The following is a 65,213-nucleotide window of genomic DNA, read 5'->3' on the forward strand; positions in this document are numbered from 1 at the left end:
AATCTCGAAGAGATCTCAGCAGATCTTGAAGAGATCAAGACAAATCTGGATGAGATCCGGCTGAATCTCGATGAGATTTCGCCAAGTCTTGACAGATCGAATAAAAAATACCGACGAATCACTATTATCGATGGAGGATGGTGACTTTCCGATGTGTAGACAGTTGGGTCAATTGAAAATCGGCTTCTCATGCTTAGACCCGCCAACCAACCTGCTGCCATCGTCATTGGCGTCGAGTCGACCAATTCTTGATTTGGATAGGACATGATGGGTTGGTGGATTAGGTCACGAGTTTGGTTGGACACCCCTATATATGAGACTAAAATTGTGATTAAATTAATTATAAATCATAAATACATGAAAACAAATGAAAATTAAATGGCATGATTAAAAAAAAAAAGAATCAAGGGTAGAGAAATATTATTACATTTTACACAAAACCTATTTATGTTAAATTTATAACCTATCATATATATATATATATATATATAATTGTCACTGGACATATATATATATATATATATATATATTGGGAGGATTATGATATACTTTGTTATTTGAGTATTAATTTTTTATAAGTATGCTTACACTAACAAGAATATAAACAATTTAAAAAATTAGGAGTAAAAAAAACTATAATTATAGTACAAAGAAAAATAAAAGAATGTTCAAAATTTTTGGGGACTTGGCCTTCGTTAGTCTACAAGTGGCTCAGCAATTGCTTCTTAATTTATATATATATATATATATATATATATAACCTTTTATAGGCTATTGATAAAATATAAAAAATTTCCTTTAAATTTCAAATGAAGTTTAACACGTAAAAGAAATACTAATAGAGAACGAACTTTGATATGGTTTGGAATTTTTGGCCAGACCAGGTGCGCAATTCCTCCTCCCTTGCATCTATGCATGCATGTTAAGTGTAGTAAAAAAATTTTATTGTTTGGATTTTGGTTCCCAAAACCAATAGCTATTCCTGAACACACCAAATCCATTAAATAAATTGATTCTCTCTATATTGCTCAGCCATCAAACACACTTTATTCTCACCAATATTCCAAGTTGTGTGTGACAAATTCTAACTTTCACCGCAATTAATTACTTATGGGATAGAATATAGATATATGGTTAGAACTAATCTTGACCCAACAAGTAATCTGCCCCATAGTGCAAAGGCATTAAAGGTGTAAAATATTGGTTGGATGTGATAGTCAGAAAGGTTTCAGAAACCTTAATTGTAAATTGCCAAGCTACAAATCTCGATTGTCGTATGGAATAATAATAATAATAATTAATAAAGGTGATAGCTACTTTTTTTTTTTTTTTTTTGAGAGTGAAGGTGATAGTTAGTTGGTCAGTCGTCATTGTAAATGAAAATGACGAGTGCAGAGTTTTCACGTAAATGACAAAATTGCAGCTGTATTTTGCGCTAGGGTTACACTACTAATTAATTGGTCCTTAATCACATGTGATGTTTTTGGAACCAATAAAGCAGTCACTATGACGAAATGAGATAAGACAACACAATGATTAGGTGGCTTTAAATTCGATTTCATTCTCATTGGCACGGCGCAGTGAGAGGCAAGCTTAAAGATTTGTTAGTTGTTTCGTAAAGACTTCTCTGCATACATTGTGTGGTAAAGAGTGGTTGTACTTACTATATACAGATAAATTTCACCTTCATTCACCCTCGTAGTTTACACAAGTAAATTTCACAAAGAAAACGTATATATACTCGATTAGCTGTAATCCGAGTCTCTTTTGCTTCACACGATAGAAAACGTAAAAACTTAAATCTAAATGACATACAGGTTCTTCTAAAAAAAAAAAAGAAAAAAAAAATGAAGAAGAAAGACATATAGGTAAATTTATTAAAACATGTATTTTATCTTGAATATGCATAGTTTAAAATTGTTTTCCCTTTCATATAATTTTATTTTATTTTCTTGGAAACGTTACAAAGTGTTTTGTATGAGTGGAGGTATTAGGCTCTGTGGCTCTGATACTACTTTGTTCGGCCAAACTACTGTCTGTGTGTGTGAATTAATTAAGTTAAATAATCCTAAGTACATAACATATAAAATAAAAGGCATGCAAGACAGAAAAAACCAACCACGCATAAACAAACCAAATAGATGGGAAAAATTCTTCGATATAAGGCAGGGACGGACCTAGGACCTAAGATTTTAAACTAGCGGGGGACGGAGTAAAAAAAAAAGAAAAAAAACTCCAAATAGGCATTCATATATTATTAAAAAATTATAAATACACAAAATCTTTATTTCTAAATACATTAAGATGTAATCATCTACTAACAAAGCAAACAAAAACAAAAACAAAAACAAAATAATGTTTTTTTATAATACTAGGCTGGTTAGGATTTTTTTGTTTGTTTGTTGAAGCTAGAGCATTCACAATGGTGGTGCTAAAAATTTTAGCTTTTAACATCTCAAAAAACTACTTTATCTATTTTACCACCTCACTTTACAATACACCCAATATCAAATTTTTTTTTATCATTTCATTTAAAATAATATAAACAACTCATTAAAATAATAAAGGAAGAGAGAGAATTTGAGTTTTTTAATTGAAGAAAGAGATCTAATCTTCATAAAATATTGTATTTTATTTTTAACAACTTGCTACAATTAACTAGTATTTATATCAGTTTACTGTAGTTGCAAAAAATTTAGTTTTAGCTTTTCTTATAACACATGATTTTTTGGTGGTAAAATAGTTTTTTTGCTCAAATGCAATCACCATTGTGAATGTTTTTATTATTTTTATTAAGTTTTTGAGTTGGATAGTTACTATTTAGGTTAGACTAGTTAGGCTGATTGGGGAAAAGGGGGGTCTAAAATTTTGGAAGGGGGTACCAACTACAAAAATAAAATATATAATAACTATATATATAATTGGACCCTGGGGGGGCCTTGGGCCCCCACCTGGGTCCATCCTTGATATAAAGGGAAAATACTCATCATAAATCTGATCAATATCCTATAATAAAATAGAGATTATAATCTCTAGTTTATGCTTAAAACTTAAGTTCACAATAAATTGAGAAAAATTAATAAAAAAATATTAAATTTATAAGGTATAATACAATCTCATTGTAAAAAAAAAATCAAAAATTAAAAAAAAAATCAAAATTTGATGAAACCAACAATGAATTAAGATAAAAGATATCCAATCATATTAATACTTCATCTTTTTGTGATTGTAGCACCCAAATTTTCTTCCTAGAGAAAATACCCAAGTTTATCTTCCTAGTGAGACACGAATTTTTGTTTTTCCCCTCTTGCCATGCGTGGTATGTTGGTTACATGAAACTATTTACTCTCACTGTAATGGACATGAACGGTCTTAATTAGACAACTTTCTGATAAGAGCAGAGCATTTATATTAGGCTCAATTAAGTAGGGGTGGCAATTCGTGTTCGTGGGTCGGGTTCGTGTTGTGTTGAGCCATATGTACTCTGCTATATGAGTTGACCCGAACCTGACTATTTTAGTAAACGTGTCAAGAATTCTCAACCCTAACCCAACTTGTTTATTAAATAGGTTGACGTGACACGACACGTTTAACCCGTTTAATTAATAAGTCATGTAAAATTCAATACAAATAACCCGTTTAATAACCTGTCATACATGACCTAAATAATCTATTATTAATTTCCATATATTTAAAATTAAAATACAATTACAACCATAAATATAGTAATAAACATATGATTACAAACAAAAATTAAGCAATAATAACAAAATTTAATACCTTTATTATCTAAACGGGTCAAACAGGTTCACATGTTAAACACAACCACGACCCGTTTATTAAATGGGTTAGCGGTGTCGACCCGAATATGACCCAAACACGTTTAGCCTCAACTTATGACCTGTTTATAAATGAGTTAGTCGTGTCAAGTGCTAAAACCCTTAACTTTTCTATTTTTGCTAAGCTATTATTCCCATGCAGATGCATCAAACTTTTCTTTCAAAGAAATTGTCACGTGGCTTAAGAAAGCAAACTCATATTATTTTAATCCAATGGTCTCCATGAAAATGCCCCAAAAAACCCGTTGTTTAAATACAAGTACTTCAAGTCAGACACTCTTCCAAAGGGGTGATTGAGGGATGTTTAGCAATAAATGTGAGAAATTTATTATGTAAAAGTAGTTGACTTGGCTAATAATAACTCTAAATTAATGATATAGGAAGTAGTAATTTACCTCAACTAGATTTAATGAGAATTTACCATCTAAAAAGAGTGTAATTCTTATTAAGCTATAGTATGTATAATTTGAATCTATTTATTGTCTAAATATTACTGTAGGGGTGATAGGCCCAGGAGTACATATCTATATATATTGGGCCAGGGGCCCAATCCGAGGACATGAATTGTCTGAGGATGGGTAAACACCTTCCTAAGAATCCATATTGGTAAGTAAAGATGTAAGGTCTGATCATAACCATCCGAGAAGGCTGTCCGAGGAGGAATACTTCTTCGGCTGAGTAAAGCCGAGGTCAGAAGGTGTGGTCTGACACCAGGAGCAACGTTCTAGGCGATTCCACTGATGAAAATAAGTATTCAGAAAGAACAGGACAAAGGGAGGCTATGAAATATCTCAAGGGAAAGCTGCTATCACTGCATTAAATGCTCTGCAGCTAACTTTCTAACTACATTAATGTGGAGAAGACCCCTAAACGATGCTGTATTGGCTGCCCTAATGCACAAAGGGCTTGAGAGGGTGTCTGATGGGACAAGCACTCAAGTAGTAGCTTGGATGATCAACAAGTGGAGGGTCAAGATCGTCTAAAGAGAACTATATAATTTAAGAGACCCTCTATGGAGGAAGGGGGGAGAGAAAAACACTGTAGCAATCAAGAACTGAACTTGTAATCAAATTTGAGAATCAATATATAAGAACTGATCTCCTCGGACTGAGCCGAGGACGATTTTCTTTAGTTTAAATTCGTCTATCTTCATTTTCTTGTTATCCAAACCTACTTTGCGTGTTGTCTGATTCATTAGAGCCCAGTTTTCTGACCCACTTTCTATAAATTCATTGTTTTGGGCCTTTTGGGCCTAAGTCCATCCACATTTTGGGTTAGGAACTTAAATCTGGTCCTTACAATTGGCATCGTCTGTGGGAAATTCTAGTGTTGTAGTAAGTCTAATATCCAACCATGGTAGGTTCAGGGCCAAACCAAGCAAAATTTACAGGGTCCCAACGTGAAGACCATTTTGTCAATCTTGATCAAAGAAGGGATTGGGAGGTTAGTGTACATACCACCCACACTAGCATGAGCCAATCCCGAAATGGGAGCCACCTTTCTCATGAGGAGGATACTAGGGCCTTGCAACTGGAAATTGATCATCTGAAGAGAAAGTTACGCCACAAACGGCGAAAGCAAACTCCTTCCAACTCTGACTCTTTTGACAATGAAGAGGATCGTAGTTATAGACGCAGATCAAGGACTCCTCCTAGTGAGTCTTTCTCGTATGATGAGGACTTCCATCATGAGTGCAGAAACAGAAATTCAACTTCCAAAGGCTTAGGAAATGATACGATGAGTAGAGCACTCAACCAAATTTCTAGATCACCTTTCACGCGCAGAATCGAAGGAGGGAGACTTCCTCGATGGTTCACTCAGCCAACATTCACCATGTACAATGGTGGAACAGACCATGTGGAGCATGTGAGCCACTTCAACTAGAGAATGGTTGTGCATTCCAAGAATGAGGCCTTCATGTGCAAGGTATTCCCCTCCAGTTTAGGGCTCGTGGTCATGAGATGGTTTGATGGCTTAGGAGCAAGTTCTATTGATTTCTTTAAGGAACTCACTTAGGCATTTGGATTTCACTTTATTACGTGCAGCAGGGTTCCTCGACTCTTAGATTCCTTGTTGTTTCTATCCATGAGGGAAGGGAAGACCCTAAAAAACGTATTCAGACAGATACTGGGAGATGTTCAATGAGATAGATGATGACTTTGATGACGTAGCCATCAGGACTTTCAAGGTCAGCCTACCTGCTGAGCATGGCTTGAGGAAGTCTCTGACTAAGAAACCTGCTACCAGTGTACGCTAGCTCATGGATCAGATAGATAAGTGTAAACAGGTCGAGGAGGACTAACAGCAAGGCAAGGGGAAGGGTAAGGTTATCCCTCAGGAGAGAAGGGATTTCAGTTCGGACCACTACAATAATAACAGACCCTAAAAGGATTTTGCCGGGCAATCTGGACCTATGGCTCCTCAGATGGTTAATACGGTGTTCCGAGAACCAGTACATTAAGTCTTGGAGAAGATCAAGAGTGAGCCATACTTCAAATGGCCAAGCAAGATGGGAGGAAACCCCATGAGGCGCAACCAAAGTCTTCATTGCCAGTACCACCAGGAACGAGGACACACCACCGAGGACTGTAAAACTCTGTGGAACCATTTGAAGCAATTGGTTAGAGATGGAAGGCTGCAATAGTTTTTGTATCAACCCAATGGGCAAGGAGACCAAGCAAGGTCGAGGGCTTAAGGGAACGCTTCTTCAAGGCCCCCTTTAAGCATAATTAATGTCATCTTTGCGGCCCTAGGAAGAACCGAGTCTCACCCCTTCAAGGTGATGTCTGTAGCCCGACTACCTGCCGAGTACTCAAAACCTGAGCCGAAAAGGGCTAGAATGGAGAACCGGCCAGCGATGAGTTTTTCTAAGGAAGATAAGGCAGAACCATACAGCCGCACGATGATGCCCTAGTAGTCACTCTTAGGATAGAGGGGTATGATGTTAAGAGGATGATGGTGGATCAAGGCAGTGAAGCAGAGATTATGTACCCCGATTTATACAACGGGCTGGGCTTGAAGCTTGAGGACTTGACGACTTATGATTCGCCTCTAGTAAGCTTCGACGGGAAAGTTGTTATTTCTAAGGGCTAGATTCGACTGCCCGTACAAGCAGGATCAGAGGTGGTGGAGGTGAACTTCATTGTAATGGATGCCTATTCCCCCTACACGGCCATTGTGGCGACACCCTGGCTTCATGCCTTGGGGGCCGTTTCCTCTACTCTACATTTGAAAGTAAAATATCTGTCTAGGGATAGGATTGAGGAGCTGGTTGAGAGCTAGTCCTTGGCAAGGCAGTGCTTGATCACTGCAATCACACATCAGCTAGAAGTGGAGTCCTCGGCCTTTGCTAAGAGGAGCTTATAGCAGTCAAAGACTCCGGTGTTACCCATGGAAGGGACATCCAAGCAGTGAAGCAGAGATTATGTACCCCGATTTATACAACGGGCTGGGCTTGAAACCTGAGGACTTGACGACTTATGATTTGCCTCTAGTAAGCTTCAACGGGAAAGTTGTTATTCCTAAGGGCCAAATTCGACTACCCGTACAAGCAGGATTAGAGGTGGTGGAGGTGAACTTCATTGTAGTGGATGCCTATTCCCCCTACACAGCCATTGTGACTAGACTCTAGCTTCATACCTTGGGGGCTGTTTCCTCTACTCTACATTTGAAAGTAAAATATCTGTCTAGGGACCGGATTGAGGAGCTGGTTGGGAGCTAGTCCTTGGCAAGGCAGTGCTTGATCGCTGCAATCACACATCAGCCAGGAGTAGAGTCCTCGGCCTCTGCCAAGAGGAGCTTATAGCAGTCAAAGACTCCGATGTTACCCATGAAAGGGATATCCGAGGGGGTGAAATGTGAGGACTTGGAGACAATTGTTGTAGGTGATGATCCAGAGAAATTTTTTCAAGTCGGAGCTCAGCTACCTCCTCAAGAAAAGGAAGAACTGATAGAGTTTCTCAGAAAGAACCTTAACGTGTTTGCATGGAGTGCTTACGAAGCTCCTGGGGTGGATCCGAGCTTCATCTGTCATCATTTGAATGTCAATCCATCTGTCACCCCTAAAAAAAACCACTTCGGCGCTCATTTAAGGACCACTTTGATGCTGTCAAAGACGAGGTGATGAAGCTTAAGTAGGCTGGGGCTATAGAGGAGGTGTTTTACCCTGAGTGGTTGACCAATACAGTAGTGGTAAAAAAAAAGAATAGGAAGTGGCGAGTGTGTGTAAACTTCACCGATTTAAATAAAATCTATCCAAAAGACCCTTTTCCTATGCCTCGGATAGACCAGCTGGTAGATACAACTATCAGCCATCCTTGGATGAGCTATTTGGATGCCTTCCAAGGATACCATTAGATACCACTGGCCTTAGGTGATCAAGAGAAGACAGCTTTTGTCACCCCTACTGGAAATTACCACTATAAGGTGATGCCTTTTGATTTGAAGAATGCAGGGTCTACCTATGAGAGGATGATGACTAAGATGTTCGAGTCACGATTGGGCAAGAATATTGAAGTCTATATAGATGATATGGTGGTAAAGAGTAAGGTGGTGTCCGAGCATGTGGGAGACCTCAGGGATATTTTTAAAATACTGAGGAAACACAAATTGTGCCTTAATGCTTCCAAGTGCTCTTTTGGCATAGGATCAGGCAAGTTTTTAAACTATATGGTTACTCACCGTGGAATTGAGGTTAATCTTGATCAGGTTAAGGCAATTAACAATCTACAACTACCTTGAAATCCCAAAGAAGTCTAGAAGCTAACAGGGATGACGGCAGCCCTGAACCATTTATCTCTTGATCAGCGGACAGATACAGACCCTTCTTCCAGTTGTTAAATAAGTGGAAGAGATTTGAGTGGACCGAGGAGTGTATCTCAACCTTTCAGCAGCTTAAAGAGTACCTTTCCTGGCCACCTGTCATGTCCAGGCCTGAGGTGGACGAGGTCTTGTTTGCCTACATTGTTATGGCATCTTATGCCGTAAGCTTGGTGCTGATCCGAGTTAATGATGGTGTGCAGAGGCCAGTTTACTATGTGAGCAAGTCATTACATGAGACAAAAGTTCGTTATCTACCATTAGAGAAGGCTATTTTGGCAGTGTACATGCCACACGCAAACTCCCCCACTACTTCTAATCCCACACAGTTGTTGTTTTAACCTAATTTCCACTTCGATCCCTACTTTGGAGTGTTGACTGCACAGGGAGGATTGTCAAATCGGGTACAATCCTAAAGGCTTTTGACATCAAGTACATGTCTCACACCTCTGTCAAGGGTCAGGTCCTTGTAGATTTTGTGGCTGAGTTCGCTGAATCTCTAGCAGAATAAGAGGTGAAAAAGCAAGGCATGGATGGAAAATTAGTTGGCATGGTCTCCTCGCGAGAGCCTTTATCCTGGAGGGTATATGTTGATGGCGCAGCAAATCAAAGGAGTTCCGGACTAGGGCTAGTTCTGGTATCTCCTGAGAAGGTCACTATTGAAAAATCTTTAAGACTGGGCTTCTCAACCACAAACAACGAGGCCGAGTATGAGGCTCTATTGGTAGGGATGGCCATTGTTCAAAAAATGGGTGAAAAGGCAATAGAGATATTCTCGGATTCAAGATTGGTCGTAGGTCAGGTGAAGGGGGAGTTAGAGGCTAAGGACGTGAGAATGCAAGATTATTTGAATCAAGTTAGGCACTTGCAATCAGGGTTTGAGTCTTTCAGTTTGCTGCATATCCCTAGGAATGGAAACACACATGTTGACTCTCTAGCCATTCTTGCAACGTCCTCAGCATAGGGTTTACCTCGAGTTATCATTGTTGAAGTCTTATGCAAGCCTACCGAGGGGGAAAGGGAAATGGTCCATATCCATCAAAATAGGGTAGAGCCTAGCTGGATGGACCCTATAATGCTATTCCTTAAGAAAGATATTTTGCCCGAGGATAAGTCAGAAGTTGACAAGTTGCGAAGAAAGGCTCCTCGATTTTGGCTGTCTGAGGATCAAAAATTGTACAAACGCTCTTTCTCCAGGCTGTACTTGTTGTGCATACACCTTGAGGTATCAAAGCTACTTTTGAAGGAGTTACATGAAGGGATTTATGGAAGCCACACAGGAGGCAGATCCTTGTCTCATAGAGTCCTTACGCAGTAATATTGGTGGTCGAACATGCAGAAGGAAACACAATAATATGTGAAGAAGTGTGACCAGTGCCAAAGATTTGCCCCAAATATTCATTAACCAGGAGGAGTCCTTAATCCTCTGTCCAGCCCTTGGCCCTTTGCTCAATGGGGCTTGGATATTGTTGGACCTTTTCCTAAGGTAGCAGGGAATAAGAGATATTTACTAGTCGGCACAGATTACTTCACCAAGTGGGTTGAAGTTGAACCATTGGCAAATATCAGGGACGTGGATGCCAAGAGATTTGTTTAGAAAACATGGTCACTTGGTTTGGGATTCCTCATACATTCATCTCGAACAACGAACTTCAATTTGATAGTAAGGCCTTCAGGAGGTATTGTTGTGACCTAGGAATTACGAATAATTATTCCATCCCAGCTTACCCTCAAGGGAATGGATAGGCCGAGGCTGTTAATAAGGTCATAGTGGGTGGACTCAAGAAGAGCTTGGATGATGCAAAGGAAAAATGGGTGGAAGAGCTGCCACACGTCCTTTGAACATATCGAACTACGCCTCGCAAATCAATAGGAGAGACACCCTTCTCAATGACATTTGGAGCCGAGGCTGTTATTTCTCTAGAAACTGGATTTCCAACTCTGAGAACGAGTTCTTTCACCTCGAGCAACAACGATGGGTTATTGGAGAAGAGTTTAGACTTAATTGAAGAACGAAAAGAAAATACTACGATCCAATTGACCTATTATCAACACAAGCTCAAGTAAGGGTATAATGCCAACATGAAGCGAAGGCCATTAGCACTAGGAGACTTGGTGTTAAGAAAGGTTTTAGGTACTACAAAGAACCTAGCATGGGAAAAGTTAGAGCGCAACTGGGATGGGCTATATCGCATCACATCAGTGGTTGGAATAGGTGCATTTTATCTTGAAGATCTAGAGGAAAGGGTTGTACCAAGCTCTTGGAATGTAAACAACCTGAGAATGTATTATTATTAATGAAATTTTTCTTTACCACATTTGGGTTCATTATATTGCCTGTCATGCGTTCTACTATTTACTTGAATATCAAACAGAACCTTGATCATACCTAGCTCCTCGGACCACATACCTTAAGTAAATTGATATTTTTAAAAAATCTATCTAAGTATTAAACAGAACCTTAGCTATGTCTGGCTCCTCGGATCACATGCTTTGGGTAAATTAATACTTCCTGACATCTATCTAAGTATCAAACAAAACCTTGGTCATGCCTGGCTCCTCAGACCACATACGTTAGGTAAATTAATATTTTTAAAACATCTAAGTATTAAACAAAACCTTAACTATGCCTGACTCCTCGACCACATGTTTTGGGTAAATTAATACTTCCTGATATCTATCTAAGTGTCAAACAGAACCTTGATCATGCTTGGTTCCCCGAACCACATACCTTGGGTAAATTAATGCTCTAAGCTATCTTCCTAAGTATTAAACAGAACCTTAGCTATGCTTGACTCCTCAGATCACATGCTTTGTGTAAATTAATACTTTCTGACATTTATCTAAGTGTCAAACAGAACCTTGGTCATGCCTGGTTCCCTGAACCACATCCCTTGGGTAAATTGATGCTCTAAGCTATCTTCCTAAGTATTAAACAGAACCTTAATTATGTCTGACTCCTCGGACCACATGCTTTGGGTAAATTAATACTTCTTGGTATTTTTCTAAGTGTCAAATAGAACCTCGGTCATGCCTGGTTCCCTGAACCACATACCTAGGGTAAATTGATGCTTTAAGCTATTTTCCTAAGTGTTAAACAGAATTTTAGCTATGTCTGGCTCCTCGGACCACATGCTTTGAGTAAATTAATATTTCATGGTATTTTTCTAAGTGTCAAAAAGAACTTCGGTCATGCCTGGTTCCCCAAACCATATACATTGGGTAAATTGATGCTCTAAGCTACTTTCTTAAATGTTAAACAAAACCTTAGCTATGCCTGACTCCTCGGACCATATGCTTTGAGTAAATTAATACTTCTTGATATTTTCCTAAGTATCAACAGAAACTTAGTCATGCCTGGATCCTCGAGCCACATACCTTGTGTAAATTGATATCTCTTAATCATTTTTCTAAGTGTTAAATGAAACCTTAGTTATGTCTGGTTCATCGGATCATTTACTTTGGAAAAATTAATACTTCATGGTATTTTTCTAAGTATCAAAACAAAGCCATAGCCATATCTGGCTCCTCGAACTACATGCCTGAGGTAAGTTAGCACTACTTATTAAGTATCTGAATGTCTGATGGGGTCAGCCACTCTACATGGCAAAGGCCTTCATTGTGGTAACAAGTTTAAAAGAAAAAGATATGCCCATGAGCATCACTTAAAGCATTGCTAAAATACCTATATCTGTTTGAGAGTTAATTGCTCCTTTAGTCCTTTAAGCTTACTAATGAGTGGAAGATTGAGTAAAGTTAAACCTATACGTATACTACATCAATGTGTATGTTTTTAAAGTTAAAACTATACTTTGCTCCTTTATTCCAATTGGGTAGTTAAAAAGGCATCTTCATAGTTAGATGTGGTATACGATGAACATAGAGAAACTATAGTGACATCGAAATCCTCCTTTCTTCTTGAGGAGCCATAAAGAAGAATCTCGAGAGGCTATTGTAGGGGTGATAGGCCCAAGAGTACATATCTATGTATATATTGGGACAAGGGCCCAATTTGAGGACATGAATAGTTCGAGGATGGGTAAACACCTTCCTAAGAATCCATATTGGTAAGTAAAGAGGTAAGGTCTGATTATAACCATCTGAGAAGGCTGTCCGAAAAGGAATACTTCCTTGGCTGAGCGAAGTCGAGGTCAGAATGTGTGGTCTAACACTAGGAGCAACGTTCCGGGTGATTCCACTTATGAGCATAAGTATCTAAAAGGAACAGGACAGAGGAAGGTTATGAAATATCTCAAGGGAAAGCTGTTATCACCGCATCAAATGCTCTGTAGCTAACTTTCTGGCTGCATTAATGTGGAGAAGATCCATGAACAGTGCTGCATTGGCTGCCCCAACGCACAGAGGTCCTGAGAGGGTGTTCGATGAAACAAACACTCAAGTAGTGGCTTGGATAATCAACAAGTGGAGGGCCAAGATCATCTAAAGAGAACTATATAATGTAAGAGACCCTCCATGGAGGAAAGGGGGGGGGGGGAGAAAAACACTGTAGCAATCAAGAACTGAACTTGTAATCAAATTTAAGAATCAATATATAAGAACTGATCTCCTCGAATTGAGCCGAGGACGATTTTCTTTAGTTTAAATTTGTCAGTCTTCATTTTCTTGTCATCCAAACCTACTTTGCCTGTTGTCTGATTCATTAGAGCTCAGTTTTCTGACCTACTCTCTACAAATTCATTGTTTTGGGTTTTTTGGGCCTAAATCCATCTACCTTTTGGGCTAGGAACTCAAATCTGGTACTTACAATTACTATTATTTTAAGTACAAAGTTTGGCTACAAACTTAATTGTAGCCTAAAACTACAACTCCCACTAAAAAAATAAACAATGCTACATATTTTGAAAATAATTGTTGGATTATTTTTTTTTTTATATTCTTAACACACATGTCAAATTTTGTACCAATAATGTTATTTACTTTTGATCCATAATCTTATTTTTTATGCATAATTTTATACCACAAAAATTTTGAAATTTAAACATTTGATGAGTTATTGCTAGAACTAAGTTTATTACCAAACTTTCTCATAATATTTTTAATTATCACCTGTTCTGTAATTGTAATCTCGACATTCTCTTGCCCCATCGCTCAACCGACCCAATGGTCATCAAAGACATTGCTGATGGCGAAGAAAGTCCATCCCATAAACCAAATAACAGACAGCGAAGAAAACCCAACATCATGTTTATGGGGTTTTGCCGTTTTGGTTGGCAACGTCGTAGGATTTTCAAGGCGTATGGTGTAAGAAAGCTGATAGTCGTCAAAGATTGGTGGGCTTTTAATCCACGATGTTCCTATGGCGGTGGTTTTTAGGTGGTGGTTGTTGTATTGTGTTTTTTTTTTTAATTGAAACTTTTGGGTTGATTTGGTTTATATGTTATAATTGTGAAGAGGATTAGCCAGTAGCCAAGGATCAATAAAGATTGGTAAATATGGAATAATTTTTTTAAATGAATGCAATTCATATAGTTTTCACAATTTTTGGCTAGCTACATGGGTGTTTTTGGATTGGGATAATTATATGGTTAAGAAGACAAGTCAAGTTTTCTTATTTCGGCCAAGAACCTTGTGGCATGACTACTATCCTTTATTAGAAAAATCATTGCTTAAATCCCTATTTACCCACTTATAAGTTGTGCGTCTAACAACTGATTATAAGTTACTTATTGCTTAAATTATTTACCGTTTATGGGTCTTATACTGTTTTTTTCTCTGTTTTATTTTAAATAATATAAGTGTTTTTTTCCCCCCAAAAATAAGTGTTTTTTTAAAAAATATATTAGTTTTTAATTTTTTATCTTATATTATATAAAAAAAAAATTATCAAAAATAAACAAGCGTATACGTGGGCTTTGCGTGAACGCGCAACTGTTCAAATATTAATTACTTGATTTTGTTTTTCCTCGGTTAGTTGAAATGCTATAACTCGACCAATGTGGCAATTGGCGATTTATCCGTAGTACAACAATTGACTTGAGCGATCAGAATTCAGAAGTAGTCTATAATACTAGGTAAAATGAAAAAAGAAAGAAGGGGCAAAAAAAAAAAAACCCCTACATTAGGTAGGAGTAGGTTTTACTTGAAATCTTGAAGATATGAAACAAGTCCAATTTTCCCTAGATAGTTGAGGCCTTGACTTATTCAATTACTATAGAAAAAAAGGGTCTATTCAAGATTACCTTCTTCAGTCAAAAAAAAAGTCTATTCAAGATGACTGACAAAGCCGGAAGAACTTTTGTTATAAGTTTCAATGTTTTGCATTAAATCTTTTAAATGTTTAGCATTAAACCTTAACATTGTATTATACTTGAAACAAAATTTAGGTATGTATAACTTCTCAGGAAAAATGCTAGTGCCATTAAAAAAAAAAATCACAATTTTTGTCATAATTTGCTAAGTGGCGAGTTGTAAGTGGTGAAGAAAAAATAATGGGTCCACATCTTCACCCCTCACAACTTACCACGTAATGTGGCAAAATTTGTGATTTTTTTGTAGCATTAGCATTTTTCAATTTCTTAGGCATTGATCTTTAGTTCCACAATTAAAATTCCTTTAAAAAAAAACCTCAATTAAACTCAATCACGTAGATTTAACTAATGAACCACCAAGTTGCATTTAATTGTCCATAAGAGAAGAAAACACATATTATGCTCATTAGTCAATACAATCATATAATTAAATATAATAAAGAAAAAATCACTGCTTGGTGCGATGGTCACTCTACAAGTATAAGTGCTTGTGAGGTGTGGGGGGAAAGGGTCGGGGTTCAAGTCTCCAGGAGGGAGCTTCACACACATATACACTTAGATTAGGTTAGAGTAGAATTCTATCTTGTATCAAAAAAAGATAGAAGATCTAAGACACTGTACTCAAATATTTTCCTTATACTTTTTATCATTCTTTCATGCGTATTATTTTTCTTTTATATATTTTAATAATTACTCGTCAAGATTAAAATTATTTTTTCAATATACAGTAAACAAATCTTTTATCCCTACAGTTCCTAAACCCATGGTAATTATAAAAGTCATTAGCAAATTAAAATTTTTGATTGAGTAAATTATATTTTAAACCCTATAATATATTGATGGTTTAAATTTAAATTCCACACTTTTAGAAAATTTCAGTGTATGTTTGAAAATTCGAATGGGACCGTTTTCAAAAATATATGGCGTAATTTGAAAATTTTGAAGAATGATTTACTTTCAAACCATCCATATTATGTAATTAATTTTTTTTCTTCAGTAAATTGATATTTCTTGGATTCATTGTTTTTTTAATATTAAAAATTAGAACTTTGGATTCTTATTAAGACTTAAGGAAGTTAATATCTCAAAAATAATCAAACACTTGTACTTGTAGAGTGACTATCATACCAAAGACGTTCGGTAGTACCTCAAATCCTTGTGCCTCTCCTGCTAGCTCTCTTGAGGTGTTAGGGTGAGGTCTGTGGCGTCTCGGTCATAGTAGTTATGGCTCAATCCAACATTCCCTAGTGGAGGGTGCCCCTATTAGGTCACGCCTGGGGGTTAGTCACAAATGGTCGCCCCCGCCCCCATTTTCGTTCATCAAAAAAAAAAAAAAAAATTTTGTCCAAAAAAAAAAAAAAATCTCCAAAATTGATTACTACGTGAAAACAATTGTTACACCACCCCCCTCTCCCTCTTTGATGTTAAAGTTAGAAAGTTAACTTTTACTTTCGAGAAATAATATGTTCATAACATTTGAACTAATAATAATTAATCACTTATAATTTATTGTAAAAATATTGTAAAAAATTAATTTTAATATTGGGTTCGAATTTGAACTAATAATAACTAACCACCACCTATCAAAAAAAAAACAACTAACCACCTTTATTATAAAAATATTATATAAATATTATGAATGTAGTACCTCTTATTTCAAAAAATAATATGTACATGACATTTTTACAGCGTATCTATTTTGAAATGACATCAACAGAGAATAAAAAGTAAAAACTACTTGAAGTACAATTTTGCAATTACCTAATCAAGTAAAACAGTTAAAAAAAAAAATTTGAAGCCGTTCCAATTCAAATATCGCCGTAAAGTCCACCCACACTCGCCCACTCCCGTCGAATTAAGTCTCAACTAACTAATAATCTAAACGACCAGAAATACCCTTTTTCAACACGTGATACACCCGCTAAAGCGAGTGACTAAAATAACTCAAACGAGCGCGAGTACGCATTCGCAACGCACCCGTCATACTTGTCTTTCCCGCGGCCATTAAATGGTCCCTTCTGGCTTCTGCATCCAAACCGTATCACACTTTGAACAGACCTCTCACACCACGACATTCAAAGAGAGAGAAAGAAAGAGATAGATAGCTCAACAGTGAAACCAAACGCATAGACTTAAATTCGGCGAAAGAGGCATTAATGCTATTGCTCAACTACCATTGTGATCCATTACTACTAGAAAGTAGTAGTACTGATATTTCTCCTATTTTGTACTCACCACGCTCAACTGCCAAACTTTTCGCACATTTTTAAACCCTACTTACTGCATTAGCATTGTTAAAAAAAGCTCTCTAGTGTTCATTTTTAGAAAAAGTTTGTGTGTGCGTGTGTGTGTGTGTGTGTGAGAGAGAGAGAGAGAGGTTGATTTGGATCTGGATGTGGAACTCGGCGGAGAATGCGTTTGCGAGGACGGCGTCGTTTAGGGAGGATGGAGAGGACGAGGAGGAGCTCCGGTGGGCCGCGCTGGAGAGGCTACCTACCTACACTCGCGTACGGAGAGGGATCTTCAGGAACATGGTTGGAGATCACATGGAGATTGAGGTCACTGAGCTCCAAGCTCAGGAGCAGAAGCTCGTGCTTGATCGACTCGTTACCTCCGTCGATGACGACCCTGAGCGATTCTTCCAACGCATGAGAAGCCGATTTGACGCGTAATAAATTTTTTTTCTTCTTCTCTTTTATCTCTTAAGAAATTTCGTGTAATGGCTGTGTTTGGTTGTTGAGGAAGTGTAGGAAAGGAAATGAAGAGTTTGGAGTTGTGTGTGGCTCTGTTCAGTTAACTGAGTGTAGTTGAACAATTTGTGAGGATTATGATCGGTTGAGTTTCTGATCTTTTGGAAGCTGAATTTGACGTTTTTTAGTTTCTCTGTTTTACTTGCTGTCTGTGTGTGTGAAATTATATATTACTATTTGGCTCTGTTTGGTTGCTGAGAAAATGTAGGGAAGGAAATAGAAAGTTTGAAGTTGCATGGCTCTGTTTAGTTAACTGAGCGTAATTGGACAGAATTTGTGGATTATGCTCGGTTAAGTTTCTGATCTTTTGGAAACTGAAATTCTCTGTTTCTCAGCAACGAACAGAGGATTGGTTTTGATGGCTTAATTATTCTTTTATTTTATTTTTTTATTTGAATTTTTTTTTCTTGCGTATGATCTGAATTATTTGGCCTTTTACCATTTCTCAATTCTTATTTCACTTCCATCCTGCATTATTTCGAAATTTGGATCAGTAATTTTTTTTTTCTCTCTGTTTCACTATGATTTCTTTGTCGATGTGCCATTGCTTTTCTTAGTGCATTTCCTGTGAGTATGTATTATCTTCAAGCTGAATTTTCTTCTAAATTGCACATTTTATTGTGGTTGATACTTAATAGTTTTTGGTTTTTATTCCTCTCTCCCAAATTTGGTGTTACAGAGTAGATTTGGAGTTTCCAAAGATTGAGGTTCGATTTCAGAATTTTACAGTTGAATCATTCGTCCACGTTGGAAGCAGAGCACTGCCAACAATTCCCAATTATGTTACTAACATGGCTGAGGTAGAATTTTACTTGATGAATAATCATTTTATGAGGACCCAAGTTTTTCCCAACTTCTGATTGTGTTTCAATTTCATTTTGTGAAAAAATGTCAATTTAGGCATTTTTAAGGCAGTTGCGTCTATACCGGGGACAGAGAAGCAAGTTGACAATTTTAGACGGTATTAGTGGGTTAATTAGACCATCAAGGTGAATTTTGGAGATTCGATCAGAACCCAGTTGTTCAATGTTTGTTCAGTTTGTCTGTGTTTAATAAAGGGCTGTGTTATCTTGTAGATTGACATTGCTATTGGGTCCTCCAAGCTCCGGAAAGACAACTCTAATGTTGGCTCTTGCAGGTCGCCTTGGAACTGATTTGCAGGTACCAAAATCATGACCCTAAATATGATGTGTATGTGCCTTACTTCTTGGTAATCACGCCTTTTGGTTCTAGCGTAAAAAGATTTGCAGTGTCATGTTAACACTGACCCTCTGCAGGAAAGAGCTATTAGGTTTCTCAATTTTGAGGACTAATTTAATCGCCATAAGCTGTTGTGTTTTATGCATTTCCTATCTGTACTTGTTTATCTGTTCTACCATAGTGAATAGTAATAATAGTAGAATGATGGTGAATGAAATAGATAAAAAAAGATATTCATAAAAGAATATATAGTAAGATACATTGATTTGTCCAATGTTGTGGGTTTGGATCACATCACTCATCTTTGTTCATTAGGATTTGACAATCACAGTATTATGAGAAATTTAAAAGATGTATTTATTCTAATTTAAGTGATCGCTTTGCTGATTAAATGGAAATTTTTTGCTACTAATCTCCCTATTGGATTCTTCATTTCCTCTTTGCTACTGATACTTTGATCCCCTCTGAAGACGTCAGGTAGGATCACATATAATGGACATGGCCTGAATGAATTTGTTCCTCAGAGGACAGCTGCTTATGTTAGCCAACAGGATTGGCATGTGGCCGAAATGACTGTAAGGGAAACTCTTGAGTTTGCAGGACGCTGTCAAGGTGTTGGGTTCAAATATGGTAAGCTTTGGTTAACATTTGTGTGTATGAATTGTGCTTATTTAGATGCTGACTTCTGCATACTTCTGCTCAGATATGCTAACTGAACTTGCAAGAAGAGAAAAGAATGCTGGCATAAAACCTGATGAAGATCTTGATATATTCATGAAGGTACTTTGCACTTGTTAGATGTTTTGTCTGTTGTGGCATCCTTTTTTTTTGGCAGATAGTTTATAATTGCTAAGAATCTTTGTTCACATAATTTCTTTCTCTAGTCGTTAGCTCTTGGGGGACAGGAGACAAGCCTTGTAGTGGAGTACATTATAAAGGTATTCTCTTGATGCTGGTTACCATTGGATGCATATAACTGATGTCATTACGACATCAGAAATTAAGAAACTCATTTGATATTTTCACTTCATGAAGGACCAATTAAAAATTAAATGGATTAAGTGTTGCTTAAGTCTAGAGTTAACAATTAAATGGATACAACCATAGAAAGGAAAAAAAAAACACAAGTATATCACCTCAATCCAAAACAATAAAAGAACACAAGAATTTGGTGATGAGTGGAAAGTCTTTGAAGAACTCTTCAAAAGAAAAACTACTCTAGGGTAATCTACCAACAAGAAGATTTTCTTTTTTGTGAACTACCAACAAGAAATTCCACTATAGAAAAAGTGAAAAACTGTTGCAATAGCCTAAACTTATAAAACCTTGGTAAATACTCTCTATGCAACTTCCACAAATGACCTGTTCGCCTCCCACTACAGTTACCCCAGAACTTTGGAAATCCCGTATGAAACTTCTTCCAAACAAGCCCATCTGCAACCATTGGAACTCGAGTACTCCAAAGGACTCTTAAAATGGATACACTAATGAACTCATTGATAAAGGGTATGCAACTATGTTATTTGAATGAGAAACTCTCCAAGAGAACCTCTAGAAGGAACTCACAAGAACACTCAAGGGAAAGGGTTTTCTGAAGGTTTGGCTCAGCAGAGTTAGGTTCTCATATGGCGGTCTTTCTCCTCAGGAATTTGTATAAGGTTTTATATAGACAAAAAGTGAGTCATAATGTGGTTTCAACCAAGTAGTTTTATTGATTATTGCAATCTCAAGTTTTAGATGAGAAATGAAGTTGTTCGAGCATGTCTTTTGAAACTTGATTTCTCCAAATTGCTTCTTCACTTGACTTAATACAACCGAATTAGTTGAATACAACTAAGAACTTGTTTTGACACAATAAGTAGCTAGCATATCTCTCCCTTTGTCAATTCTGTGACAAAACCATACTTCAGCTGAATGAATTTATACCACCCTCAAAGAAACCCTTACCCAATACAATCCCAATATACCCTAAGGCCTCTAAACATCAGTGTTACTTTCTCATTCAGAATATGAGATAATATCTCCAACAAGCTTAAATCCTCCATCCCCCTTATGAATACACAAATTCTGATTTCAAAAACACTATCTCCCCCAACTGAAAGCCTGGTCTAATTTCAAAACATCTGTAGAACAATATTTTTAGGGAAAATAAATAAAAAAATTCCTTGAAAGGCATGAGAGTTTACATGGAATAATAATATTCTCTCTTTTATTTCACATGTTAACGTGTCTTGTGAAATCAAATCAATCTTAAAAGTAGAAAAAGTTATGAAATCAAACATCATTAAAAATTATAAGGTTTTCAAATCAACCATTTTTATTTTAATTAAGTTCCACTTTTTTTTTTCATTTTCCTTCTCTCTCTCTCTCTCTCTCTCTCTCTCTCTCTCTCTCTCTCTCTCTATATATATATATATATATATCCTTTTCTTTTTCTGTTTCATAAGATTTTTCTTGGCCACCCTATTTCTTCACATTCACTTATTTTACTTTGAATACCGGCTTTCACACTATTGAAATAGGCATCTCTCTATGATCCATATATAGTGGCTTTGCACTGAATCAGAGGTAGTTATTTCCACTATCTTTTTATTAAAAAAAAGCTTATCTGAACAAAAACAATAATTTCATCACTCATTTCATGCTTGACTAAAAAACTCAGGGTTTTCAAAGAATGTTCAACTCATCACTTAACCCACTAGTGAGTTTAACTAAGAGTAAACAAGTGTACAGGTGATAAAATAGAAATCTAGGGCATACATGACTTTTACACATTAATAATATAAATTTTCATTATTATTAAATATTCATGCACTACGTATGCACACATAATTTCCAAGTTTCATCACAATTTCAAGTTTGTTTTATGTCAAAAGATATATTTATATTCATGCAACATAAGACTTTCAAAACAGAAGACAAAGAAAAACATTTCAGAAATTTATTTTTTCTTTTTGAAAAATTTCAATGTTATTGGATTTTTTTTTAGTAATCACGAATTGAAAATAAAACACACCAAAAACCAAAAGAAAAGAATCGGGCATTAAACTCAAAAGATTTTTTCCCTTAAAAGATTGAAGTATTAGTGCAAGGATGGATTGAGATAGCTCTAAATGGCTGAGATTAAGTGTTGAAAAATTAACTTTGAACCTAAGCTGAATCAGAAAAGTTTTAACTACTTAACTTTTCTAATACAAGGGCTGCGATTGGAATTAAATTTTTAACTCTCGATCTTAGCAATTGATATGCTATTGCATGGGATCCAATCCATGCAAGGAAAATGTGAATGAATGCTTATTTCAAAGAATCTATACTCACCCAGACAACATAAATTTTTGGCTTTGTAGGTGAAGAGATAAGAACATTGGAGTGTTTATGAAAGGAATTGAAATTATTTGAGATTATGACAAGTTCAATACTTGTTTTCCAAAATTCATCAAGTTAATGCTTATTACTTGAAATTGTTTGAGGATATCCAAATAAATGGGACTTTTACCATGAGGTGGTGTTTTCTCCTTCCTAAGCTATGGATAAGTTTTTTTATTGTGGCATTTTGTTTTGCAAACATTGCACACACTCCGTTAAGATTTTTAGCATTCATAGGTTTTGGTTCATTTTTCTTGGTCATCTAAATTTTGTGGCTTTTTGATAAACTTGGTTCCTGAAGAGGAAGTCTGAGAAGTGTTAAAGCCAATACCACTCTTGTTACTTTCAAGCCTCTAAGATTTATGCATTTCATCAAGTTTTTCACTAGTGAACTTTTTTGGTAGAGTTTTTTATTTATCAAGTTCATCATCTAGGGATTTATTATGCATGTTAAATTACCGATTATCCCAAAAGCTTACGAGACAATCAGTAATTTAATATGGTATGAGAGCAGTTCGATCCTGAGTTTGATCCCTGTCTTCACTCTACCTCTCATTTAAAATGTTAAATTCTCACTTGTTGGGTCCCCACTTATTAAGGGGAAGTTTAGTCCCACAAGTAAGGGGGAGTGTTAGAATTATGGTTAAGTGATTAAACTCACCACTTCCTAACAGCTTAAACTTTTAGGACAGTCAATAATTTAACAATGCACAACCTTATTAAGTTTTCAAGGGATTTCTTAACAAATTTCTTCAATTTAGTGTATTCCTTAAAAAGCTTATTATAGACCATTTGAAGATCATCTTCTTCACCCGAATCATTGTGAGATGATTCCCCATGTTCAAGTGTGTCATACTCATTGGGCTCATTTATACTTCCTATAAAGCCAGCAAAGGCCAGGAAGTTTACATTCTTGTTGATACAATCATCAAACTCTTCATTGTCTGATTCATCACTTGGGGTTACCTTTCTGGCTTTTCCTTTTGACTTCTTGTAGTTTGGACATTCTGCATGAACATGTCCAAAACCTGAGAACTCATGGTCATGAAATTGGATAGCTTGAGGCCTTTTTGCTTTCTTACAATTAGAGTCTTTTCTATTTTAGGAATTCTCACTGGATTCACTATTGGGATTTTTTAGCAAATTTGGGAGTATTTTCACCCTTTGTTTGAGAAATTTTCTAAACCTTTTTGGCAAGTAATGTCATGTCATCTTCCAAAAATTCCTCGCCAGAAGAATCATTAGCCTCTTTTTTTTCACTATTTTCAAAGCTATGGACTTCTTCTTAGGTCTAGGCAAGGTTAGTTCATAGGTTTCTAGATCTAGGTTTCAAGAATTTGTGACTCTTGACTAGAGCCTGGTATTGCATGCTGTCAAATGAACTCTTGAATTGTTCACATATTCTTTCTTTTACCTTTTTCATTTAATTTATATTTTTTTTGGAAAGTCTTGTCTCTATGTTTCTTTTCAAGTTTGAAGTGATACCAAAAACTATGTCTAAACCTTTGGCAACTGGTTTGTTCATTTCAAATGATTTTGAGATGTTTCTGCTACATACAAGGCTATGTGTTTCACAATATAGGCGTTTTGAAGACCTGTTATTTAGCAAACTTGTTTTTGAGCATTAAAAAGGTGTTAGTTTTGACTAAGAAGATTGAAAAGAACTGGTTTTAACAGGTTCCAATATAATATTGAGGGCAGGACCCTTTGAAAAAGGGCCATGAAATGACATTTATTCAGATTTGCTTGAGTTTCAATTCTTGTAGGTTTGTTGATGTGCTACAAGCCACTGGGGTAGAAATTATGCTTGAATACTAATATATTCTGACAAAGATTTTAGGGTTGGACATCTGTGCTGACACATTGGTGGGAGATGAAATGCTCAAGGGAATCTCTGGGGGCCAAAAGAAGCGGCTTACAACAGGTGATTACTCTGTATTATTTTGTTTATGGTGTACTAGTAAACTGAATGTATTTATTTATGCTGATTGGGCATATATGTGATTTCCAGGTGAATTACTAGTTGGTCCTGCGAGAGTGCTATTCATGGATGAAATATCAAATGGGCTTGATAGTTCCACAACTTATCAAATAATCAAATATCTTAAGCATTCAACTCATGCACTTGATTCCACCACTGTAATTTCTCTGCTCCAACCAGCTCCTGAGACGTACGAATTGTTTGATGACGTTATACTTTTGTGTGAGGGCCAGATTGTATACCAGGGATCTCGTGATGCTGCTCTTGATTTTTTCACATTTATGGGATTTAGTTGCCCTGAGCGAAAGAATGTGGCAGACTTCTTGCAAGAAGTAAGTAGTAAGGAGCTTGAGATGTGAATTTCTGCTCTATTATTTTGTTTTTGACAGTCATTAATGATTTTTCTGCTTTATTATGTGGTATCTTTGTTAAATTTTTGTACACAGGTGACATCAAAGAAGGACCAAGAGCAGTACTGGTCTGTTCTGGACAGCCCTTACCGGTACATACCTCCTGGAAAGTTTGCTGAAGCTTTTCGTTCATATCCTGCCGGGAAGAATTTGTCTGAGGAACTGGCTGTTCCTTTTGATAAACGCTATAATCATCGAGCAGCCTTGGCAACATATCGCTATGGAGTGAAAAGGCGTGAACTTCTCAGGACCAACTTTCAGTGGCAGAGGCTACTCATGAAACGAAATTCATTTATTTATGTCTTCAAGTTCATTCAGGTGGTACAACTTATTAACTGTTGGCAAAATCTAATTTATATCCTAGGATTCAGCAGTGTTTTTGGTGATATGTCAACTTGAGTTTTGTTATTTTTTTTGTAGCCAATGCAGGTTATAAACCACTTAACTTCCAACTTTTATTTTAAAATATTTAGTTTGGCTTTGTGTCATTTATCTAAAATTAGGCTTCTTCTTGGCCAATCACTACAAATAAATTCCAAATTTATATCTATCAAATCATTCTGACCATATGTCAGCATGATTTATATTGACTTTTTCATCACCAAAGCAGCTTAAATGGATTACTTACTGATTTTTATCAGTTGCAATGCCATTTTGTTTTGAACGTGTAATTTACGTGAAAGAAGGAATTGTTTCTAGTGCTGATTTGCAAGTGTTATTTACTGTTCTCCAGCTTCTTTTTGTTGCTTTGATCACAATGAGTGTGTTTTTCCGGACAACAATGCACCGTGATACGATTGATGATGGAGGGATATATCTTGGGTCACTATACTTTTCTATGGTTATTATTCTTTTTAATGGCTTTACCGAGGTGTCAATGTTGGTGGCCAAGCTTCCAGTGATTTACAAGCATAGGGACTTGCACTTCTACCCAAGCTGGGCTTATACTCTTCCTGCTTGGGTTTTAAGTATTCCAATTTCACTCATAGAGGCTGGTTTCTGGGTGGCAGTCACATACTATGTGATTGGATATGATCCTGCAATCACTAGGTAAATCTTATGTTCTTATGAAGTTCTAAATGTATCCTGACAGTAGTCTTGGGATGGATTTTTATATTAATTCTTGAATATGCAGGTTTTTTCGGCAGTTCTTTTTGTACTTCTTTCTACACCAAATGTCAATAGGACTCTTCCGTCTTATGGGATCCTTGGGCAGGAACATGATAGTTGCCAACACCTTTGGATCATTTGCTATGCTGGTTGTCATGGCTCTTGGAGGGTACATCATTTCAAGAGGTCAAACAGAAATTCTTTCATTGTTTGCATGTTTTATTTTTCATTTCATATGTTTATTCATTTTCTTGTTACATTGTAACAGATGATATACCAAGTTGGTGGATCTGGGGATTCTGGTTTTCTCCTTTGATGTATGCTCAAATTGCAGCATCTGACAATGAATTCCTTGGACATTCCTGGGATAAGGTAATACCAATATATCATCTTACATTCCATCCCAATTGGTAGCTTTGGGTTTTACTAGTATGTGTGTGTATTATGTGACACTTTGGGATTTTTTCTATTCTGGTGAGGATATGATGACATAATATAGAGACAGTTAAAACAAACAGCACTATCACTAAAGGATGTTCAGGCCAAGTTAAGATGCATCTGAAGTGTTATCCTTTCAACTGAGTTTTGTTAATTAATTATCAACAACATAATTAACATCCTTTAGTGTTACCGGGTGAAGGTTATATTAAGATGTTGTAAGAAATTTTGCCTATATCAAATACCAAGTTGTCTGTAAAATCTTCTGTAGCGTAATAGAAGCAATTTACAAGTAATACGTTTAAGTTGAGTTACTGATCTAGCAGATTGCTTCTATCTTGAAACTTATAATTGTTTGTTACGTTATTTATGTAGAGAGTTGAGAACAACTCGAACTCTGGGTTGGGTGAGGCATTACTAAGAGCACGCAGTTTATTTCCAGAGAGCTACTGGTATTGGATTGGTGTTGGTGCTATGATTGGATACACAGTTTTACTCAACATGCTGTTCACATTATTTCTAGCTTACCTTAACCGTAAGTCATTTCTTTCTGCTAAAAAAGTTTACTGATAATTTCCTTCTGGTACTGTATATTGCCAAACAAGAGTAAACATGAAATAAAGGCTAATCAAGTTCATTCTTTTATATGCCTTCAGCTTTGGGTAAGCAACAAGCTGTGGTCTCTAAGGAAGAGCTGCAGGAGAGAGAGAGGAGAAGGAAAGGTGAACCTACTATTGTTGAACTGAGGTACTACTTGCAGCAGTCAGGGAGTGGTATGTAGAATACATATTGTATTGACTTTCTTTCCGTAATTATTTTTCAGTTATTATATCAAAGTCCAACCAAATGTTTAATTTAGCATTAACTTCTTGGCAGCAAAACATTTTAAGCAGAAAGGCATGGTTCTCCCATTCCAACCACTCTCTATGACTTTCAGCAATATGAATTACTATGTGGATGTCCCTGTGGTGGGTATATAACTCCATTCCTTCATGTCATTTTGGGAAACGACTACTCAATTTTCTGATCAAAGTGTCACTTCAGGAATTGAAGCAACAAGGAATAGTGGAAGATAGATTGCAGCTGTTGGTTGATGTTACTGGAGCATTTAGGCCTGGTGTCCTTACAGCATTGGTTGGAGTCAGTGGTGCTGGGAAAACCACCCTCATGGATGTATTAGCTGGTAGAAAAACTGGTGGGGTCATTGAAGGGAACATACGTATTTCTGGTTATCCCAAAAGGCAGGAAACTTTCGCAAGAATTTCTGGTTACTGTGAGCAGACTGACATTCATTCCCCTTGCTTGACTGTTCTGGAATCACTTCTGTTCTCTGCTTGGCTTCGGTTACCATCAGATGTTACCTTGGAGATTCAACGGGTAGATATAAATTGTATTTTGTAATTTTTGTGTGACTTGGGCACAATGTGATTACCGTAGGGTATTTTGCAGGCCTTTGTTGAGGAGGTGATGGAACTTGTAGAGCTCACTCCACTGAGTGGGGCATTGGTTGGTCTACCTGGAGTTGATGGTTTGTCAACAGAACAGCGGAAAAGATTAACGATTGCTGTGGAACTTGTTGCCAACCCTTCTATAGTGTTCATGGATGAGCCCACATCAGGTTTGGATGCAAGGGCTGCAGCCATTGTGATGAGGACTGTAAGGAATATTGTAAATACTGGACGAACAATAGTGTGCACCATCCATCAGCCCAGCATAGACATTTTTGAATCCTTTGATGAGGTATTTATTTTTGATTTTTCATAAATATTTGCTACACAGTTTCTTTTGCAAGTTAGTTTTTTTGAATTATTAAATGCCAGCAATCAGAATTTCTTCTCACCAATAGCATCACAGTCTACAAAAGTATACACATATCTTCTAAGTTTGTATATATTTTTATTAAAACTCCTTAGCAGTTCCAGCTGGTGCGCTCTCCCTGTCTCACAAAGATATGCCCATGACAGAATAATTACAGTATTGAATAATAATTTGTTTCTATATTGTTATGATCTCTTCATTCATCCTCCCCTAATCTCATCTGTCAATGCAGCTTTTGTTTCTGAAGCGCGGAGGAGAGCTCATATATGCTGGTCCACTTGGCCCCAAGTCTAGCGAGCTCATCAAATATTTTGAGGTCCGGTCATGCATGTTTATATCTCTTATAATATGTCATCTTACTTGAAGTGGTTTTGATTCTGTCCTCAGTTATCTTTATGCTATAAAAATTGGCTTCTGCAGGCAGTTGAAGGAGTGCCAAAAATCAGGCCTGGATATAATCCTGCTACATGGATGCTTGAGGTTACTTCTGCTGCTGAAGAGAATCGTCTCGGAGTGGACTTTGCAGAAATTTACCGAAAATCAAATCTATTTCTGTATGTGCAGCATCCATAAATTCTGCCTATTAATTTTGCTTTTGAGAGAACTATCCCTTTTCTTATATAGCTTGGCTGTCTTCTTCCATTTCAGACTTAATAGAGAGTTGGTTGAAAGCCTAAGCAAGCCGAATAGTAATTCAAAGGAATTGAACTTCCCCACCAAGTATTCAAAGTCATTCTTTTACCAGTTGTTGGCTTGTCTTTGGAAGCAAAATCTTTCTTATTGGCGAAACCCACAATACACTGCAGTTCGCTTCTTCTATACTGTCATCATCTCATTGATGCTTGGAACAATATGCTGGAGATTTGGTGCTAAAAGGTTTTCTTTTAAATTTTTCTTAATTTTTAAATTTTTTTAACTCTACAATTGCATAAACTCAAGTAATTGCTGTTTTTTCCATCACCCAATCTACAGAAATCTTCTTTTGATACTTTGTTCCTCGACAATTGAGTGCATTAGTACCACAATTCACTTTATCACATGCTCCCAATTAATAGGTTGTGTCACATTTTTGTGACTTGGAAGTTGTCCAATGAGGATGCTATCTGGTCCTTTTAGTGGCAGATTGCTCGTACCAATGCCATGAACATGTACAGTGTGTTTCTCATCTGTGGATCCAATGGTGGTTGACCATTAATAAACCATAAGGCTCTTTTAGGTAGTAGCAACTGAGAACAAGATTGATTAAAAGTTAAGATGGTTTATTTGCAGCAATAAGATCAATGGCTGCATCAAGATTTGATATGGTTTGAATAAAGGTACAGCAAGAACCAAGAGGAAGGAAAAACAGAACACGGTCAAAGCTACGCAAAGAAGCATTTTGATGGAAGCTTGTGATCTGAGAGTAGAAATGGCTAACTCTAAGATGAGATTAGATTGGATTGGTTGATCTTAAATTGGATAGTGCTTTTCACACTCTAATTCTGTCATAAACACTCTGTGAACTGATAATTGAGTATCAAAAGACTCAAAACACTAATCAAAAGTGGAGCACAAAGCACTTTTTCCTTTTAATCATAGTACACCAAATCCTATGGATCATTATTTTTTTTATTTCCCATTTTTTCCTGAAGAATATTGGGTCTAAATGTCAGTCTGTACCATCAGAATCTCTGACACTTTCGTTTTTGCACAGGGAGACCCAGCAGGATTTATTTAATGCCATGGGTTCAATGTATGCAGCCGTCCTGTTCATTGGAATCACAAATGCTACTGCTGTTCAACCTGTTGTTTCTATTGAGAGATTTGTTTCATATCGAGAGAGGGCTGCAGGGATGTATTCAGCTTTACCATTTGCATATGCTCAGGTTTTCCTTAATTCTGCTTTTTTTTCCCCTATTACACTTCTTGCTGCAAAACACTGGCTTTGCTTAAAGTTAACCATCTTTAATCCCCCTGTGCAGGTTGTTATTGAGTTCCCCTATGTATTTGCACAGGCAATCATCTACTGCACAGTTTTCTACTCCATGGCTTCATTTGAGTGGACTGTGTTGAAATTTATGTGGTACATATTCTTTATGTATTTTACTATGCTGTACTTCACCTTTTATGGGATGATGACAACTGCTGTCACACCAAATCATAATGTGGCTGCCATCATTGCTGCTCCATTTTATATGCTATGGAACCTTTTCAGTGGCTTTATGATTCCTCACAAGGTAATGAATTAAAAAATTTCTTGCTTCTTTAGTATCTGAGTTGGCTAAATCAGACCTGCATGCCATGATATGTCTCCTATTAATATAGTGATCTGTGGGAAATATTAATTATCACCTATTTACTCGCTAAAATTATTGCACGGTTCTTTGTTTAGTTCTTAGAGATATAAAGATGGTGTATTGAGCACCAGTGTCTGATATTAAAAAATACATAAGAATTTTAGGCATCCAAATTTGTGGGATTTACCGTGAGTTATGTCATTACACCATAAAACCAATTGATGATGAGGAAGACAACACTCCAGTCTTTTATGGCATTCAACATCATACCTTGCGAACCTATTTTTAGAGCGGTTATAAGGAGTCGAATTGTGGTCCCTCCAACATAGAATATCGAACCTATTTTTAGAGTGGTTATAAGGAGTCGAATTGTGGTCCCTCCAACATAGAATATCGAACCTATTTTTAGAGTGGTTATAAGGAGTCGAATTGTGGTCCCTCCAACATAGAATATATTTGAACTACTGATTTTTTGAGCTCATCCCTAATACTTATGATCATCTTCTTCTAATTTGAATAAGGTGGCTGTAGAGTGACATTGTAAATAAATTATAAATAAATAATAACAAAAAACCCTTATCTCCACACAACTAAACACTCATTTCTTCCCTTTAATTCATTCTTTGTGATTTTTTTGGTCTTTCTAGCTACATTTCATGACATGTTCCACTTCTTTTCAGAGAATCCCAATATGGTGGAGATGGTATTATTGGGCAAACCCTATGGCCTGGTCTCTATATGGCCTCCTTACTTCACAATATGGTGATGACAATAAACTCTTGAAGCTATCAGATGGAACTCACTTGGTACCTGTAAGGCAGTTACTCAATAGTGTTTTTGGGTATAGGCATGATTTCTTGGGTATATCTGCGATTATGGTGGTGGGTTTCAGCGTGTTTTTTGCAGTCATTTTTGCTTTTGCAATAAAATCCTTCAACTTCCAAAGGAGATGATAGCCAAGTTATGTTCCATTAAGAGCGGTATATCCTCAATGCATGCTTGACGAGTACAGTACTTCCTGGTAAATGAAACCAGTGAGAAATCTATTTATAGCTACATGATTTTCTAGGATGAATTATTTGTTTTACTTGAGTAAAAATTACAGCTAAGCTGGAATTTGTGTGTAAAACTATTAATAGTTACATGTTTCAATATTGTCTATTATACAGAATTAAATTAAAAATATTGTAAAGTCAGATATCAGTGGCATGAGAGTATGTTTTCTACATAATGATTTGAGAACTTAAAACGAGGATGATGTTCTATTTTTATATTGCAATGTGTTCTGTATTATATTAACAATGGCAAAGGTATGCATAGAATTATTTCCACTTCCTACTTTATAATTTCTTCTGTCAGTTTTTAGACCCCTTAAAACGCAATTGATTTAACCTAGGTAATTAGCCAAGTTGTTACTTAGTCCAAATTCCAAGTCTAGGTTATCACAATCAAACAATCATATCATGCATAGCAGCGGAAAATAAATAAGACAATGATATGATCATCCAGGAAAACCAAACTGGTAAAAAACCTAGGGAGGATTTAACCTAGCTCTCCTCAAGGTAAAAAGCAAATCCACTAGAAAGAATCGAAATTCATACAATAAGACTTACAAGCCCCCACGCTCGACTTCTTATTTCTACCAACCAGTAGAACTTACTGACACGACCACGTGCAAGTTCCGAATCCACGGACTCTTTCTTTCTTTGGCCTTTGCAAAACACAAACACCCCCGTTTGTGACTTTGAGATCCCACTCAAAGGTTTAGCAACACAAACTCTCCTGTTTGTGACTTCAAGACCACCCTTAAAGGCTTAGATCATCAACACCTTTGATAACAAAAGAAGGCAGCAACTTCTACAATACCGGATCTTGAGATTCTTCAAGAAATAGCACGGGTAGAAGACATAAGAGAGCTTTTTAGGAACAAAACCCTAAATACAAAAGAGGCACACTCTTTTCTCTCTGAAAAGCCTTATAAAAACGTGCTTAGGGTTTCTTTTATATACTGGAAGAAGTAGATTAGAAACCCTAATCCTAAATGGGCTTAAACTGCTGTTTGGGCTTAATTAAAATTCTACAAATACGACTTTTGATCAATCGAGCCTGTTCTTCGATCAGTCGAACCAGACAGAATATGAAATTTTCTTCCTGCAGCTTGTATGTTCTTGAATCTTGACTTGAATCATCTTGAGTATTGTCTAATAATACCTATAGACTCTAAAATCTATATCTAGACAAGTTTGTGTTCACGATTTGCCAATTGTTCTAAACATTTAGAACCTAACATCTTCCATCCATGTCAAGCATTGCACCTGTATGCATGGTTGTCACTTGACATTTTTTCTTTTAACATCAGAGCTTGTTGAGGAATAAAAGAAAAATGAAAAAAGAAAAAAAAAATCAGAGCATTGATATACTTTTATACATATATTAAGCACAATCTCTCTGGGCACGGAGTGGACTGACCCAGGCGGGGGCCCAAGGGGGCCCGGGCACCCTGGGTCCAAATTTTTTTTTTTTTAATTATATATATAGTTATAATATATTTCATTGATGTAATTGGCCTCCTTTTAAAACTTAGGTGTTCTTTCACTCGATAAGTCTAACTAGCCTCACCCAACTAGCAACTATTCAACTCAAAAACTTAACAAAAACAATAAAAACATTCACAATAATGATTGTATTTTAGCAAAATAAACTATTTTACTACCAAAGAATGAAAAAATTATATGTTATTGGAAAAGTTAAAACTAATTTTTTTGCAACTAAAGTAAACTAATATAAATACTAGTTGACTTGACTGTAGCAAGTTGTTAAAAATAAAATACAATATTTTATTTTGATTATATATCTTTTTTCAATTAAAAAACTCAAATTCTCTTGTTTCCTTTATTATTTTAATGAGTCGTTTATATTATTTTAAATGATGTGATAAAAAAAAATAAAACATTTGATTTTGGGTGTATTGTAAAGTGATGTGATAAAAGCTAAAAATTTTAGTACCATCATTGTGAATGTTTTAATTTTTTTATATATATATAAAAAAAAAAAAATCCTAACCAGTTTAGTATTAAAAAAATATATTATTTTGTTTTTATCTCTGGGTGTCATGCTGAAATAAGTATCGGTAGCTTTTCAAGGACACTGTTTCTTGCATATACTATGTGCTAATATAGGCGACTTTTTAAAGTTGTTTTGAGCTATTTGCAAAATGTATGGTATGTGCAATAGATTTTTCCCTAATCAAATATCTTATTGAGTGGAAAAAAAAATCTAGGTGCACATCTTTTTTGTATCACAATTTTATCACAACTCTAATGTATTTCGAGAATAGTAGAGAAAAAGTGATAGATTCAAATGAAAGTACTCGGTTTATATGGGCATAGTACAAGAAAGAGGAGCCTGTCATTTGTGTGGTAGTGGCCTTTTAGTGCATTATGAACGTGATTTTTTGCTAATTAACGATGGCTTCTTTCTAGTGATTGTGCTGGTAAACTGCCATAACACGAGGGTGTGTTTTTTTACACCACTCCGAACACAGTTGAATTTTGAATTTTTAATCTATTAACAGGAGCAGGACATACTAGAGGCCCGCCGCCAAGGCATGACAATTTTCTAAGGAATAGGGAACTAACCGTTGCATAATATACTACTCATTGACAGTAACTTAGTTCTTAGCATGATTCATCAACAGCTTTATAGTTTAACTTAGTGTTTTCAATAGAGATGTTGACAGCTCAACTTCTGTTTTCAATGGAGACGTAGAGGTTCAAATTCTTCCACCCATTATAACTATCAAATTTATAAATATAAATATTAAAAAAAAATAAAAAAGTTCCTATATAATGGTCCTGATAGGTTTTCGTGCAAGGGTAACGGTTTGGCTTGTGCTTATTTTACGCAAGGCAGAGAAAGCCAAAAGAACGGTCAAAATTGGCAAAGGCGTTTATGAAGGACGAAAGTTTTGGTCAAAATGGTAGGTGCAAATGTAAGAACTTCACATCACAGGCCGCAACTTGTCAAAAGCTGAACCTCTAATAAAACCTAAACCCTCATTTATAATGCTGACAATTCTAGATATAGAATTTGATCAAATCCTAAAAATTCTTAAAAAAAAGAAAAGAAAAGAAGAGGAGAGGTTAACCAGTGCGGTATTTATTAAGATTTTTTTATATCGATCTCATTTAATAAAAATAACAAAAAAATATTAATAGAGTAGTAAAAATGATTAAAAAAATGCTAAAATTTTGTTAAAAAGGACCTAAAAAACTACAAAAAAAGTAAACAAAAAGCTGCAAAAAAAAAATTGTATAAAAAAATTCTAGAAAAGCTAGAAGCCTAGAACTAACCCTTAAAAGTTAAAACCCCAAAAATGAGCAGGTTGAATACTTTATTTTCTTAGAAGTACTACTTTTTAAAAGGTTTTACTAGTGCCTTAAGAAACTGCATTCTATATTTAGCAACTTGAAACATAATTCTCTGCAAATCTTATTACACAATGGTCTTGTTAGAGCCATTATGGGTTGTACTCTTGTGTTGTGGTTATCTTCAAGAAGGGTCTAGAAGATTCTAGTGATGATTTGTCATTATCAAGATCTCCATCAAGAATAGTCTATGTCCTATTGTAGAGAATGTATCCTGTGTATGAGGTGTATGCATCAAACCTCCCACACCGCCAATGGTTCTAGTGGGAAAAAGGCTTATTTAATCATCTCTTATCTAATAAGCCATCATCCTTTACATTTATGAGTGATGCGCGCAATTAGCTCATATGACCTTTACCACCTCCGTTACCTCAATAAGCCTTTGGGACCAAGTGAATAATTGATCATGTCTCTCATGCATGCTATTTGATACCGAGTCCAATATCAGAGGTCACTTGATGCATCTTCAATCGGTGAAAACCATTTGATTTGGGAGGTTCAAATATTAAATGAGCAAAGTTCAAACTAATGTGTTTGTGAACAAACTCATAAGTATAAAGTTAGTTTTAATCAATGGCGGAGCTAGGATTTTAGTTTAGGAGGGGCAAGATCAAAAGACAATAATAAAAAAATAACTGAAAATTATTAATTGATATTAATAATAAAATTATAAATAAACAATAATTGTCATACAAAGCCTATTAAAAGTAAACAATTGTAAAACATCTAATTCATAGTTATTAATTGACAATCAATCATCAAAGTAAGAGATTAATCTATGTACATAAAGTTTAGAGATTTAATTTGATTCCTCAAAATAAATTGAGAAAATAAATTTCAACTTTTCTCAATTCTTTTAATTATTTAAAATTTTGGATTTATTGTAGAGACTCAAATTTTGAAACTATGAAAATGGAAGAGATGAAGGATAAAAAAATAATTGACATTTTAATGCTTTAGTACCCTACAAGACATTATTATTATTATTATTATTATGAGTAATTAAAGCTCCACAGGCTGAACTTCAAAGGAAAAGAATGAAATTTAGATAAGTGAAAAAAGAAAAAGACAAAAAGAGTTAATATGGTCAAAAGTGCAAACAGTTTTAACAAATTTAGTTAGGTGGCATTTATTTTGTGACAGATTGTTTAAAGTGGGAGGAATGGTTTAGTAATACTATAAAATTTTTACAATATTTTTACAATAAATTAAGGTGTTAGTATATCATTGGTCAGAATAAAATAAAATAAAATATTTTGAGATTCATTTCAACTAAAAACAAGAATATTGTGAAAATATTGTGAGATTTTGTTGTATCTCTAGACTTTCTCAATTGAAAATTTTGTTATTTTATTATTTATTTAATCGCATGTACAGTTTCTTTAAAGAAACTGTATCTCTGTTTTTCTATTCTATGTCAAGAGCTAATCAACTTTACATAAGTATGTATAATAGACTTTTTAGGAGTCATCCCCCGCCCGGGGGGAGGCCCCCCCCGCGGCGACTCTGCCCTTAGTTTTTAATTATATATAATATTTTATATATATATATGAGATTAAATTTTATAAAAATGGGGTGTAAAACTCATGTTTTACACAATTCAATACATCCTATCACACCTAATAACATATTAATAAATTCTCAATTTAGTTGGATTTATATATGAGTATTAGAATTGATTGAGTGTGATTGTGTTTATTCTTAAATATATGATAAAATGATGTGACATGTTGGAATTGGAGGGGTAAAACATGGGTTTTACACCACGTCCTTATAGAATTTAATCTCATATACATATATATATATATATATATCATGTAAAATTGTAAATAATTTTACAAGATATCTATTTATTATTTATGATTTATTGATATTATAAATTCTCCATTTCATAGGCAATATAAGGTTGGTGAATCTTATTTTTATAACTTCATAAATGATAATTATTTTATCTAATTAACTCAATTAAAAATTTAATTATTAATTATTAGTATAAATTTGTAAATGCGTAAAAAAAAATTATAGTCATGTTGTTTACAATATATGTACATCGCATTACTATTTATTTCATTTATTTTATATTTGATAAATAAGGACTTGAATCGGGCGCTTTGTGCAATTACCATTTTGATAAAATAGAGAATAATTAACAAGGTAAGAAGTTAAAAGATAAAAAAATGATTCAAGAGTTAAGATTAAAAGTGACTTTTAATCTCAATCATTTAAAGTACTATTGGATGGTGATCTCTATCCAATAAATCAGTCAGGTATTTTTTGTCCCTATTATTGTAGTCATTGAAGTTTTACCAAATCCTAATCCCATAAATCATTGAAGTTTTTTTGTCCTTAGTGTTGTTGTTTCGGTATAGGAGTCACATAAGTCACTCTCAACAAGGTAACAACTAAAAAAAATGTGCCTCTACCGACTTTAAAGGGCTATATTGCATAGGATGCTTAGAAATAAGCATAGGAAGCTAGCTATTAGCCATCGTTTATTTCTTTGTAACCATAGATTTATATACAACTCTATAAAGTTCCTGACTGAACCCACTTTGAATAGAGACAAACGTGTGTAGACCCAAGAAGAAAGGTTCTGATGAAACCTAGTTCAACAAGAGACAATAGCCAGGAGCTTTCTCTCTCCCAATTCAGAAAAAGACAACAGTCAAAAAGCTCTTTCATAAGAAACAAAAGGCTCTCTTAATTTATTATCGGAAAACAAAAACAAAAACAAAATGCTCTCTCTCTCTCTCTCTCTCTCTCACAAATACAAATTTACAAAAGCCCTTCATTTTGACAACAAAAATTAGTTTGAGCTTTGTGGTAGTACTGCATGTACATGCTCAAAGTAAACTAGAATGATGAATTCAATCTCAGAATCCTTCAAAAGCAACCCTATCCACCTCAACCAAATCATTCCACTAGATTTCAAGTCTGTGCTCACATTACCCGACTCTCACACTTGGACCCTATCCACGGATCCCCACCAACCCATACCCACGGATCCATTTGAGTCCGTGCCCATCATAGACCTTACCGACCCAAATGCAGTTTTGCTGATACGACATGCATGTGAGCAATGGGGTTTGTTTCAAGTCACCAACCATGGCATTCCCATTGACCTCCTTAAACAACTAGAACTTCAAACCAAGCGTTTATTCTCTCTCCCATTGGACCAAAAGCTACGTGCCGTTCGATCCCCAGAGGGCATCACCGGCTACGGCCTTGCTCGCATTTCTGCGTTTTTTCCAAAGTTCATGTGGTCGGAGGGTTTCTCAATTATGGGGTCTCCCTTGGAACATGCTTGCCAACTTTGGCCACATCACCACAAAAAATTCTGGTACGTGTATAACGCATGCCTTGCTGTGGCAATGGGCTTCGATTGTCTTCCACGTTTTGTGCACACATCATGGGTTAAATAATTAAATGTGAATATTTTTTTTTTTTAAATATAGATATTTGGAGTAAAAATGTTGACATTCTGCCATGAACTTAATTTGTTATTTGTGTTTCATGTAGCCTATGTATTAAAGAACAATGTTTATTATATAAACTGTTTTACACACAAATCATGACTTGATTTCAAGTTATAATTTTAGTTACTTTTTGGAGTGTGTGTAATTGAAAAGTAGTATTTATTACACACAACTGTCTTATATAGTCACAATTTTTAACATTTAAATCACAATTTCAGTTGTTTTTAGAAGTGTGTAAAATAATTTATATGTAACAAGTTTAACCTATATTTAACCTTAATCCACCTGCAATGTGTAGGTTTGACTGTTTAAGATGGGGTTGGGCCAGTTAATTAGCATGGGACCGGATCATTTAAAAAAAAAAAAAAGGGGGTCTTGGTTGGATCTAAATAACCCTATATTTAACCTTAATCCACCTGCAATGCGTAGGTTTGACTGTTTAAGATGGGGTTGGGCCAGTTAATTAGCATGGGACCGGATCATTTAAAAAAAAAAAAAGGGGTCTTGGTTGGATCTAAATCATCCTAATTTGAATGTTTGATTGCTTACATAGAATGTACCCTTATACTTTATTCTATTTTTTAGAGGAATATTTTGTTTTTAACAATAATGCTGTGTTGTGTTGTGACCAACGAGAGAGCAATTAAAAAAAAATAAAAATTTTTTTTTTCTAAAACTCTCCCCATGAAGGGGTGTACGTTCATCGATAAATAAATAGATGAGCATACACCCCTTCATGTATCGGTGTGTTTTTGTCATAGCCTAGGACTAAGAGGACAATCGGGACTAATTATTTTGCTCGAATCAGTTTCACCAATTTAAGATTTCTTCCGTGCAACCGCAACTTTCTAGTTTCTACATGCGCAATCTTCTGTTTATTGAAATGGTAGTGTGGAACTATTTGTTGTCTTTTTGCCAAAATTACATAGGTTCTTAGTGATCCGCATTTCTATATTTAGTTAGCGATTAATTTGAACCGATTCACTAGTTTGTCATAGCCTCACATATGATATGTGCCCATTTATTTGCTGAATTGATCTGATTTTGGGTGTGACGGTGTTGGGTTGAGGTTGGGATAAGTACTCTTTGCATTTAAATTTATTTAAAGATAACATTGTTATAGCACATCTCATGAAGCGGATGTCACTAATTCGAATCTTTCCTCACCTCTTTTAAGGGATGAGAAAGTAAGCCCAACACACTTACTCGATTTCAAGTCATGTATAAACATTTTTTCAAAGAATACAAGAATAAGTTAACTATAATTTTCCTTATTATCATGTATAATTTGTAACATTTCTCATTTCTGTCATGCAGTAATGTAATGGAAGTGTGCCAAAAGGACATGAAGGACCTAACAGAAAGGATTCTAGGGCTGATGCTTGTGTCATTGGGCTTAACCCGTGAAGATGTTAAATGGTTAAAGCCCAAAGATGGGAAGAAACAACCCCAGGCCCTTCTCCATTTAAACTCATACCCAATCTGTCCGGACCCAAGCCGGGCCATGGGCATGGCCCCTCATACAGACTCATCATTGCTCACTTTGCTACACCAAAGCAGCACCACTGGGCTCCAAGTCCTTAGAGACAGTGTTGGGTGGGTGCCTGTGCATCCTATCAGGGGTGCACTTGTTGTCAATATTGGTGACCTAATGCACGTACTCTCCAATGGCCGTTTCAAGAGTGCATTGCATCAAGTGGTTGTTAACCAGACACATCATCGCATCTCGGCCGCTTACTTCTATGGCCCACCAGGGAATGTGAAAATATCACCGTCGATGAAGTTGATTGACCACAAACATCCACCACTCTATCGCTCGGTGACATGGAAGGAATATCTTGATGCCAAGGCAAAGCATTTCAACAAGGCACTTGACTTGATTAGGAATGATGTATGTATTGGCAATTGATAAAAACTAGTATGGATGTTGAATTTTGACTTCAAATTTCATTTGGGTCTATAATATATGATCAATTACGACAATTAATTAATATTTATTTTTTAGTATATATATTTTATATTTGAAATAAGTTACGTTTATTTTAAATTTAAAAAGTATGTAACAACAATGAAATGTTTGAAAATATATCTAAAATTAATTTAAAGACAACAAAATATTGTTTAAAGTACGAATAAAAAAGTTTAAATAAACAACATTCAATATCAAAATAGAACAAATGAATTAAAAAATGATTTTTTCTTCCTGAGTGCATACTTGACACGTTTGTGTCTATGTCGGATACGTGTCCGACACCAATATGTTGGCAATTTTGTTGTGTCCGTGCTCCCAAGGCTCTTTGCTCTTATAATGGTGTGATGCCTCTTCCATTTTTATAGACAGAAACCGAGCCATAGGGATAGGGATATAATTTTTTTACACAATGGTAATTATCATTTCTCGCAGAGCAATGTTAAGTTTGACAACAGAGGGTAAAGAAAATTTACTAAGCAAGTTTTATCAGTGCAAAAGGTTCTTGAGCACATGGACCAGAACCAAAAGTGCGCCACAACATTCACGGTGAATTATATTAGACGAACAAAATTGTTTGAAAGGATTCTACAAATCTAATAGAACTGTAAATATTGCTAAGAATGAACAACCAGTTAGCATGTTTGAACGATTCTTAAAAAAAAAAGAAAAAAAAAAATCTTGCATGTTTGAACCACAATCGTGAAAACATAGATATAAAATCTGAAGCCCCATCATATTTAATGCCTTTCAAAAGGGTGATTCATATAACATAACAGGATGTCATGCTGCTGATGTTCATCAACAAAAAGGAGAATTCTGTATTAAAAAAAAAAAAAAAAAATTTACAACTTTTGTAAGTCTGAACCAAAACTCTATAGGAACATTGTCAACCGGATTTTGTGTGTAACAAAGTTAGCTTTGATGCAAAAGTTGACTTCTCTGGGTCATGATCTAAATACTTCTTTCCTTGCCAAGGCAGACTGTAAGGAAATATAAACAGCTACAAAAGTATCTGTGTGGAAAACCTGCTGAGTATTTCTGGATACACACAATGGAGAAGGCATACCAACTTTGTCAGGGGGGAAAAGCAGTTAAGTCACTTCCAGAGCTTGACACACTTGTCATGACTAGCTGTAGCTATCAAACCTGCAGCACTCGATACTGCTAAGGCAGACACTAGTTTGTCGTGTGCATGTAGAGTCATTGTCTTGTTCTCGCTTGTGTTCCAAAGTTCCAAAGTCTGGAATGACCACCAATCCACATGAAGAACATAAGTCCAGGTCAGCAGCTTAAACAATTACATGCCATCTAGTTCAAATCTCAATGGAAACAAAAGTTGGAATGCACTCAACATATACCCTACAATCCAGTACATCACACTATGGAGCACTGGTATTTCAAAGTTGTAAAAACCTTATCTAATTGTGCACTACTAATCTGAGACTTGCACCATATTGCAGTCCTCACAAATCACAATGTTGTGTATAGCTAAATTAGATGAAAAGGCAGAACAGTCATCTTGCACCCTATTCAATCAAACTGACAAACCATATATGTTATGCAGCAAATTTCATGAAATTGCATTAAAAGGTAGAGCTATGACTTACCTGATAACAGCCAATGACCAACAGCGTAGGATAAGTAGGATGGAAAACACAGTTATTAAATTTGTTGTCAGTACAGCTCAATTCATGAATACATTCCCCTTTGTTTCCAGAGCCAATTGTCCACACTCTAACCAAGTCATCACTCACAGATGCCAGATATTCACCAGTAGGATCCCAGCAGACAGAATGGACCATGTTTTTATGGCCCTAAACAGAAAAAGAGAACGTCAATCATAATGTGAGGTCATTACTCCAAATAGAATGAAGTGAGAAAAAAGAAGTAACAAAGCAATAACAGATATTCATGTGACTTCCACATCATATCCTGAAAACAATTCAAGAAAACATACTGTATTATTCGCATATTTTCTCTTCAAGATCTCGTAATGAAACTAATTCAATTTGTAGATACAAAAGATCTCTTGATGAAACTAATTCAATTTATAAATATCACTGAATTTTATTGGTTCAGGGCCAATAATGAACAAGTAGCTTACGTAACGTGAGAGAATATTCCAAATTACAGAGCCAAAGGCTAGGGTGCCATAAAGGACTTTTATATGCCAAGCAAGCAAAATTATATATCCATTTTGGCTTTTTCATCAAGGGGCACTTAAAAGCCATTAATCATCTTGTAGGCAGCCCTTTAGGGAGGGGGTTAAAGGAACCTTGAATTATTAAGATTTCCATTTCTAAAATAGATGTTTCCATTTTCCATCAAAACTGTAATGACTAGGGAAATTCTAACCACGATAATCTTAGTCAATTGAAAAAAAAAACCACCAGCTTTGAAGAATGGAAAACTGGTATGCAACAGAGACAGATGAGAGACATCTGGCAATGAAATCTGGTTTATGAATTTTAAAATTTTAAAGGACCTACAAAGATGGGTTAAGAAATGCCTCTAGGAAAAGAATGTATTCATCTCATAGAAAATCTAATGGCTCGGTTAAAAAAAAAAACTAAATTATATCAATCAAGCCAGTTGCCAAAACACTCACTAAATTGAACCTCTGGACACAGATATTGATGTCTCCAACATATGCACAAGAGAACTATCTGACAGAAAAAACTGGTCTTGGAACTTTGGAGTTTGGACCTACAAAGCCAGCTAAAAGAAAGGCCTACATACATGCCCTCCAATTACACCATACAAATCACACACTAACAATCCATCCCTCCAAAGGGAGGTTTAGTAAATAATCAAATATGACACTTGGGCTAAGGGTCAAGTTGGTAATTATCTTTACATCCACCCCTCCTGGAGACGAGAAGGTATTATGTATCCTGGGGATACACTGAATTTTCTCCCTGGAGCGCAGGAGTCATATGCCCCCCCAAAATAAAGAGCTTTGAATGCTAGAAGAAAAGCATCTATACCTAACAAAATTAAGTGAATACCCAAAATTGTAATCAATTTATTTCCATCTTTCCACACATAACCGAAGAACAGAAAAGAGTCCACAAAAGGACGACAGCCAACCTGTAATTTAAGCCTACAAACTTGGGTCTCTACATCAAGTATGGATACAAGATTCTCTGCTGCAGCAGCAAGAAGCCTTCCAGCACGAGGTTGAAATCTCATCTGGGTCGCACCACCCTGAAAAAATGGAATATAATCTACTAAATACAAACAGATGCTTAAAATAATATTGAACCTTGTTGTACAATTTTCTTGAAGATGAATAAACACCATATTCTTATACCTTGAAAACTCCAGTACAACTGCCATTCTTGATACTCCAGTATCTTATCTCATTAATATCACAAGAGCAGATAAGGTCCTCTTTACTAGGATGGAAGTCCAATGACATAACAGTATCAGAATGCCCCGTAAAAGTACGAAGAGAATAACTGGGCTGCAAAGTATCATTGTATCCATTAAATTAAATATAAATAAATAAAGATAAGAGAGGTAAAGGCATCATAATAACCCCAAAGACACAGTAAGATAAATTGATTCTATCACTGACTTCAAAGGCAAAGGTGTAAGAGAATGAAATCAATAGAGGAAGTTTACATTACAAACTTATCTTAGTATTTCTAGCAAGTCAACTTTATGACTCAATCCAAAATAACCTTATTCTACTTATGAGAAGTTGTCTTAAGGTATTAAAAAGGGGTTTTGGGGGTGGGGGGGAAGGGAAGGGAAGAGGTGTAGTTTTATTAACAATTTGTGATGCAATTATGCTGGTATATAGAATTCCAAATTTGGTGGATTTCTATCAATACAATCAAAGTTCAATTTTGAACTTATACATAAGCAATTCAAAATAAAAGGGAATATGCCAACTTACATTATCAGCATCCCAAACCCTGACAGTTTTGTCAGCTGAAGATGTAGCAAGTCGAGACATACTTGGACTGAAACGGACATCAGTTATCCAGTGAGAATGCTCTTCAAGTGTAGACTTCATTGTAAAGGATTCTGTGCACCACAATACAACCTGCACCATAAATCATCAGGCAAAAAGGTTTCTGTTGACTTTTCTATAATCAGAATCAATTCAGTCAAAGCAGCACTGAAGTTTCCATGTGCAACTGTTTGCAGCATTTGAACAATGATAAATAAAATAATCTAATCAAACCAACCGCTTACTTTTCTATCAAAACCACCAGTAGCAAGCAGTTTCCCATCTGATGAGAAGTGACAACATTCAACTTTACTCGTACTACTTGCAGGAATACGCCGGATTTCCGTAAATGTGAAGCCTAATATTAATATAAACATGTTAAACCCTTGGGTCCCGTTGACATAGATATATGGAGCAAAGCATTAAACAATCAAACAAGAAGCATTCACCAATCTAAAAAGCAGAATGTGCTGTACCTTTGCTGACACCAGAACATTGATTAACTCGACTATCCCTAGGGTCTGCTTCATCTTGAGACAAGAATGACTCAACATTATCTTCCAAGGACCCATCATCCACAAACTGGTCCATATCAGACTGCAAAAGACTATGTCAACTATCTGACTGCAAAATTGAATGCAAATAGCAACCCCCCCTTCCCCCTAAAACAAAAGGAGAGAAAGAAAAAGAAAAACGCCTTGCCCTTAGCAGCAGAGTCATGACCCTGGCACTGCTAATAACAATTCCTCACAAGTAAACAATCTGTAACTTTGTTACAAAGGGCACATTGTATAATTTTTAAACATTACTTTAACAACACACTACTTCTAAAACATGTAACTTGTGAATAATTATCCAAAATGAAATTAACATGAAATAAGTTAAAATACAGGTAAAGCCGAGCTCAGTAGCATGAGCCTGGAACCTCAGCAGGGGCACTATTGGGAAAAAAAAAAAAAAGTTGCTCACCAACTGATTTGGTGCTGATGTAAGTGGGCCCACCGCATCAGAACCAAACATAAGTAGAGACTTAGAGGAACCACCATTATGTGGTAAACTTGGCATTGACATCACATCTCCTGGTGTGTGAGTAGTAGGTGTTGAAGGTGAACTTGGGGATGGTCCTGTGGTGTTTGCAGTCCCAGAGCTATTGGCAGGACCTGAAGATGATACTGGCTGCTTTCTCTTTCGCACAATTTGAGTTTTTGGAGCCTTGAAGGAACAAAAGGAAACAATTTCAGAAACTCAAACCAGGTTATACCAACTTTTCAGTGATGATCAAGTACACAGTGATAAATTAGAGTTATGAAACCATTTGACACAACTTAGATGATAGAAAAGTACAGCATGAGAAACTAATACCAATAATTATGTAAGGGGATATAAAAGCAAAATGAACTAGATGATGGGAAAGTAAAGCATGTGAAAGATGACACAACCTATAATTGGTTAAAAGATTACATGTTTAGCAATAGTAGTCAACATTACAAAAGAAATTCTAAAATAATTTGTCAAGTTATATTTGGAGAATGGAGAATTGTTGTACAATAACTAAACCAAAAACCAAGAAAAGAAAATGACAACAGGAAAAGAGTGTAGCTAATAAAATCTACGACTGCTGAAGCCAATAAACCTGATCGCTTCCTTGAAAGGTATTTGAAATGCTACCATCCACTGTGATGCTTCCAGCACCATTCATTTTATCTTGCTGCTGGAGGTGGTTTGAATTTTGAGAATGTTGACTAGAAAGTGGATGTTGTGCATAATGCTGCTGCTGCTGATTGTTCTGAATTTGTTGCTGCTGTAACTGAGAAGCATTACAACATTAGATAAGCAAGCACAACTGCAAGCTTAAAGACTGATAAAACTGTTGAAAAGACATAAAGATGATAAGATTGATCAACTCTGATGTACAGGAACAAAATAATACCTTGATTAGCAGCTCTGTGTCTGCACGGGAACCAACTTGAACTGGTGATCCAACACTAGGAACCATATCAACAACAGAATTTAACTGGCCATCCTTCGCAAGACCCATATTACGATTGTTTTGAAACATTCTTAGTTTTCTAGATTCCAAATCATTGGCAGATGGAGATGCCAAGTTTTGCTGTGCCTGAAGCATTAGTTGCTGCTGTAACTGAAGTTGATTGAAAGACTGAGGGGACTGCATCTTCTGCTGCTGGAAAAACCCAGTTCGAATCTGCTCCAGCCCCTACAAAAGGTGAGAAGTTTTCAGAAAAGAAATCCAATCCCATCCTTCTATAATATCTTAACCATTATCTGAACCACCAAATTGATTTTTTTTTTTTTAATAACCAAACCAAAAATGCAAATGCAAGTTTCATTCCAAGCAGCATGCATAAACAACATTTGCCAGTTGTCAGACAAGAGGGAAGGAAATTTGCCTTCATTCTGCCTAGCTCTTTCCTAAGAAGTCAGGTTGAAAAGAAGTGGAAGCAATCATTTGCTTACTGCACTTTCGAAATGACCAACCTCAACAATTCCCACATTCACTACTTCCAACTTTCATTTCTAAAGTTGAAATGTTTAACAGAAAACGCTTAAGCAACTCTCTATGAGCAAAATGGAGGCTTCCCTTAATCCAACTGCCCACAAACAAAGACAGGCTACCATGTATATTGCCAGAAGCTCTCTTCAATAGTAACATAGACAAAGATATAATGTACTAAAACAAAAAGAAGGAAAGACAAACTGAATTCAAACCTCAAATTAAAAATTAGAGAAAGAAAAGAGTATTGATTAATTTCTTTTTTTGATAAGTGTAAAACGATTTATCTTATAATGCAACCTATTGCTTTGACTACTAATTTTTTCTAATGACAAATTGCCTTGATAGGTAGAATATTGAGAGGAAAATGTCATATCAGTTAAGACACTTTTCAGCTCAATTAAGATTTGATTGGCAGATGAGTGGTGGATGAACCAACCAGCATGAAACTAAGATCATCCAACTTGAAAACAGATACACAATTGAATATACAGGGAATAAAAAAAGCATAGCTTTTAGTCTTACCGTCAAAGGCCATCCTTTCAAAGTCAAATTGTTACTGCCTTGATTTGATCCTAAAAGAACATGAGAATAATTGTTATAACTAACAATGAAAAAATCCTAAATTATACAGTTTCAATAAATAATTAAAGAACTAATAAACCATGGATTTACATGCTGCATGACCCAAAACACAAATGCATACTATATCATGGAACTTAATGGGAGTTTCTTAGGATCCATTTGGGATTTCCAATCACTTATACATACGTTTCTAGATCCAATAACAATTGTTCCTTTGCAACAAATGACAGTTTTGTTTGATAAGAAAATATAAGCTAACGAAAGAAGCAACATCCTTTGCAACAAATGACATGAAAAACATTTACAACAAATCCATCAATATTCAGCTAAAAACATCTTATTTATAAGAGAAATTTCCTAGATTCCTTCCTTTTTCTTTTGATCTTCCAAAATCATCACCTATATTAGAATAATTGCCAATCTGTAAGTTCATAGTAGTAAGCAGAGAAGAATACTAGGTTTAGTAATAACCATTTCAATATTTGAACCCTTGTTGAGCTGAATACCAGAAGTTACATTCCTCATTCTATTAAAATTCTTCATAAGACAAGGGGTTAACATCCCATGATTTGTTAATAGTAAAAAGAAAGTTACAGCTATAAAATTATAGAACCTATACATAAACATAACAAAATGAGAAAAGAGAAACAAACAGCTGGATTGAAACAAAGGACAATTTCAATCAATACCATGAACTCCAATCAATGATCCTTCTGAAACAGCAGCTCTGGGGTTCATCATTGAACTCATCTCACTCTTTATCTCCTGTTTCAGCATACAAGATTATCAAAAATAAGAAAATTGAGATATGAAAGTAACAAAATGATGGCAATGATGATGATTATTATTATTACCTGTATAGGCCCAGGAAGCTGCTGACTTCGATTTTGAACTTGTTGAAGATTTCCAGAAATACCCCCAGGTGTACCATGAAGTGTTTGCCTGCAAAACAAGAGTTTACCTACTTTCAAATTGGACAAATTACAAATGTAGACTCGTAGTACAACTTAATAACTGTGTCCTCGAAAAAAAAAAATACCCTTGAGGTTGGCCACCTGCTGCACCTGCCTTCAGCATTGAGGCATGATTAGGATCCAGTAGCTGTCCGACATTGTCACCTAACCTTTGCTGCATGATAATGTTTTGTAAATAACCGCAGGGATAATGAAAAAAAGAAGAAACTCATTTTTAAATCCATCACAGAACATCAATACCTTCATAGCTCCATCATCCAATGCATCCCTCTGGAGTGGATGCTTTAGTCTATCCTCATACATTTTTGTTGCCAACGCATTTGCAGTTGCAGTCGCAGAGTTCTGTCTAATAAGAGGGTCACCACTTGCAAGCCCATTGGCAGAGCCATTTAGGAGCTGCGTTCCATCTCTCCGCTGCTGCTGCTGCTGCTGCTGCTGCTGTTGTTGTTGCTGTTGCTGCTGTTGAGCATGCCTCTGCAACAAGAGCTGCTGCATTTGCATCTGTGGATGCTGCTGAGGTTTCTGGTTCTGTTGTTGTTGCTGCTGCTGCTGCTGCTGCTCCCGAGCCTTTGCCAACTGAGTCTGTCATTTCCATATAAACGTCAAGGTTATTTAAGTATCTCTCCAACATAGCAAACACAGAACAAGTAGAGATCCGCAGAATCCAAACAATACTTAGAAATATACCATATATTTTATGAATCCAAAAAAATAAATATAAAATCTAAGTTAATATTGTTTGATATGTAGGTTTTTTTATTTTATAAGAAATTGTTATATACGTAGATCAAACTCCCTATCCACTCAAGTACAATTCAGACTAATTCAAAAAACCCAACGTTTAAGCATTAGCTGTCCAGGCCAAAAAGTCATTAATAGTGCTTCAGAATAAAAATTCCCTATGTTCACTGAAAAGCTAGTAAGGTATATTCATTAGGTGGTAGGACACCAACAATTTTTTGCAGGAGAAAAAAACCAGAAAGAACAAAGCTAATATTATTTGCGAAAATATTACTTAAGCCCCTGACATTACATTTTAATAAGTGCTGGTAATACAATATTATGACCAATAACTCCAATTTCAGCACATATCCGACTCTGACTAAAAAAAACTAAACCATTAGGGAAAGGAGAAAAACAAAATACATATGACCAAGAAGAGACTGAAGATAATATGATGAAGACCATTAAAATGCATAATTTTTTTCAATTGGTAAGTTACACACACCCAATGGGTCTTGAACCTACAACCTCTCCCTATGCCAAACACTTATAGGTGGAGGTGGTGTCAGTTGAGCTAGAGCTCATTAGCCAACAGGAAAATTGAATTTCTGTTGCCAGAATATGATTGCTATAAGAAAAATGATTTGCAGATTCACAGAATTGCCTGGAGACTTTAAGAACAACACCCTCCCCAACCCAAAAGAAGTTAATATATATTAAGAACTGGTAAACCCACCTCGATGTATGATGCAGCTGGTTCTGAGTGCTTCTCATTTGTCCTCGCAATAAATATGTCCCAAAAGACGGACCACCACTCAAAAAGAAAACCACCAGGTGCATCAATAGCTAGAGTACATGTACACACAAAAGCCACAATTATTATGAATTATGATATAGACATAGAGTATGGGAAGTCCAGAATACATATTAAATCTCTGTTCTTAGCAAATCTTCACATATTCTTACCAACAGGATCTGAAGAGACTTTCCCTTCGGCTTGAAATGCTTTTGCAGTAGAATGTAATTTCCTCTTCATAAGATAGTCATATATATACACATCCAACCTATTGTACAAAGACCAAACCAGTCAGACTGTAAAACAATACAAATATAAAAATCCAAATTGATACAAACCCAGCATTTAAACACCAACAAAATGAAAAAAATACTGTCCAAAAAATAAAGAAACAAATACCACCCCCTCGGTAACTCAGAAAATCAAAATTTTCTGACAATAATGAAAAAGAAAAACCTTACACAAATTTTTGGCTTGGTTAGATTTCTAAATTAACTTTTTGAATCTTAATTTTTTCATCATTTGAGAGGAGAGAACAAAAACCTCCATTCAACCAAGCCTAATAAGACTATTTGCCTCGAGTCCTTGACTAAAACAATATGAAAACAATATCAAAAGAAATCCACCCCCACCCAAAGAAAACAAGAAATAAATCCAAAAGTACCCCCAAAAACCAGAACCAAAAAGAAACCAAGAAGTAATAGAAGGCAACAACAAGAACAAGAACACCAAAATCATCGCAGACAAAATAGACTCTTGAGAAACTTCAACATGCCCATTTAGAAACATATTAGAATACAAGCACCAATCACAGAGTAAAGTTCAAATCAAAACCCAAGACCCAAAAAAGAGCTAATGAAAAAGAAAAAAAAAAAAAAAAAAGAGGAAATTTTGTACAGAAAAACAGTCCTAAAAACTGACAAATCAACCAAATCTTAAAATTTTAAAAACACACACTAAAAGCACAAACTTTATCAACAGAAACATCAGCACAACATGGAAAACAACCCCAAATGCGGAAAAAATGCAAACAAAACAAACACCACAAAAAAACTATAACATACCCATTTGAAAACATGAAAATAAAAGCCCAATATAACACTTTCAAAAACAAAATGCGAAAACGAAAACCCTAGGACCCAAAAACAAAGCCACAAGCAATCAAAGTCCTAGAGGACCGAAACCCAGAAATCAAAAACGAACAAACAACATAACAAAATCGATTTACTTGCATAAAGACTTACATTTTATCAGCTTCCCAGTTGGTCTGAGATTGAGACATGGCTAAAACGCTGTAATCTATGACAAATCCGATACCTTTGGAACCGTGCGTAAGAAAAAAATATAGATATTCAGAGGAGTTGTTCCTCTTAAGCTCTCTGCCTCTCTCTTACGTTAGATTCTTGGAGAGCCTGTCTTCTGGATATTCGGACTAAAGCCTTTTAATGCGTGTGTATGTTTTTTTTTTTTTTTTTACAACATTTGAGGACTATAATCTTGGTCATATGTAAATATAAATAATACTAAAAAATTACTAAGAAGTATTCTAGGCTGCTCTTTCTATAACAATTGTTTGGCTTTTCGCTTGGTTCTTTCTGGCCTCATGCCAAAATTTCACGCAACCAAAGCACTGTAGAGTGGCGCTCTTTTTTTCCCCCTTTCGTCTTGGCTCGCATTATGAAGTGCTTTTTTGACTTTTTGGCTCATATCATATGCATTTTCCATCACCTACAATTTAGATATGACAACTTAACATTATTTATTTTACCCAAAAAAAAAAAGTCACATTGTTTTTTTTTTTTTAATGCAACTGTCATTATTAATTGGTTAAAATCAAGTTAACAATCTTTGATAGTAAGTATTTAATTTGATTATTATTATTATTATCATATACTATATATTATAAGTTGGGTATTAAAAAATCAAGATTGTGCGAAGTGATTCAACATATAGCTTATACGTTTTATAGCAGATTTTTGTTATGAGAAACTTATTAACATTATTTATTTTAGCCCAAGAAAAAAAGTCACATTGTTTTTTTCAATGCAACTGTCATCATTAATGGGTTAAAATCAAGTTTATAATTTCTGATAGTAAAGTGTTTAATTTGATTATTATCATATACCATGTATTATAAATTAGGGGTCCGTTTAGATACCGCTGAAAACTGAAAACACTGTAACAAAATAATTTTTAAATATGTGAATAGTACCGTGAGACCCATTTTTAATGAAAAAGTTGTTGAATAAAGAGGTTTGTGGATTCCATGAACAGTGCACAAGACCTACTAATAGACCACTTTCTAGCTAAAACGCGCTTCTCAACGCCAACAAAAAAAAAAAAAAAAAAAAGGAGGAAACACTGACGCAAACACGTCTGGTTTCATCAATACCCAAACGCCACCTACATCTAAAAGTCAAGATTGTGCGAAGTGGTAGATCACTTTATAGCTGAAACGCGCTTCTCAACGCATAAAAAAAAAAAAAAGGAGGAAACGCTAACGCAAACACATCTGATTTCATCAGTACCCAAACGCCACCTAAGTCTAAAAGTCAAGATTGTGCGAAGTCGTTCAACATACAGTTTATAGGTTTATAAGGGACTTTTGTCATGAAACTTATTAATTATTACGATAACTTCTTCTTCTTTTTTTGATAAAAAGACCATAATTTTATTAAGAAGAAGATAAACATAATACATCATGAGTTAAAGCTGACTCAACCATATTAGGGTTTTCCTCTATCCAAGTTTCATAACTATCTAAATATTTGGCATGCTGAGCCAAAAGGTGAGTTGGACAATTATCATCTTGCTTAACATGGGAAATTTTCACATATCTAAAATCCTACAACCTTGCTTTAATCCCTCCTATAATATTGTCAATAGCAATTGGAGCTTCACTAGTTTTAATTAACACATCAACAACTATCTTGGAGTCACTCTCAAACAACACATCTTGTACCCCTACATCCCAAGCAAAAAGAACCCCTTCCTCCAATGCTTTTGCCTTCGATCTCCATAGGACTTAGTGGAATTGGTAAGTTCTTGCTTAGAGCTTCCTCTACTTGCCCTTTGTAGTCCTAAATAATAACCCCAATTCCTACAAACAGTGCGTTAATAAAAGTAGCCCCATCAGTATTAATCTTATACCAAGATTGGGTTGGGGATATCCATTGCACTGTATCGATGATTTCATGGCAAGCCAGCATGAAGTTAGCCATTTGAAACTCCTCCAGTAAGTACTTAGCCTTCCGAAAAATTTCAGCTACTTACTGTCATGTTTTACCTTGCCTCACTGCATTCCTATCAAACCACATAAGCCATGCCACCGAGATGACTAACCCCAATAATTCATCATTCATATGTTGTCCAAATTTTAAATACCAAAGCAGGTCTCCAAACTCATTAAAAACACCACCTTGACACTCAAACGAGATAACTTGGTTGAGAAGAAACTATATCACCAAAATAGCAAGCGACTATATTATGAGTTTTAATAATTTAAAATGCTAATCTAACTAAAATTCTATTACCAATATTTCAAACAAGTTGAAATAAATTTCATTTATTAAGTTTAATTTTTGAATAGTTTTTTTTTTATGTAAAATTGGACTACCTAATTTTCAAAATATTTCAAATGTTACTCCAACTAAAATTCTGTTACCAACAAATTTTAAATAAAATTACTATTTATGTTATTACCATACACTAGGTTCATTGTAATATATAGGGGTGTCCATGGGTCGGGTTTGTGCCTGACCCAGACCTGGCTTGAATTTTTCGGGTAGGTGAAAATCAAAACCGAAACCAACCCATATTAATGGTTGGATCATCTAGTTCGAGTCCGTTGGGTTTTTGTTGGTGTCAGTCAATTTCGAGTTTCGCCATCGGTGCCAATATTTGGCCGGATCCGTCGAATCTAGACTAGATCTTGATGAGATCTCGCCATATCTAGTGGATTTCAAGTAGCTCTTCGTCAGAAGATCAAAAATATCGCCGGATCTGGTGGATTGTAGTGGATTTCAAGTAGCTATTTGTCGAAAAACCTTTGGATCTCACCAAATTTTGTTGATTTTATGGTTGGTTGGGTGCCTCGGGTTATTGGGGAGGAAATTGCCCAGCCGACCCGAAAGGATCAGGTTTTGTGGGTGGTGACCCGCCACCGACTGTCGGGTTGGTCGATTCAAGTGGTGGCAGTTCGGTTTCTGGCAGGTCTAGTGAGTTGAGCAGGTGACTGGGTTTTGTGGACACCCCTAGTAATATGCCATTCTTATAATAAAGACATAGTTATTAAGGGCTTTTCATAATATATATAGGCTTTCAGGTCTAGTCATTTTTTTTTTTTTTTGGTAATAATTAATTTCATTCATTAAAATTTGTGTATAAACAATAAAGTAATGAGATAATTGCATAATAAAACTCCATAGCATGATGTTGTTTTCAAGCTACATTCAAAAGTTTCAAGCACATAAATTATCGTAGTAACAATTCTTCATTCGTAGCACTTGGCATTTATCTAAGTACTAAAAAAAAAAAAAACTCTCAATTTGTAAGTAGAATTTGGACTTATAAAAATTTTAAATGGATTATTCATATAATAAAACAATCCTAAAAGGATGAACACGATATAATGAGTAAAACAATCCTAAAAGGATGAACACGATATAATGAACATGTTATCTTTTTTGTGAGGGTTTCTTATTTCTTACATTAAAATGTCACTTAATATTCAAATGAATGACTGTTATTTTTTCAAATTGGTCTCGAATGTACTCTCTCTATACATACATACATGTGCATAAATATGTGTCATGCATAAATTATGCCCCCACTCAAGTCAAATCATGACTTTGCCATTGTCCATATAAGGCATTGCTTCACACAGTACACATGTTGAAGACTATCCATATAGAGCTATTTCTATCATTGTCCTGAGTCTTTGTATTCAAGCGCCTTTCTCGGGTGTTTTTCTCTGCCCAAGCAGCATACCAAACACTTCTTAAGACTTCCTACGTGTCTCCAGCGAGACAAAGTCCTTTCATCTGCATAATGCACTTCACAGTTTTTTTTTTTTTTGGACAGCGATATTCTTTTTCAAGCATTTTATGGTGATTCTCAATTCATTCAATAGACATTGAAGACCTTACTTACGTTAAAGACTTTTCCTCCAAACTCAAGTTTTAGTCAAGCCTCCGCGTTGAGTTTGAGGGGATCTAGAAGATATTAGGATATTACATTATTACAATAAATGTGTAGCCCATATAATTAATATATTAGGACATTATGATAAATGTATAGAGAGTTATTTTGTAGAATACCATGAGCTTTTGTAATTTTATAACACCATGAGCTACAGTGGTTTTAGGGTTAATATACATTTGTATATATGTTTTATCTTGGGTTCATTGTAATACACAATTCAAAATAATAAAGATGTAATCATCAAGGATTTTTCACAGTAAAAGTAAACCATTAGCCTGAATCAAAGTTAATTCTCTTTCTTTTTTTTTTCTTCTATATCTAGAACATTTATTAATTTATATTTTAACAATTAATAAAATGTTTTTTAAATTTACATCAAATTGTTAATTAATCTCTACATATAAACAATAAGATTTAGATCAACCATGCCCCTATGGTTAATAATTATGCATTATCATTTTAAAATGTGTGTGTTTAGTATAACTTAAATTTCACGAATTATCGGGGTTCAAGTGATAATTCGTAGTAATGACATCTTTTGTGATGTTTCATATATGTGGTTCAAATCCCATATCACATCTATTACCATTTACTTATAAATAAAAAACATGAATTATTACCTTAAAAAAGTCATGATTGATTCATGAATTATTTGATTTATTTTTTTTAAAGTTTAGATTCGTGTGTGACCATTTCATCAAGTAAAATTTAAAATAACTATATAAAAAAACAAAAAGAATCTTTAAAAAACTTTATCTGATAAGTCAATAAACCAAATCATGCAAATATACTATATTTTAACCACACTAATTAAACACACAGTAAGGCATTTGCAATAAGTAATTTCATATATATTTTTTCATCTTTTGTAACTTGGAGCCAAAAAATGACTATTTACCATTATTTTGGGTTTGCAGTGACAAAATATATTTTGGATTGAAATTCACTTCCTTTGCATACTAGATTCCAACTTCGAAGGCCATTTTGGAGAGATCTCAAAGACTATTTTGTAAGTTTCATAATCATGGCATATAATAAATTAATATTCTAATAACCACACCGATCCAACTTTTGTAGTTAATATTAAATTAGCCTACTTGTTAGAAAACTAGACTAAATGGTCAGAACTCAGAATTCGGTTTGGTTTATCTGGAATATGATTCAAGGTGGCTTTGTGACGTGGTAGTGTGTCACTCATTTCAATTCTTTTTTTAAACTATTCCATCCCTTCTTTTAACCTGTTCTTGCGTGTCAAGCATGACTTCTCCTAATCGTTTAGAGCCAGTTTCTATCATATTTTTTAATATTAATTTGTTTGGGCAAATACCAACTTGTAATACTAATAATTATGCTTCTGTAGAATCTAGATATTTATAAAATTATGCTTCAGTTTCGTATTGAATCTATTGATTGGTGAGGAGTGAAGCGCATTTGCAAATAAAGTAGAGCAATGCAAATTGTGGAAAAAGCAGGCAGTGAGCAGTAATAGGTTTGGTAATGGCAATGTTACTTGTGGTTGGAATTAAAAGGATACATTAAATGCTGGTACCATGCCACTTCGTGGTCAGAGTTATTTTCCAATCTCAATTCTATACTGGTGCCTTTCTATTTTTTTTAGTTTTCCGTCCAACCCTCAAAGCTAAATAACAATAATATTGAGAGAGAAAGAGAGACTATAGAACCCTTGCATGTTGTGTTCCAAGGACTTATGCACCATTGCATGTTGTGTTCCAAGGGTCTGGACCGTCTGGCGAGTCTTTACGATATCTTTCTCACATGTGTAGTTCTCAAATGTTGTGAAAAATAAGGGCCTATTTGGATTTAGTATTTTCTATCACTCATCACTCCATTTTCATCACTTATAACTCAAAACTGATGGGTCCCACAGCTGTTTGGTTTGTTTGGATTTGTTTTTAATTTTTGTTTCTATTACTCAATTCTCTAATTTTTGAGTAATGAGTTATAGAAACTAAAAACAACTTTTGAGTTATAAAAATAGAGTTATGATGATATTTTGGTAAATACACACATATTTAAGGGACCCACAGTCAAAGAGTAGTCAAATCCAGTCTGGTCTTTTTTTTTTTTGTTTTCCTTCACGTTGGGTCTAGTTCTTCTTCTTCTCTTCTTTCTTCTTTTTTTTTTTTTTTTTTTTTTTTCCACATTGGGTTTAATGGTTTGGTTTCTTTTCTTTTTTTCCTTTCACGCTGGGTTTGAGCTTGGTTTCTCTATTCTTCTCTTCTTCTTCTTCTTTTCGTTCCTTTTCACATTGGGTTTCTGGGTTTGGTTTCTTTTCTTTTTTTCCTTTCATGCTGGGTTTGAGCTTGGTTTCTCTATTCTTCTCTTCTTCTTCTTCTTTTCGTTCCTTTTCACATTGGGTTTCTGGGTTTGGTTTCTTTTTTTTCCATTCCTTTTCACTGGGTTCGGTGAGTTTGGGTATTGGGGGTTGAAGAAAAAAAAAAAAAAAGGAAAAGAAATAAGAAGTAAAAGCTACACCAAGTCAATCCGTGGGTCCCACAAAAAGTAAAATTTTTTGAGTTATCAAAATTGGAAACAAGTGCCAAGTATGCCACCTTAGGAAGTTGTGGTATTTTAGTGATAAGTGATGAGTTATGGAGTGATGAGTGATAAAAATTGAGTGAGGAGTGATGAGTGATGGTTTTTTAAAAACCAAACAACCCCTAAGTCTCATGAGATACCTTCTTCCTTTTGTAAAAAGGTCTTGTGAGTCACTTCAATATTCTTTTAGCATCTTGAAGACAAAAATCAACTACTCCAAAATATAATATATTCCCATTTCCCAAGCCTATGTTGAGTAAGAAGCAAAGTTGCATATGTGGACTTGCAACTCTATTAGTATTGGTTGTATCTATAGAAAAAGAATATGGCGTAACAAGATATATGTGATGCCCCTCTTATATAAAGTGGATTTTATAGGTGTAAAACTCATCCCTATGTGAAAGAGACATTACATATGTTTGTTACACCATATTCCTATACTTTTGACCTAATGGTGTTATGCATGTACGTACTGCAAACAAAGAAGTCCTTAGTGATAGGTTTAGTAAGCAAATTGAATGCAAATGGTGGTTGTGATACAAATATCATTATATATGTAAAGTTGTGATTTCCAACTAGCCTTTGTTGGCTTTAATTTTGTACCAAATTTGATTGTAATTTCTTCAATCATTTCTCTGTATTTATGTGAGTTTATTTGTAAGGAATGAGTGTGAGAGATTAGTCAAGAATCAAGCGTCAAAGAAGAATTAGTGCAGTTCGCAACTAGCTTGCGAGAAGAGTAACCTATGAAAAGCCACGTGTGAAGCACATAACTAGAAGTTAAAAAGTCATGCTAAGCTGTCAAATTCACGAGTACTTCGCGAGAAAGACCATCTTGTGAGATACCCACGAAACCCTTTGTTTGGCAAAAAGAAAAAGTGTTTTACCAAATTCTTTATCCACAGTATATATACCCTCATTACCCACAAAATGTAAGGAGTGATTTTTAGAGAGAAAAGCCTAGCAAAAATACTTGAGAGTTAGAGATTGTTATACCCACAATCATCTACACATTTTCTCTTGGTTTTCCTCTACTCCTACTTCTCCATCTCTATATCCTTAAGATGTTTATAGCCCAAAAACTTACCTCACCCAATCTGAGTGTTGAGTCAAGTTTTTGTGCCTTTGAGAAGCATTGGAATGAGCCATTTAGTGGTGGATGCAATCGGGTTGAATTGCGAGATCCGGAAAGCAAGTGAAGACAAGACTCTGAGAAGTTTGTTGGTAACAGGAGTTTGGAGGGCTCAAGTACATGGGGTAGACTAGGCTTAGAGGTCTTTTGTTATTCGTATACTTCAACTTTATTTACTAGTAGATCAATTTCAACTTGGAGGGTCGCGAAGAGGTTTTTCATCGAGTTCTGAGGTTTCCTCTTTGATAACACGTCTTAGTGTTATCTTGTATTTACATTTCTCTTCCCTATTCTTTAAGCTTGTCTTTTATTGTTCATTGTGGTTGAATATGGCTTAGAGTAGTGTTACTGATTTATTGCGCTCATTTACTCTTATTCCGCACTTTGATAAGTTAGAGTAAAAACAATCTAGCCGTAATTTTTAATTTGGGATCTAAACAAGCATTAGCGTTGTCACACTAATTGAGCTTTCAATATATATATATATATATATATATATAATTCTTTTTTTGAATAAAAGTAATAGCAGATATATAACATTTTATCATCAATAATCTCTGTGGGGCCCAAATGATTTATGGGCCAGGCCCATCTACCCGGGGAGAATCCAAAGGCCCAAGTCAAGGAGGGCTATGGCCCAAGCTCGACAAGATAGCCTATGGATACCGCCGAGGGCAGTTCAGTCCTCGGCAGACCCAAAGTCCCCCCAGAAAGAGGGGTAAAAACGGTATAGGACTGAAACTTGGAAGAAAGATCTAAAATATCTAGGGAAAGCTGCCCTTACTGCCATTCAATACTCTTAACCTGACATAGCCGCGTTCTTTGGCTTTTACAACCACCCCCAACGACTTTGGGTATGGGCTGATGGGACAAATGTCAGCCTTGGAAATGTTGACCCTATATGTGGACGAAGGACAGTGAACACAGGCGAGTATAAAAGGAAAAATCAGTAACCTAGAGAGGGGGCTGGGAAAAATGGCCAAAAATCAGAGCCTCCCAGCCCACCTCCAGGAGAAAGACTCCATGGGTGAAGATAACCTAGACACGCACGAATACCACGAAAAAACCACCGTCTGGCGATCAAGGCCTAGCCTTTTAAACCCACGCTCTACAAATGATATTGTTTGGGCCTTTTTACGTGGCGCGAACCCGATACTGTTACGGTCCGTCGCGAATCGTGTCCTTACAATCTCTTTACAAAAAGAAGAATTTATAAATATTTTCTATAACTAAAAAGTTGCTTGGTTGTAATTAGTGTACAAAAAAGTAAAGTATAATAAATTCATATAAAAATAATGTTATACTAATCATAATTATAACCTCCAATAAATTATGAAAAAAAGTTATAAAATTTATCATGCTTCCACTCTCAATCTTCCTTTGGTTCTTTCTAGCAAGATTGGGGCCTAGCTGCAATAAAGTGGTCAATGTGTTAAGACTTTAAGGCTCTCGCAATGTCATGCAAAGAGGAGATGAAATTTATTTTTCATTTTTAAGGTATCATAGTTTTAATTATGAACTTCCATTCCTATGTCTATCTAAAGAAGAATGAGATTCTACCTTCATCAGTCAAAAAAAAGAAGAATGAGATTAAGAAGGGATTTATTTTGCTTTTTTGCTCAAATGGCATATCATCATAGATTAACCAAAATGGCATGAACCTTTGCAAAGGAATATTAACCAAAATGGCAATGCCTTTTGCTCTGCTAGTGACGTGGCATAGAGACTTCATCTCTATCTCTTTTTATGAGCTATGATGGGTTCCTTTACATCTCAACCACTGTTAGTGGACTTACGTGTAACTTTTGAGTCAATCAGAGTCATTAACCAGTGGCTGGTTGAAATTGGATCTTTTCCTTTATGTACTAAAAAAAAAAAAAGCAAAAATAATAATAATAAATGAATAAAAATAAAACAGAGGAACTATTGTATATGAGTTTGCAAAATCTATGATGAGGACCTCAACGTGGTAGCGTAGTGTAGCAGTGTAGTCGTTTGTGAGATTTTTCTGATTTAGTTGGATTTATGTTTTGACATCAAATTTATACTTTTTGTTGGGTTTTATATGAGATTTTATGTTGATGAGATTTTTCTTGTATTAGGTTTAATGTTTTAATTTGTTGGTTTGGATTTTGTGAAAAGGCTGACCCATTGTCCCATCCATCAACACCTGATTGCCCACCAGATAGTGAGATGCAGTTTGTCAGGTGTCGGCTGGTGAGAGACTTTAGACTTCCCTACTCGAAAGAATCCGATCGAGTAGCGGGTTGACACCAAATCTAATTCAAATCAATCTGTGAACACCTCTATTTATTGGTCTATTAATCTTGTGCCAGTGAATGGGCGAATATTTATATAAATATATATATATATATTTTTTTTTTTACAAAATAAAAATTTTACTTTATCTTAAAGATTTGAATCCCAGTCCTTACCCTTATATTTCACAAGCATTTATATTTGTGGAGTGACTATCGCACAAAAAAATGTGCAAATATATGTTAAAGAATCTAAAATTGAGTCAATTGATTACAGTATTTGTTTGCTTTGATGAAAATACTTTTGAGAAAATTACTTATTTTTTAGAAAATTGACTTGTTTTTGTGCGTTTGGTTGTGGTTCTAAAAACGAGGCAAACAATTTTTAGTTGCTAGATTTGCAAGGAGAATCATTGATGTGGATCCGAGAGGTCTGCGATCCGGCCCAAACTCTATCTGGGCCCAGGGCCCGTGCCGAGGAGGTATCTTGCCGAGGACGAATGATCAATGGCCGGGGTAGCAAGGGGAACGGCTGAGAACTTACCCTGTCCTCGGCATTCCAGAGTTTCAATGGGAAGACCAACATCATGGTGGAGGCAATCCCCAAACAGCCCCCTCAAGGGGATGTGAACGGAATGGGGCCCAGAGGGAAGCAGGGTGTGAAATTGGACCAAGGAAAATGCGTCCCCTCTTTAGTAAATGCACCTGCCAATACCCAAAACTGATTAATGAGAAAAGACGTTTGGACGGTGTAAACTTCGATCCATGCAACTAATAGAAAGTTAGACGGGACGGTTGATGGGATGGATACAGAAATAAGCTCCTGCTTGACCTACAAGTGGAGGGTCAGGATCAATCAAGACGGACTATATAATAAAAAGGAAGGTGCACCAACCAGGGGGCTGGGAAAAATGGCCAAAAACCAGAGCCTCCCAGCCCACCTCCAGGAGAAAGACTCCATGAGTTAAGATAACCTAGACACGCACGAATACCACGAAAAACCCACCGCCTGGCGATCAAGGCCTAGCCTTTTAAACCCACGCTCTACAAATGATATTGTTTGGGCCTTTTTACGTAGCGCGAACCCGATACTGTTACGGTCCGTCGCGAATCGTGTCCTTACAATTGGCGCCGTCTGTGGGAAAGGCTTGTGTGTTGGTATAGGAGGTGGGTCGATAGAGTTTCTTTGTTATTTCTAACCGTTGGTTATATAGTTCTAGTATAAAGTTCTGCTAGGGGCTACGTTTCTTGACTAGGGGCTTAGCTGAGGAGCTAACTCCCTTAAAGCCAAGGTCCCCCGTAAAGAGCAAACTAGGCACTTGGTAGCGTTAATCGTATGGATAAACTCTAGGGCCTTGGCTGAGGAGCTAACTCCCCTAAAGCCAAGATCCCACACAAAGAGAAAACTAGGTTTTGGACAGAACCAAGGCATTGCATAGTCTTCGGACTCAAGCCTATGGGAAAACCAACTACCTGGATGAGGAAAACTAGGTTTTGGACAGAACCAAGGCATTGCATAGTCCTCGGACTCAAGCCTAGAAAACCAACTACCTGGATGAGGAAAACTAGGTTTTGGACAGAACTAAGGCATTGCATAGTCCTCGGACTCAAGCCAATGGGAAAACCAACTACCTGGATGAGGAAAACTAGGTTTTGGACAGAACCAAGGCATTGCATAGTCCTCGGACTCAAGCCTATGGGAAACCAACTACCTGGATGAGGAAAACTAGGTTTTGGACAGAACCAAGACATTGCATAGTCCTCGGACTCAAGCCTATGGGAAAACCAACTACCTGGATGAGGAAAACTAGGTTTTGGACAGAACCAAGGCATTGCATAGTCCTCGGACTCAAGCCTATAGGAAAACCAACTACCTAGATGAGGAAAACTAGGTTTTGGACAGAACCAAGGCATTGCATAGTCCTCAGACTCAAGCCTATGGGAAAACCAACTACCTGGATGAGGAAAACTAGGTTTTGGACAGAACCAAGGCATTGCATAATCCTCGGACTCAAGCCTATGGGAAAACCAACTACTTGGATGAGAAAATTGGGCACTAAACAAGACCTAGCTACTATACGCGACGTCGAAAATGGTTCCTATATCTCCGTTAAACGATGGTTAAAAATGATTCTAAAGCTAAACAAGACCTAGCTACTATACGCGACGTCGAAAATGGTTCCTATATCTCCGTTAAACGATGGTTAAAAATGATTCTAAAGCCTCTACGGGTGCAAATAAACTAAAGTGTGGGAAACATGATGATAAATGTATTGCATACATAGATATTCGTACGTGTTAAAAATGAATCAGCACAGAATTTGTAAACAAAAGTGCGTATCAATGAGGGTAGCTAACGATGTAACCAGAAGGAAAAAAGAAAAGTAAGATTTCATATATATATGCCCAAATGTTTGCACATCATCACTAAATTAGGAAGTTTTCGAAATAAAAAGAAACAAGTTAATCGTTAAAATAGACACGAATACAAAAGCCTAGCCTAGACTTCTACTTTTCTGCTTTTTTGTCGGTCTCATCTTGGGAGATAGGAACAGGATCAGCTTCGATGCCCGGAATGACGGTCCCTTCTGGGGAAGGCTGAACAGGGCCAGCACTGGTACTCTGAGGGACCATAGTAAGGAGAGTGGCCTGTGGTGGCTGCGTAAGTATGGCTGGCTCTTTTGTACTGGACACCTGAATGCCAACCTTGGGCTCAGTAACCTCTGTAGGTGCCTCAGGATCCGCATGCTGCGATATCACTATCACATCTTGAAGTTTTCCCTCTTTGGGCGCCTTGCTAGAGGAACCGCTGGCTTGTAAGTTTTCCGACGGGGTGACCTCTTCCTCGGGTTGATCATCCGTAGCCGCAGAGCTGGTGGAAGTGGTCTCGCGGATGGCCGCCGGATAGAATATGCTCTCCGCCTTCCACAAATCTAATGAAGCATCCACCCCAGCTCGCTTCAATGCTTCTTCCCAGACCTGGGAGCAATAAAACCTACACACTCCAGGAATCTGCACCTTAAGGGTGGCTTGGGTCTCGGCGACTCCCATGTTGTAACCGTCATCTTCGGCCGTATTCTTGGCAGCCTCTGCCTCATTCCTGGCAAACTCGGCCTCCTGCTTTGCCCTTTGGGCTTCATCTCGGGCATATTCTGCCACTCCCTTTTTATGCACAGCCGCGGCCAGCTGCTTGTTTAAATCCTCGATCAGGTCTTTGGCTATTCGTAACTGGTCCTCGGCTTCAAATGCACGCTTTGTTTGGTCCTTGGCCTGTTTTTGGGCACTAGCAAGGCCCGCCGAGACGTTATCCCTCTCGCGGGTAGTTATTGTTAAGTCATCCTTGACTTTGGCAAGTTCCTTTTTAGAAGCTTCGAGAGTCTTTGAGGCCGTTATGCGCTTCTTGCGTTCGTTCTCGACCGCCTTACTCTTGTCATGCATTTCTTCCTCCATCCTATAGGTTGCCTGGAGAGCCTGTCAAGAAAGATGAGCGTGTAGTGAGTGACAAATCGGTGATAAGAGTTAATAAAGTGTTAGGTTTCAAGAAATCTTACCATGCCCAAGTATCTCTTAGTACTGAGAAAAACCTCCTGCATCCTCATTCTCCTCAGCTCATCCATGTCATTAGGGAGTAACATGGTTCTCCCTAATGCATCCGCCACGTAGCCACCCTCGTCGTCTCCAAGGTCCCTCAGAGAGGCCGTCTCCAGTAATGGACCCCCGTGAAGCATTGGGGCAGGAAGCCAGGCGCTCGGTAGGGACTGGGAATCAATTCCTTTTCCCTTGCCTTGAGAAGTTTGAACTTCGGTTCCTTTGCCCTTGCCTTGGGATCCGATCTTCAGTTGTTTTGTGCGCGGAGTCTCATCCTTCTCCTTAGGAGGTTGGGATTTTCCCTCGTCCACAATGTCCTTGCCCTTGGGGCTCCTCTTTCTCTTGGAATCAGCACCTTCAAGTCGAGGAGGCCGAGCTGGTTGGGAGGAAGTGAGAGGTTCGGGGCGGGTGGATTGTGGCTGGGACTTGGTGGAGGATGACCTGGTTTGGATTGTAAGGGGCCGAGGTGGTGGAGGAGGAGCATTGGGTTGTGGTGTCTCCTGGGTATCCTTCCCTGGTTGGTCCTCGAGGAGTTGGAGAAGGGGGGTCAAAGGTATTCGCTTGACTCCCATCTCGGCTTGAGAAGAGGCGCCTATTAACGACAATTCCGCCTCGGACAAGGCTGGGTCACCTATGTCACCAGGAGGGTCCTCGGATTGGTAGACTAAGTCAAATACCCCGAACCCTTCCTCCGGTTGATCTGGCTCACCTTCGTCCTCTGCTGCTTGGTGAGATGAGGAGGGGCCCACCTGGGGAACGTTCTCGGGGACAGC

The 65,213-nt window shown here is 36.2% G+C and overlaps 3 protein-coding genes across 4 annotated transcripts; 2 read left to right on the plus strand and 1 right to left on the minus strand.

Moving 5' to 3' along the window:
* Window positions 1-16,976: 16,976 nt before the first annotated feature.
* Window positions 16,977-31,546, plus strand: LOC115976990 (ABC transporter G family member 32). Of its 2 annotated transcripts, XM_031098603.1 has the most exons (24): window positions 16,977-17,594; window positions 18,356-18,476; window positions 18,577-18,665; window positions 18,753-18,837; window positions 19,347-19,506; window positions 19,580-19,656; window positions 19,761-19,814; window positions 24,076-24,166; window positions 24,254-24,555; window positions 24,670-24,951; window positions 25,367-25,683; window positions 25,769-25,929; window positions 26,012-26,115; window positions 26,557-26,716; window positions 26,838-26,954; window positions 27,058-27,149; window positions 27,226-27,558; window positions 27,631-27,921; window positions 28,232-28,315; window positions 28,420-28,553; window positions 28,648-28,875; window positions 29,693-29,864; window positions 29,961-30,215; window positions 30,956-31,546. In XM_031098603.1, exons 1-24 carry the CDS (start codon window positions 17,320-17,322, stop codon window positions 31,226-31,228), a joined length of 4,257 nt encoding a protein of 1,418 aa, XP_030954463.1. In that variant the 5' UTR covers window positions 16,977-17,319; the 3' UTR covers window positions 31,229-31,546. The 2 variants fall into 2 exon arrangements, with proteins under 2 accessions (XP_030954463.1, XP_030954464.1); XM_031098604.1 differs by lacking the exon at window positions 19,761-19,814.
* Window positions 31,547-37,563: 6,017 nt separating this feature from the next.
* LOC115976993 (gibberellin 3-beta-dioxygenase 3-like) lies at window positions 37,564-40,108 on the plus strand. Its single transcript, XM_031098606.1, has 2 exons — window positions 37,564-38,042; window positions 39,496-40,108. The coding sequence occupies exons 1-2, from the start codon at window positions 37,564-37,566 to the stop codon at window positions 40,085-40,087; spliced, it is 1,071 nt and encodes a 356-aa protein (XP_030954466.1). The 3' UTR covers window positions 40,088-40,108.
* A 744-nt stretch (window positions 40,109-40,852) lies between these two features.
* LOC115976992 (transcriptional corepressor LEUNIG-like) lies at window positions 40,853-51,358 on the minus strand. Its single transcript, XM_031098605.1, has 18 exons — window positions 50,946-51,358; window positions 49,872-49,969; window positions 49,642-49,751; window positions 48,423-48,764; window positions 48,248-48,336; window positions 48,063-48,150; window positions 47,898-47,973; window positions 47,149-47,198; window positions 46,042-46,326; window positions 45,745-45,918; window positions 45,081-45,323; window positions 44,588-44,708; window positions 44,357-44,469; window positions 44,055-44,204; window positions 43,464-43,616; window positions 43,241-43,357; window positions 41,758-41,964; window positions 40,853-41,390 (listed from the first exon to the last, which is right to left on the minus strand). Exons 1-18 carry the CDS (start codon window positions 50,981-50,983, stop codon window positions 41,247-41,249), a joined length of 2,598 nt encoding a protein of 865 aa, XP_030954465.1. The 5' UTR covers window positions 50,984-51,358; the 3' UTR covers window positions 40,853-41,246.
* Window positions 51,359-65,213: the final 13,855 nt, after the last annotated feature.

The sequence above is a fragment of the Quercus lobata genome, chromosome 2 (assembly GCF_001633185.2).
Source record: "Quercus lobata isolate SW786 chromosome 2, ValleyOak3.0 Primary Assembly, whole genome shotgun sequence".
Classification (NCBI taxonomy): domain Eukaryota; kingdom Viridiplantae; phylum Streptophyta; class Magnoliopsida; order Fagales; family Fagaceae; genus Quercus; species Quercus lobata.

Coding starts and splice junctions, on each gene's coding strand:
- LOC115976990 (XM_031098603.1), top strand. CDS start 17,320: ATGTGGAACTCGGCGGAGAATGCGTTTGCGAGGACGGCGTCGTTTAGG. Junction 19,815..24,075: donor TAGTGGAGTACATTATAAAG/GTATTCTCTTGA, acceptor ATTCTGACAAAG/ATTTTAGGGTTGGACATCTG. Junction 29,865..29,960: donor TACCATTTGCATATGCTCAG/GTTTTCCTTAAT, acceptor CCCCCTGTGCAG/GTTGTTATTGAGTTCCCCTA.
- LOC115976993 (XM_031098606.1), top strand. CDS start 37,564: ATGAATTCAATCTCAGAATCCTTCAAAAGCAACCCTATCCACCTCAAC. Junction 38,043..39,495: donor CATCACCACAAAAAATTCTG/GTACGTGTATAA, acceptor TCTGTCATGCAG/TAATGTAATGGAAGTGTGCC.
- LOC115976992 (XM_031098605.1), bottom strand. CDS start 50,983: ATGTCTCAATCTCAGACCAACTGGGAAGCTGATAAAAT. Junction 48,765..49,641: donor CAGCTGCATCATACATCGAG/GTGGGTTTACCA, acceptor TGGAAATGACAG/ACTCAGTTGGCAAAGGCTCG. Junction 43,617..44,054: donor GGGTTTGGGATGCTGATAAT/GTAAGTTGGCAT, acceptor GATACTTTGCAG/CCCAGTTATTCTCTTCGTAC.